The 72,089-nt window shown below is 44.8% G+C and overlaps 1 protein-coding gene across 2 annotated transcripts; it reads left to right on the top strand.

The window, feature by feature from the left end:
- Positions 1-33,881: 33,881 nt before the first annotated feature.
- Positions 33,882-66,974, top strand: LOC112257359 (zinc finger and BTB domain-containing protein 7C). Of its 2 annotated transcripts, none has more exons than XM_024430868.2 (3): positions 33,882-34,053; positions 64,053-65,393; positions 65,998-66,974. In XM_024430868.2, exons 2-3 carry the CDS (start codon positions 64,081-64,083, stop codon positions 66,746-66,748), a joined length of 2,064 nt encoding a protein of 687 aa, XP_024286636.1. In that variant the 5' UTR covers positions 33,882-34,053; positions 64,053-64,080; the 3' UTR covers positions 66,749-66,974. The 2 variants fall into 2 exon arrangements, with proteins under 2 accessions (XP_024286636.1, XP_024286637.1); XM_024430869.2 differs by lacking the exon at positions 33,882-34,053 and adding an exon at positions 55,220-55,593.
- Positions 66,975-72,089: the final 5,115 nt, after the last annotated feature.

The raw sequence follows: 72,089 nt of genomic DNA, 5'->3' as shown, positions 1-72,089 counted from the left end.
ATGAATGACAGTTGGGTCAACATGATCTAAGCCGATGAATGACAGTTGGGTCAACATGATCTAAGCCGATGAATGACAGTTGGGTCAGCATTATCTAAGCCGATGACATCTGTTGTTTTGACCTGGGTTTCGGTGCTATGCTTTTGTTCATTATCTCTCACATCTCGTGATTAAATCACCGTGTCAGTAAAAATAGGTAGACGTTTCTAAGAATTTCAGGGGAAGAGGACTGTGAGAGGAAGTGTACTGATAAAGAAGGTGTATGTTAAGACAAGTTATTCTAGTAGGTTGACAGGATGCGTGTCCAACCTATCTGGGTCTATCTGCATGATCACTGTCGCCTATAGAGCAAAACTATTGTGCAATAATATATGCAACTTTCTACACTGGGACAACTAACGTCATGAGTTGTTGAAAGTTCCCAAAGAACAGAGAGATTGAAGATTGCTGCAAAGAGGAACTCGTGGAAGGACTGTAGATCAGGGAGCATGTATGAAGAGACCAGTGAGGACCGTAGAGATATATCCAATCAAATCAAATGCTATTTGTCACATGCTTCGTAAACCACAGGTGTGGACTAACAGTGAAATGCTTACTTACGGGCCCTTCCCAACAATGCAGAGACATAAAATGAAAATAAAAATAACACAAAGAATAAATTGTAACACAAAGAATAAATACTGTATACAATGAGTAAGGATAACTTGGCTATATACAGGGAGTAACAGTACCGAGTCTATGTCCAGGGGTACGAGGTCATTGAGGTTGAAGCGTATATATAGGTAAGTATAAAGTGACTAGGCAACAGGATAGATAATAAACAGTGGCAGCATATGTGATGTCAATAGAGTTAGTGTAAAAAGGGTCAACTCAGATAGTCTGGGTAGCTGTTGGTTAACTACTTAACTATTTATCAGTCTTATGGCTTGGGGGTAGAAGCTGTTTAGGGTCTTGTTGGTTCCAGACTTGGTGCATCGGTACCACTTGCCGTGCGGTAGCAGAGAGAACGGTCTATGACCCTGGCTAGAGTATTTGACCATTTTTAGGGCCTTCCGCTGACACCGCCTGGTATAGAGGTCCTGGATGGCAGGGAGCTTGGCCCCAGTGATGTACTGGGCTGTACACACTCTGCTCTGTAGCACCTTGCGGTCGAATGCCAAGCAGTTGCCATACCAAGCGGTGGTGCAGCCAGTCAAGATGCTCTCAAAGGTGCAGCTGTACAAACTTTTGAGGATCTGAGGGCCCACGCCGAATCTTTTCAGCCTCCAGAGGGGAAAGATGCGCTTTCGTGCCTTCTTCACAACTGTGTTGGTGTGTGTGGACCATGATAATTCCTTAGTAATGTTGAGACAGAGGAACATGAAGCTCTCGACCCGCTCCACTACAGCCCTGTCAATGTGGCTGGGGGATGAACCGGAGCAGTGTATGTGATGTCAAAAGAGTTATTGTAAAAAGGGTCAACTCAGATGGTGCAGAGATGGCCGTCTTATCGCCTCTTAACCAACCATGCTATTTTGTTTGTTTTTTCGCATTGTTCGTAACTTGTTTTGTACATAATGTTGCTTCTATCGTCTCTTATGACTGAAAACAACTTCTGAACATTAGAACTGGGATTACTCACCTCAAATTTGACGAGGAGTTATTTTTCAATGAGTCGGACTCGAGGGATATACTACAGACACCCGACCAGGCCCAGATCCCCGTGATTCACTGGAAAAGGAAACGTAGGATTCGCAGAAAGAGATCAGGATGCCTTGTGAGGATCAGGCCACGAGTGTCTAATCTGCCCTTGCTTTCCATTCTGCTAGCTAACGTTCAATCGCTGGAAAATAAATGGGACAAACTGAAAGCATGTATATCCTACCAAAGGGACATTAAAAACTGTAATATCTTATGTCGCACTGAGTTGTGGCTGAACGACAACATTAAGAACATACAGCTGGCGGGTTATACACTCTATCGGAAGGACAGAACAGCAGCTTCTGGTAAGACACAGGGCGGGTTTATTTGTAAACAATAGCTGGTGCACGATATCCAATGAAGTCTCAGGGTTTTGCTCACCCGAGGTAGAGTATCTCATGATAAGCTGTAGACCACACACTCTACCTAGAGAGTTTCATCTGTATTTTCCGTAGCTGTCTACATACCACCACAGACGAAGGCTGGCACTAAAACCACACTCAATGAGCTGTATTCCGCCGTGAGCAAACAGGAAAATTCTCATCTAGAGGCGGCGCTCCTAGTGGCCGGGGACTTTAATGTAGGGAAACTTAAATTAGTTTTACCTAATATCTATCAGAATGTTAAATGTGCAACCAGAGGGAGAAAAATTCTAAACCACCTTTACTCCACACACAGAGATGCGTATAAAACTGTCCCTCACCCTCCATTTGGCAAATCTGACCATAACTCTATCCTCCTGATTCCTGCTTACAAGTGAAAATTAAAACAGGAAGCACCAGTGACTCAGTCTATAAAAAAGTGGTCAGATGAAGCAGATGCTAAACTACAGGACTGTTTTGCTATCACAGACTGGAACATGTTCCGGGATTCTTCCGATGACATTGAGGAGTACACCACATCTGTCACTGGCTTTATCAATAAGCGCATTGAGGACGTCGTCCCCACAGTGACTGTACGTACATACCACAACCAGAAACCATGGATTACAGGCAATATTCGCACTGCGCTAACGGATAGAGCTGCCGCTTTCAAGGAGCGGGACTCTAACCCGGAAGCTTATAAGACATCCCCCTATACCCTCCGACGAACCATCAAGCAGGCAAAGCGCCAATACAGGACACTAAGATCGAATCGTACTACACCGGCTCCAACAAACTATTACAGACTACAAAGGGAAGCACAGCCGAGAGCTGCCCAGTGCATGAGCCTACCAGACGAGCTAAATCACTTCTATGGTCGTTTCGAGGAAAGTAACACTGAAACATGCATGAGTGGACCAGCTGTTCCGGACAACTGTGTGATCACACTCTCCGCAGCCGATGTGAGTAAGACCTTTAAACAGGTCAACATTCACAAGGCTGCTGGGCCAGACGGATTACCAGGACGTGTACTCTGTGCATACGCTGACCAGCTGGCAAGTGTCTTCACTGTTTCAACGTCTCCTTGTTTGAGTCTGTAATTCCAACACGTTTCAAGCAGACCACCATACTCCCTGTGCCCAATAACACTAAGATAACCTGCCTAAATTACTACCGACCCGTAGCAGTCATGTCCGTAGCCATGAAATGCTTTGAAAGGCTGGTAATGGCTCACATGAACACAATTAACCCAGACACCCTAGGCCCAGTCCAATTTGCATACCGCCCCAACAGATCCACAGATGACGCAATCTCCACTGCACTCCACACTGCCCTTTCCCACCCGGACAACCGGGACATCTATGTGAGAATGCTATTCATTGACTACAGCTCAGCGTTCAACATCTTGTGCCCACAAAGCTCATCATTAAGCTCAGGACCTTGGGACTGAGCACGCAGACCCTCCACACAGGGACCCCTCGGAGGTGCGTGCTTAGTCCCATCGTGCACTCCCTGTTCACCCATGACTGCGTGGCCATGCATGACTCTAACACCATCATTAAGTTTGCTAATGACACAGCGGTGGATGGCCTGATCACAGATGAAGATGCGACAGCCAACAGGGAGGACGTCAAAGACCTGTCAATATGGTGTCAAGACAACAACCTCTCCCTCAATGTCAGCAACAAAAAGAGCTGGGCCTCCTGAGTGGTGCATCAGTCTAAGGCACTGCATCACAGTAGTAGAGGCATCACTAAAGACCTGGGTTTGGGAAAAAAATATATACATACAGGTAGGTATTACAGACTGGGTCAGTGAAGACACTTGCCAGCAGGTCAGCGCATGGTCTGAGTATGTGTCCTGGTCATCCATCTGGCCCTGCGGCCGTGTGAATGTTCACCTGTTTAAAGGTCTTACATTGGAGAACGTGATCACACAGTCGTCCGGAACAGCTGGTGCTTTCATGCGTGGTTCAGTTGCTTGAAGGAATCTAGTTTGTCTGGTAGGCTTGCATCACTGGGTAGCTTGTGGCTGGGATTTCCTTTGTAATCTGTGATAGTTTGCAAGCCCTGACACATTCAACGAGCATCAGAGCTGGCGTAGTAGAATTCGATAAGGTCCTGTGTTGAAGTTTTCAATGTTTGATGGCTTGTCGGAGGTCGTAGTGGGATTTCTTGTAAGCGTCCGGATTAGTGTCCCGCTCTTTGGAAGTGGCAGATCTAGCCTTAAGCCCAGAGAAGATTTTGCCTGTAATCAATGGCTTCTGGTTGGGATATGTGCGTACTGTCACTGTGGGTACGACATCGTTGAGGCACTTATTAATGTAGCTGGTGACTGATGTGGTAAACGCCTCAATGTTATCAGATTAATTCCGGAACAAATTCCAGTCTGTGCTAGCGAAACAATCCCATTTTCTTAATCGGACCACTTCAGTATTGAGCGCATCACTGGTACTTTCTTGAGTTTTTGCTTCTTAGCAAGAATTAGGAGGAAATGTGTTATGGTCAGATTTGCAAAATTGAGGGTGAGGAAGAGCTTTGTATGCATTCCTTTGTGTGGAGTAAAGGTGATCTAGCATTTTTTCAATTGTAGTTTCACAGGTGACATGCTGGTAAAAATGAGGTAAAACAGATTTCAGTTTCCCTGCATTAAAATTACTGGCCACTAGGAGCCTGGCCTCTGGATGTGCATTGTCTTGTTTGCTTTTGGCCCTATGCAGCTCGTTGAATCTTAGTGTCAGCATCTGTTTGTGGTGGTAAACATACAGCTATGAAAAATACACATGAAAATGATCTTGGTAAATAGCATGGTCTGCAGTTTAACATGAGGTATTCTAACTCAGGAGAGCAAAACCTCGACGTTAGAGATTGTGCAACGGATGTTGTAAACAGAGACACACACCTCCCCCCTTAAACTTACCCGAAGCTGCTAGTCGGTCTTGAAGAGGCATGAAAAACCAGCTAGATGTATAATATCCATGTCCTTGTTCAGCCGCGACTCCGAGAAACATAGGAGATTAAAGTTCTTCAGGTTTCCTGTGATCGGATAGTCTCGAATGGATCTTTTTCAGTTTGTTCTTTAGTGGTTGTGCATTACCCAATAGAATGGAGGTTAGAGGCGGTTTATTTACTCGTCAACGAGCCCGCTCATTTGCCCCTCTTGCGCCGTGTCTTCCTCTCGACTCCAGAGGATTAGGGCCGGGATGAGCAGGACATCAGCAGTTGTTGCAGACTTGTTGCAGTAGAAATCTTCATCCAAATGGAGGTCAGTGATTTCTGTTCTGATGTCCAGAAGCTGTTTTTGGTCATAGGAAATGAATGCGGAAATATAATGTTAAAATAAAGTTGGGAAAAAAAACACACAAAATAGCAGAATTGATCACGAACCCTTAAGACAGCAGCTATCATTCTCTGCAGCACCATATGTTTTCTGTGTTTTTTATATACAGTATATGTATGGAGTGGGAGAGAAGGATGGATGGAGGGAAGGAGAGAGCGAGAGATGGAGGGATGAAGAGAGATGGAGAGAGATGTAGAGAGAGAAAGATGGAGAGAGATGGTGGTTGGGGATAGAGAAAACTGGATGGAGAGAGAGAGATGGAGGGATGGAGAGAGCGAGAGATGAGAGTGAAGTGTGAGGTTGCTTCAGAGAGAGCAGCTGTATAGAGGACATGGTGGGTGGAAGTGGTGCATCCTGCTCTCCTCTCCTCTTCTCTCTGCTCTCCTCTCTGCCCTCCTCTCTGCTCTTCTCTCTGCTCTCCTCTTCTCTCTGCTCTCCTCTGCTCTGCTCACCTCTCTGCTCTCCTCTCTGCCCTCCTCTCTGCTCTCCTCTCTGCCCTCCTCTCTGCTCACCTCTCTGCTCTCTCTGCTCTCCTCTCTGCCCTCCTCTCTGCTATGCTCTCCTCTCTGCCCTCCTCTCTGCTCTCCTCTGCTCTGCTCTCCTCTCTGCCCTCCTCTCTGCTATGCTCTCCTCTCTGCCCTCCTCTCTGCTATGCTCTCCTCTCTGCCCTCCTCTCTGCTCTCCTCTCCTCTGCTCTGCTCTCCTCTCTGCCCTCCTCTCTGCTCTCTCTGCTCACCTCTCTGCTCTCCTCTCTGCCCTCCTCTCTGCTATGCTCTCCTCTCTGCCCTCCTCTCTGCTCTCCTCTGCTCTGCTCTGCTCTCTGCCCTCCTCTCTGCTATGCTCTCCTCTCTGCCCTCCTCTCTGCTATGCTCTCCTCTCTGCCCTCCTCTCTGCTCTCCTCTCCTCTGCTCTGCTCTCCTCTCTGCCCTCCTCTCTGCTATGCTCTCCTCTCTGCCCTCCTCTCTGCTCTCCTCTGCTCTGCTCTCCTCTCTGCCCTCCTCTCTGCTATGCTCTCCTCTTCTCTTTGCTATGCTCTCCTGTCCTCTCTCCTCTCCTCTCCTCTCCCTTGCTCCTCTCCCCTCATCTCCTCTTGGTTTTACTATCAATCGTCCATGTATCTATGAACTTACAATCTGTCTCATACTTTACACACACTTCACTCTACTGTACAGGTCTAGCCTGGTCTCAGATCAGTTTGTGCTGTCTTGCCAACTAATCAGTCACTGTCACATCTGACGATCATTGTTCTACTTGCCAGTCATTACACTGGAAATGTATTCCTCATCCGACATGCAGACCACTGACGCTATAGGGTTACCTCTATGGTTGTGTTTGTATTGACAAGTAGTTATGCAAAGCAATACTTGTTAGTTGTGTGGTGTGTAAACGTAAGGCTATGGGTGTTAAAACTCACATCTTGGTTTAGTGTTATCTGCCAGTGCGTTCGGTGAGGTTTGGGCGGGACACAGATCTGGCAGTGGGGTTGAGTGGGAGGGTCGGCCTCGGTTGGGTCGGCGAGGGAAGGAGTGAGGCTGGCCTGCCTGCCCATCTGCACCCATTCAATTGTAGGTTGTAGGTTGGTGCATCGTGCGGAGAGACTCAAACTATGATAAATAATGAGAACGGCGGTTCCTGAAATAGCCGCCCCCTCTTCTCTGTGGTCCGCTCTTGTGAAGCTCTCGTCCAGCCGTTACTTTCCAGCTGAACCCTCCCTTCTGCCTCCTCCGTTCTGGTTAGCATCCTGGCTAAATCTGTTGCCGTGTGCCTGTAATTAGGCCCTCTGTTGGAGAGCGCTCCATACACCAGCTAGGCTAAACACGGCTAGGCTATACACGCTGGCAGCTGGTTGGCTGAGGGGAAAGAGAGAACAACACACTGCCACTGGGGAGAGCCAGGAGAGGAAGCTGATTGGTTAACAAGGTGATGTGTCAAAGTTCAGAGGTGTCCATGTGTTTCCCGACCCTGGTCCTCCAGTACCACCAACCCTATTCCTCCAGTACCACCAACCCTGGTCCTCCAGTACCACCAACCCTGGTCCTCCAGTACCACCAACCCTGGTCCTCCAGTACCTCCAATGTGTACTGTTGGTGGTACTGGAGGAACAGGGTTGGTGGTACTGGAGGAACAGGGTTGGTGGTACTGGAGGAACAGGGTTGGTGGTACTGGAGGACCAGGGTTGGTGGTACTGGAGGACCAGGGTTGGTGGTACTGGAGGACCAGGGTTGGTGGTACTGGAGGACCAGGGTTGGTGGTACTGGAGGAATATGGTTGGTGGTACTGGAGGACCAGGTTTGGTGGTACTGGAGGACCAGGGTTGGTGGTACTGGAGGAATAGGGTTGGTAGGGTCCTCCTCGCTTCCTCTCTCTCTCTCTCTCTCTCTCTCTCTCTCTCCTCGTTTCCTCTCTCTCCCTCCCTCTCTCTCTCTCTGTCTCTTTCTCTCTCCCTCTCCTCCTCGCTTCCTCTCTCTCTCTTTCCATCACTCTCTTTCTCTCTCTCCATCACTCTCTCTCCCTCCCCTACTTCCCCAGTTTGCCACCCTTGAATACAGAGTAGGCAGTAGGCTGTGTGTGTTAAAGATTTTAGGAGATGTAAGAGCTTTGTACTTGCTATATAAAAACATCTGAGTGATATTACCTCAGTTCTCCATCCTCCATCCGCCCAAAGGAAGAGAAGGGGCTAACTAGCTAGCACTGTGTGAAACACAGGCGGGGACTAATCTTTTTTCCATTCCCCTCACTAGTGATTCATAAATTGCATAAGAGAACAGAGTGCGAGCCATGCTATGTCCGTCTGAACACTACTGAGACCCCGATGCTGCTGTCCTGTTATCAACCCTGCATTAAATTAATAGTAACCTCTTCTTCATTGACTTGCCTGTATAAATAAAGGTTAAAAACCTGTTTTTCTTTTTTTAAACACACAAGACTATAGTGACCAGTAAACAGAGCATCTCATCATGGAAGCACATGAAAGGAATGTACTCATATGATGTCATTTCTGTATGGTAATGGTATTCCAAGAACAAATACAAGAGAACACCTCATGTATGTGCGACGTGTACATGACTCACTTTAAACTGAGATGTTACGGGGTGTCCAAGGTTGCAGACAGATCTTGCAAAGTGCCAAACACAGGGTTGTTCTGAGATGTTATGGGGTGTCCAAGGTTGCAGACAGATCTTGCAAAGTGCCAAACGGAGGGTTGTTCTGAGATGTTATGGGGTGTCCAAGGTTGCAGACAGATCTTGCAAAGTGCCAAACACAGGGTTGTTCTGAGATGTTATGGGGTGTCCAAGGTTGCAGACAGATCTTGCAAAGTGCCAAACGGAGGGTTGTTCTGAGATGTTATGGGGTGTCCAAGGTTGCAGACAGATCTTGCAAAGTGCCAAACGGAGGGTTGTTCTGAGATGTTATGGGGTGTCCAAGGTTGCAGACAGATCTTGCAAAGTGCCAAACAGAGGGTTGTTCTGAGATGTAGTAACGTAGCTTTAATACAAGGTTTCTGTCAGTCCTCACACACACACACACACAGACTGAGATGTTGTCCTCCCTGTGTACCGACCACAATATAGATATTAAGTAGAACAGAATACAGTGCATCTCAATGGGCCACATGACCTGGCCAGCACCAGTCAGTAATCACCTGCCAAGCCTCGTCCTCATGTGGCATGTAGTTATGCTTTCTGACAGGTTGTTTGATTCTGAAGGCAGATAAAAAGCACTGGGGCAAGTCATTTCTGCCAGCGCTGGCCTCGGTCCGGGTGGTTTGATAGACCCTGCCAGATCCATGCAGACGCACTTGTTGCCTTTCCATGACTGCTCTCTCTCTCTCTCTTTCTTTCTTTCTCTCTCTCTTCTAACCTCTCTTTCTCCCTCTCTCTCTCTCTCTCTCTCTCTCTCTCTTTCTTTCTTTCTCTCGCTCTTCTAACCTCTCTTTCTCCCCCTCTCTCTCTCTCTCTCTCTCTCTCTCTCTCTTCTAACCTCTATTCCTCCCCCTCTCTCTCTCTTTCTCCCTCTCTCTCTCTCTCTCTTTCTAACCTCTCTTTCTCCCCCCTCTCTTTCTCTCTCTCTTCTGTCTCTTCCCCTCTTTTCTCTTTGTTTCTTTCTCTCTTTCTCTCTCTCTCTCTGTCTCTCTCTCTCCGTAGCTAGCTACTCCTCGCTCTCTTTGCCTGGCTATTTTAACAGCTTTCCACAGCTAACCCACAATCATTCACTGACCAGCCCAGCCCTCTACTCTCCTCCTCCCCATAATCATTATGTAGGATATTGATAGTCTACACTGATGATTATGTACTGAATATATATTATATTGTCCCCACGTGGTCACTTCAATCTGGAAAACAGTAAACAAGTAATCATGGGTAACTGTTTGATAACGACTAAGGTAAGTTGAAGTCCTTGCTGAATGACCTACAGTGCTAGGTTATTTAATATATTTAAAAAAATTCTACACACAATACCCCATAATGAGAAAGCAAGAACTGGTTATTAGACATTTTTGCAAATATCACATTTACATAAGTATTCAGACCCTTTGCTCAGTACTTTGTACCTTTTGGCAGTGATTACAGCCTCAAGTCTTCTTGGGTATGACGCTACAAGCTTGACACACCTGTATTTGGGGAGTCTCTCCCATTCTTCTCTGCAGATCCTCTCAAGCTCTGTCAGGTTGGATGGGGAGCGTCTCTGCACAGCTATTTTCAGGTCTCTCCAAAGATGTTCGATCAGGTTCAAGTTCGGCTCTGGCTGGGCCACTCAAGGACATTTAGAGACTTGTCCCGAAGCCACTCCTGCATTGTCTTGGCTGTGTGCTTAGGGTCGTTGTCCTGTTGGAAGGTGAACCTTCGCCCCAGTCTGAGGTCCTGAGCGCTTTGGAGCAGGTTTTCATCAAGGATCTCTCTGTACTTTGCTCCGTTCATCTTTCCCTCGATCCTGACTAGTCTCCCAGTCCCTGCCGCTGAAAAACACTTCCACAGCATGATGCTGCCACCACCATTCTTCACCGTAGGGATGGTGCCAGGTTTCCTCCAGACGTGACACTTGGCATTCAGGCCAAAGAGTTCAATCTTTGTTTCATCAGACCAGATAATCTTGGTTCTCATGGTCTGAGAGTCCTTTAGGTGGCTTTTGGCAAACTCCAAGCGGGCTGTCATGTGCTTTTTACTGAGGAGTGGCCTCAGTCTGGCCACTCTACCATAAAGGCCTGATTGGTGGAGTGATGCAGATATGGTTGTCCTTCTGGAAGGTTCTCCCATCCCCACAGAGGAACTCTGGAGCTCTGTCAGAGTGACCATCGGGTTCTTGATCACCTCCCTGACCAATTACACATTACAGAACAGAAAATGTTACAACAACCCCTTCTCAAAGGGTGATACTTCCTCTCATGTGGGGACAAATGAGTTGTGGCTATCACTTTCTTCTTTTCTGAAAAGTATGTTTAGTAGATTAGTGCAGCAGCTCTGAGAAAAATCTGTTGAGATAAAGGTGCTGTGATAGACCTCACCAATCCTCTTGGGCCTGTTTCTAAACCACAACAATGAGGTGATGATACACTGAGGCCTGATAACAAATACTATAACCTTTTAGAGTCTGTTTCTCTATTAACCCAGACTCACATCCTGTCTCCCCCACATCAGCATATTCTCGAACACAACTGAGAAAAAAAAACAGAGTGAATGAGTACATATAGAAAAAAAAAACGAAACTTTGATCATCAAAGTATTGAAGTCACTTATTTTTTTTAAGAAGAAGTTGACCTTTTTCATAGGATAGATACAGTATAATCCCTGTCTGGAAAGGGGAGTGATCTTCGTCTGTCAATTACAAGATTATGGGAGGGACTTCCATATGACTGATGATTGGCTGAGAGAAATTGATGATACAATTATTGTGAGGGTTGTCTTGTTAGACTTCAGTGCAGCTTTTGACATTATTGATCATAGTCTGCTGCTGGAAAAACGTATGTGTTATGGCTTTACACCCCCTGCTATAATGTGGATAAAGAGTTACTTGTCTAACAGAACACAGAGGGTGTTCTTTAATGGAAACCTCTCAAATATAATCCAGTTAGAATCAGGAATTCCCCAGAGTAGCTGTTTAGGCCCCTTTGTTTTTTAAAATTTTTACTAACGACATGCCTCTGACTTTGAGTAAAGCCAGAGTGTCTATGTATGCGGATGACTCAACACTGTACACGTCAGCTACTACAGCGACTGAAATGACTGCAACACTTAACAAAGAGTGTGGCAAGGAATAAAACTAAAAGCATTGTATTTGGTGAAAAAACGTTCACTAAACCCTAAACCTCAACTACATCTTGTAATAAATCATGTGAATTTTGAGCAAGTTGAGATGACTAAACTGCTTGGAGTAACCCTGGGTAGTAAACTGTCATGGTCAAAACATATTGATGGAACAGTAGCTAAAATGGGGAGAAGTCTGTCTATAATAAAGCACTGCTCTGCCTTCTTAACAGCACTATCAACAAGGCAGGTCCCACAGGCCCTAGTTTTGTCGCACCTGGATTACTGTTCAGTCGTGTGGTCAGGTGCCACAGAATAGGACTTAGGAAAATAGCAATTGGCTCAGAACAGGGCAGCACAGTTGGCCCTTGGATGTACACAGAGAGCTAATATTAATAATATGCATGTCAATGTCTCCTGGCTCAAAGGAGAGCTTGACTACATCTACTTGTATTTATGAGAGGATTTGACACACACAGCACACAGCTCGGACACCCATGCACACCCCACAAGACATACCACAAGAGGTCTCTTCACAGTCTCCAAGTCCAGAACAAACTATGGGAGGCGAACAGTACTAAATAGAGCCACGACTACATGGAATTCCACATCAAGTAACTCATGCAACAGTGAAATTAGATATAAAAAACACCTTATGGATGCAGGGACTGTGAAGCAACACAAACATTGGCACAGACACATGCATACACACACACACGATAACATACACACTATACATACATACACATGGATTTAGTACTGTAGATATGTGGTAGTGGTGGAGGAGGGGCCTGAGGGCACACAGTGTACTGTAGATATGTGGTAGTGGTGGAGTAGGGGCTTGAGGGCACACAGTGTACTGTAGATATGTGGTAGTGGTGGAGTAGGGGCTTGAGGGCACACAGTGTACTGTAGATATGTGGTAGTGCTGGAGTAGGGGCTTGAGGGCACACAGTGTACTGTAGATATGTGGTAGTGGTGGAGTAGGGGCCTGAGGGCACACAGTGTGTTGTAGATATGTGGTAGTGGTGGAGTAGGGGCCTGAGGGCACACAGTGTACTGTAGATATGTGGTAGTGGTGGAGTAGGGGCTTGAGGGCACACAGTGTACTGTAGATATGTGGTAGTGGTGGAGTAGGGGGGCCTGAGGGCACACAGTGTACTGTAGATATGTGGTAGTGGTGGAGTAGGGGCCTGAGGGCACACAGTGTGTTGTAGATATGTGGTAGTGGTGGAGTAGGGGCCTGAGGGCACACAGTGTACTGTAGATATGTGGTAGTGGTGGAGTAGGGGCCTGAGGGCACACAGTGTGTTGTAGATATGTGGTAGTGGTGGAGTGAGGGCACACAGTGTGTTGTAGATATGGGTAGTGGTGGAGTAGGGGCCTGAGGGCACACAGTGTGTTGTAGATATGTGGTAGTGGTGGAGTAGGGGCCTGAGGGCACACAGTGTACTGTAGATATGTGGTAGTGGTGGAGTAGGGGCCTGAGGGCACACAGTGTGTTGTAGATATGTGGTAGTGGTGGAGTAGGGGCCTGAGGGCACACAGTGTACTGTAGATATGTGGTAGTGGTGGAGTAGGGGCCTGAGGGCACACAGTGTGTTGTAGATATGTGGTAGTGGTGGAGTAGGGGCCTGAGGGCACACAGTGTACTGTAGATATGTGGTAGTGGTGGAGTAGGGGCCTGAGGGCACACAGTGTGTTGTAGATATGTGGTAGTGGTGGAGTAGGGGCCTGAGGGAACACAGTGTACTGTAGATATGTGGTAGTGGTGGAGTACGGGCCTGAGGACACACAGTGTACTGTAGATATGTGGTAGTGGTGGAGTACTGTAGATATGTGGTAGTGGTGGAGGGGGCCTGAGGGAACACAGTGTACTGTAGATATGTGGTAGTGGTGGAGGAGGGGCCTGAGGGCACACAGTGTGTTGTAGATATGTGGTAGTGGTGGAGTAGGGGCCTGAGGGAACACAGTGTGTTGTAGATATGTGGTAGTGGTGGAGTAGGGGCCTGAGGGAACACAGTGTGTTGTAGATATGTGGTAGTGGTGGAGTAGGGGCCTGAGGGAACACAGTGTGTTGTAGATATGTGGTAGTGGTGGAGGAGGGGCCTGAGGGCACACAGTGTGTTGTAGATATGTGGTAGTGGTGGAGTAGGGGCCTGAGGGAACACAGTGTGTTGTAGATATGTGGTAGTGGTGGAGTAGGGGCCTGAGGGCACACAGTGTACTGTAGATATGTGGTAGTGGTGGAGTAGGGGCCTGAGGGAACACAGTGTACTGTAGATATGTGGTAGTGGTGGAGTAGGGGCCTGAGGGCACACAGTGTACTGTATATATGTGGTAGTGGTGGAGTAGGGGCCTGAGGGCACACAGTGTGTTGTAGATATGTGTTAGTGGTGGAGTAGGGGCCTGAGGGCACACAGTGTACTGTAGATATGTGGTAGTGGTGGAGGAGGGGCCTGAGGGCACACAGTGTACTGTAGATATGTGGTAGTGGTGGAGTAGGGGCCTGAGGACACACAGTGTGTTGGGAAATCTGTGAATGTATTGTAATGTTTTAAAATTGTATCAACTGCCTTAACTTTGCTGGACCCCAGGAAGAGTAGTTGTTGCCTTGGCAGGAACTAATGGGGATCCATAATAAACCCCAGGAAGAGTAGCTGCTGCCTTGGCAGGAACTAATGGGGATCCATAATAAACCCCAGGAAGAGTAGCTGTTGCCTTGGCAGGAACTAATGGGGATCCATAATAAACCCCAGGAAGAGTAGCTGCTGCCTTGGCAGGAACTAATGGGGATCCATAATAAACCCCAGGAAGAGTAGCTGCTGCCTTGGCAGGAACTAATGGGGATCCATAATAAACCCCAGGAAGAGTAGCTGCTGCCTTGGCAGGAACTAATGGGGATCCATAATAAACCCCAGGAAGAGTAGCTGTTACCTTGGCAGGAACTAATGGGGATCCATAATAAATACAAATATTTCCTCTTTCTTCCTGGTTATGTAACATGTTTGTCACATTGTATATCTAAATACTGTACATTAACTCCTCTTCATACATTCAAATAACTCCAGCCTGGTTTATATATTCTCTCTACCCCATGCAGTGACAGGGTTAAGTTGACAGAAGTGCTCCCTCCCTCCCTCCCTCCCTCCCTCCCTCCCTCCCTCCCTCCCTCCCTCCCTCCCTCCCTCCCTCCCTCCCTCCCTCCCTCCCTCCCTCCCTCCCTCCCTCCTGCAGCTGCCCACCCACCCACCCACCCACTCCCTCCTCCTGCTACAGGGTGGGTAGGATGTACAGTATGTTGAGAGAGGAGTTCTGTGAAACTGTGTAGGAGAGGCTAAGAAAAACATTCCGGCCTGGCAGCAATATCGTTGAAGAGGAGGAGTGGAGGAGGGGGAGAACAAGGGAGAGAGAGAGGGTCGAGTTGGTGGATGGAGGGGTGGGGGGTGGGGGGTGAGGCGAATGAGGGTGTGGGTGCGGGGGTGAGGTAATATATCTCTGGGAGAGAGCGTGTGGTTAGATCACATTCCTCTCCCTGTCTTCTCATGCCGTGGGTTGAGGGCCTGACTGGGAGGGAGGGAGCTGCTCGTGTCAACCAGTCCGACCGCTCCAGGGGCGTAGCCTTGGCATGGCCTCACTTAGAACCACGGACACGCAGCTCTATTTCGGCTCTATCTTACCTCTTGCTCTCTCCTTCTACCTCTCTCTCTTTCTCTCTCTCTCTTTCTCTCTCTCTCTCTCTCTCTCTCTCTCTCTCTCTCTCTCTCTCTCTACTTCTTTTGTGAGTGAGGTATTGGTTTCCTAGCCAGACTTTGCCTGTGGTGGGTGCCAGATTTTGCCAGTTCTATGGAGTTTATGGTACATGGCACAATGTCTATGGTACATACCGATACATAGCGTTTCTTGGCAGAGATGTGAACTTGACTGGTTTCACCCCTACTCCAATAGCAACACACCCTGTACAACGTTAGAGTTAACACCAAGTGACAGAACTCTCAGGGACAGGGAGTTCTTAGGGTGCGTTCCACTTGATTTGTGTATCGGTTAAGGAGGATTATGTGCTTTGTTATAACCAATACCAACTCATGAAAGACATAGCCTACCAACTTCGGAAAGACAGCCAACTTCTGAAAAACAACCCTGTTAACCTCTGAAAGACATTCTTAACAGACTGAAAAGTCTAAATCGTGTTTTTCATGAAATTGGATAATATTTGGATGAAAAAAAGACCGAAGTGTGATGACTGTTGCTTCTACATTGATAAAGTTTGATCGTAAAGTGACTGGTCCCCTCCTCTGTGACAAGCACTTAAGGAGACGGCATTATTAACCCCCTGAGAACCGATTGGCGCTCACACACACAAAAAAAATCCATCAGTTTAAGCTAGAGATATCTGTCTCAATCCACAACATCCGTCAGTTTCATACTTCCGCATCTGTGGTGAAAGATGGCTAGAGTGGTGTTTGTCAGACCATGAGACATCTGGGGTAAAAGATGGCTAGAGTGGTGTTTGTCAGACCATGAGACATCCTGAAAATCGGTCTTCTCACGAAAAACGTCTGTAGCGTCCAAACAGTTGAACCTACAATCTATTATTAACTATTACCACCCTATATACTACTATATTACCACTCTATATACCACTATATTACCACTCTATATACCACTATATTACCACTCTATATACCACTATATTACCACTCTATATACCACTATATTACCACTCTATATACCACTATATTACCACTCTATATACCACTATATTACCACTCTATATACCACTCTATGGAAAGGAGAGACTCTCGTGAACACGACGGTGTTCTCCGTTTTACTCTATGACCCCCACAGGGGTCACGGGACTTGTCTAACGGTAACCGGTACCGTTTTCTGTAACGAATGGAAGGATGAAGGTAGTTTTGTGCCAAATAAAAGGGGTTAATATGTGTAAAATATATATATATAAATCTCTATATATATACAGCACCGGTCAAAAGTTTCTACATTGTAGAATAATAGTGAAGACAACTGTTACGGTTTTCTAGTGGTGATGAAGGAGAGTCGGACCAAACTGCAGCGTGTCGATTGCGATCCATATTTATTAAACAAAACGTAAACACGACTAAACACTAAACAAATCAAATCAAATCAAATCAAATCAAATCAAATTTTAACTTTAACACTACAAAACAATAACCGTAATGAAAACCGAAAACAGCCTATCTAGTGCAAACTAACAGAGAGTACAAGTAAGACACTAAGGACAATCACCCACGACAAACTCAAAGAATATGGCTGCCTAGTTCCCAATCAGAGACAACGATAAGCATCTGCCTCTGATTGAGAACCACTCCAGACAGCCATAGACTTTGCTAGACAACCCACTAAGCTACAATCCCAATACCACCACCAAAACCCCAAGACAAACACACCACAATTACAAAAACCCCATGCCACACCCTGGCCTGACCAAATACATAAAGATAAACACAAAATACTTTGACCAGGGCGTGACAACAACATAACTATGAAATAACACATATGGAATCATGTAAACTCAGCAAAGGGTGTCCCACCTTCGCCTGGCCTCACCTGAGACTGACTGCAGATTGTCCCACCTTCGCCTGGCCTCACCTGAGACTGACTGCAGATTGTCCCACCTTCGCCTGGCCTCACCTGAGACTGACTGCAGATTGTCCCACCTTCGCCTGGCCTCACCTGAGACTGACTGCAGATTGTCCCACCTTCGCCTGGCCTCACCTGAGACTGACTGCAGATTGTCCCACCTTCGCCTGGCCTCACCTGAGACTGACTGCAGATTGTCCCACCTTCGCCTGGCCTCACCTGAGACTGACTGCAGATTGTCCCACCTTCGCCTGGCCTCACCTGAGACTGACTGCAGATTGTCCCACCTTCGCCTGGCCTCACCTGAGACTGACTGCAGATTGTCCCACCTTGCCTCACCTAGCCGTACGTCCCTTTTTCAGGACCCTGTCTTTCAAAGATAATTTGTAAAAATCCAAATAACTTCACAGATCTTCATTGTAAAGGGTTTAAACACTGTTTCCCCATGCTTGTTCAATGAACCATGAACAATTAATGAATATGCACCTGTGGAACGGTCGTTAAGATAGTAACAGCTTACAGACGGTAGGCAATTAAGGTCACAGTTATGAAAACTTAGGACACAAAAGAGGCCTTTCTACTGACACTGAAAAACACCAAAAGAAAGATGCCCAGGGTCCCTGCTCATCTGCCTGAACGTGCCTTAGGCATGCTGCAAGGAGGCATGAGTACTGCAGATGTGGTCAGGGCAATAAATTGCAATCTCTGTACTGTGAGATGCCTAAGACAGCGCTACAGAGAGTCAGGACGTACAGCTGATCGTCCTCACCGCATGTAACAACACCTGCACAGGATATGTACATCCGAACATCACACCTGTGGCACAGGTACAGGATGGCAACAAAAACAGCCCAAGTTACACCAGGAATGCACAATCCCTCCATTAGTGCTCAGGCTGTCCGCAATAGGCTGAGAGAGGCTGGACTGAGGGCTTGTAGACCTGTTGTAAGGCAGGTCCTCACCAGACATCACCGGCAACAACGTCGCCTATGGGCACAAACCCACCGTCGCTGGACCAGACAGGACTGGCAAAAAGTGCTCTTCTCTGACGAGTCACAGTTTTGTCTCACCAGGAGTGATGGTCGGATTCGCGGTTATCGTCAAAGGAATGAGCGTTACACCGAGGCCTGTACTCTGGAGAGGGATCGATTTGGAGGTGGAGGGTCCGTCATAGTCTGGGGCGGTGTGTCACAGCATCATCGGACTGAGCTTGTTGTCATTGCAGGCAATCTCAATGCTGTGCGTTACAGGGAAGACATCCTCCTCCCTCATGTGGTACCCTTCCTGCAGGCTCATCCTGACGTTACCCTCCAGCATGACAAAGCCACCAGCCATACTGCTTGTTCTGTGTGTAATTTCCTGCAAGATAGGAATGTCACTGTTCTGCCATGGCCAGCGAAGAGCCCGGATATCAATTCTATTGAGCACGTCTGTGACCTGTTGGATCTGAGGGTGAGGGCTAGGGCCATTTCCACTATAAATGTCCGGGAACTTGCAGGTCCCTTGGTGGAAGAATGGGGTAACATCTCAAGAACTGGCAAATCTGGTACAGTCCACTGGGAGGAGATGCACTGCAGTACATAATGCAGCTGGTGGCCACACCAGATACTGACTGATTTGGACCTCCCCTTTGTTCAGGGACACATTATTCCACTTCTGTTAGTCACATGTCTGTGGAACTTGTTCAGTTTATTTCTCAGTTGTTGAATCTTGTTGACAGTGAGAGGACGTTTCTTTTTTTGCTAGTTTTTTGCTAGTTTAGTAACCAAAAAAATGTTCAACAAATTATAATATATTTTATATTTGAGATTCTTCAAAGTAGCCACCCTTTGCCTTGATGACAGATTTGCACACTCTTGGCATTCTCTCAACCAACTTCATGAGGTGGAATGAGCCACCTGGAATGCATTTCAATTAACAGGTGTGGAATTTGTGGAATTTCTTTCCTTCTTAATGAGTTTGAGCCAATCGTTTGTGTTGTGACAAGGTAGGGTAGGTATACAGAAGATAGCTCAATTTGGTAAAAGACCAAGTCCATATTAGGGCAAGAACAGTTCAAATAAGCAAAGAGAAACGACAGTCCATCATTACTTTAAGACATGGAACATTTTCAAGAATTTTGAAAAGCGCTATGATAAAACTGGCTCTCATGAAGACTGCCACAGGAAAGGAAGACCCAGAGTTACCTCTGCTTCAGAGGATAAGTTCATTAGAGAAATTGCAGCCCAAATAAATGCTTCAAGGAACAAACACATCTCAGCATCAACTGTTCAGAGACTGTGTAAATCAGGCCTTCATGGTCGAATTGCTGCAAAGAAACCACTACTAAAGAACACCAATAAGAAGAAGAGACTTTCTTGGGCCAAGAAACACAAGCAATGGACATCAGACCGGTGGAAATCTATCCTTTGGTCTGATGAGTCCAAATTTGAGATTTTTGTTTCCAACTGTCGTGTCTTCGTGAGAGTCAGAGTGGGTGAACGGATGATCTCCGCATGTGTGGTTCCCACCATGAAGCATGGAGGAGGAGGTGTGATGTTGTGGAGGTGCTTTGCTGGTGACACTGTCAGGGATTTATTTAGAAATCAAGGCACACTTAACCAGCATGGCTACCACAGACTTTTGCAGCAATACGCCATCCCATCTGGTTTGGGCTTAGTGGGACTATCATTTGTTTTTCAACAGGACAATGACTCAACACACCTCCAGGCTGTGTAAGGGCTATTTGACCAAGAAGGATAGTGATGGAGTGCTGCATCAGATGACCTGGCCTCCACAATCACCTGACCTCAACCCAATTGAAACGGTTTGTGATGAGTTGGACCGCAGAGTGAAGGAAAAGCAGCCAACAAGTGCTTTATCATATGTGGGAACTCCTTTAAGACTTTTGGAAAAGCATTCCAGATGAAGCTGGTTGAGAGAATGCCAAGAGTGTGCAAAGCTGTCATCAAGGCAAAGGGTGGTTACTTTGAAGGATCTAAAATATAAAATATATTCTGATTTCTTTAAAACTTCTTTGGTTACTACATGATTCCATATGTGTTATTTCATAGTTTTGATGTCTTCACTATTATTCTACAATGTAGAAAATAGTACAAATAAAGAAAAACCCTTGAATGAGTCCGTGTGTCCAAACTTTTAACTGGTACTGTAGGTGTTTCAAAGAGCTGCCAGTCAAGGCGAGCTCATGAATATAAGCTCCCCATCCACTCAGCCTGTCTATTCAAACTTCCTGGTCATTAAAACAATATATATGTTTTTCTCAAATGTGGAGCATTTCAACCCCCCTCCAATTTCTTTTTAAATGTATTCATATTGATATTTAATTACTCAAAAGGCTATTTTACATGGGAATCAGAATTACTTTTCGGGACCTTTAAACATTTCCCAAATTTTTTGTTCAGTCTGTCATTTTACAAGTGTCTGTTGTGTGATCTCCAGAATTACTAAGCCTATAGAGAGGGAATAGTCAACCGTACCTGACCTGTATGTACACAACCATACTCTATTCCTCTCGGCTAACTATAAATTCCTTTCATCTATACAGAGTTAGGTAAATCAGCTTTTAGTTTAAAAAAAAAATCTTATTTGTGAAACAATCTTCAAAATCTTCTTAATTTTGATGTTTTGGTGTTTCTAGGACAATTCAGAAAGATGATTGAGGACCTTATTACTGATGAATGTGTTTGGTTTTATTGACTCTGTTTTTCTTTCTGTTTGCATTTTGTATTTCTATTTTGATGTATTTTCTGTCATTTCTGTCATTTAGGGGTAATCTGTAAAAGACATCTCAGTATGACTCCCTGATAAAATAAAGCTTAAATAAAATACTCCAGGCAACTATACCTACTCTTCTCTACCTACTCTTCTCTACCTAACCTGTGCCCCCGCACATTGACTCTGTACCGGTACCCCCCTGTATATAGCCTCGCTATTGTTATTTTACTGCTGCTCTTTAATTATTTTTTACTTTTATTTCTTATTTTTCTTCAGGTATTTTTCTTAAAACTGCATTGTTGTTTAAGGGCTTGTAAGTAAACATTTCACTGTAAGGTGAATACCTGTTGTATTCGGCGCATGTGACAAATACAATTTGATTTGATAACATGACACGACACCTTCAATCTTAACATAGTCAGACAGCCTGACACCACTTTAATTCACATAAACCTGGTTAATAGTTACAGTGAGACTAGATAAGAATGTAGGAATTAAAGTGGTGGCAGGCTGTCTGACTAGATAAGAATGTAGGCACAGCGCTTCACAGGTAATGCCATCCCAAAGGCCAGGTTGTCTGAATACAACCTGCAGTCAATATCAGGTAAAGCTAGGTGAGGCAAGGTGGGACAATCTGCAGTCAGTCTCAGATGAGGCCAGATGAGGCCGGGCGAAGGTGGGACAATCTTCAGGATCTCAGGTGAGGCTAGATGAGGCCAGGCGAAGGTGGAACAATCTGCAGAATCTCAGGTGAGGCCAGGGGAAGGTGGGACAGGACAGCTGGCAGGTACAGTATGGAAATGAGGAAGGCAAGGAGCAGGATGTTTGCCTTGGGTGTGTCTGTCAGCTCGACAACCTCCTGAGGCTCAAGGGCCTAACCTCACCCACCCTTAACATATACCCTACAATGATCTACCCCTACGCTCTCCCTACCACTTACCCACCCTACCCTCTCCCTACCACTTACCCACCCTTACCTTATACCCTACCCTGACCCTACCCCTACGCTCTCCATACCACTTACCCACCCATACCATATACCCTACCCTGACCCTCACCCTACCCCTACACTACCACTCAACCACTCTTACCATATACCCTACCCTACCCCTACGCTCCTCCTACCCCTCACCCACCCTTACCTTATACCCTACCCTGACCCTACCCCTACCCTCTCCATACCACTTACCCACCCATACCATATACCCTACCCTGACCCTCACCCTACCCCTACACTACCACTCAACCACTCTTACCTTATACCCTCACCCTGACCCTACCCCTACGCTCCTCCTACCCCTCACCCACCCTTACCGTATACCCTACCCCTACGCTCCTCCTACCCCTCACCCACCCTTACCTTATACCCTCACCCTGACCCTACCCCTACGCTCCTCCTACCCCTCACCCACCCTTACCTTATACCCTACCCTGACCCTACCCCTACGCTCCTCATACCCCTCACCCACCCTTACCTTATACCCTCACCCTGACCCTACCCCTACGCTCCTCCTACCCCTCACCCACCCTTACCTTATACCCTCACCCTGACCCTACCCCTACGCTCCTCCTACCCCTCACCCACCCTTACCGTATACCCTACCCCTCCTCCTCCTACCCCTCACCCACCCTTACCTTATACCCTCACCCTGACCCTACCCCTACGCTCCTCCTACCCCTCACCCACCCTTACCGTATACCCTACCCCTACGCTCCTCCTACCCCTCACCCACCCTTACCTTATACCCTCACCCTAGCGGGTTGAGGGTATAAGGTATACGATTACCTCTCAAATGAAATCAAAAGTTCAGTACTACCTTACAACATTACAAAAAACAGGCTTCATTTTTATCAATATCATGCAAATCATTACATGTGGTAAAAGCTAATTGCTACTGAAAATGTGGGTATTAGTGAATTCAAATCAAATGTTATTTGCACAGAATACAACAGGTGTAAATCTTACTGTGAAATGCTTACTTACAAGCACTTAACCAACAATGCTGTTCAAGAAATAGAATTAAGAAAATATTTACTAAATAAACTAAGGTAAAAAAATATATATATTTTTAAAAGTAACACAATAAAATTACACAACAATAACGAGGTTATATACAGGGGGTACCGGTACCGAGTCAATGTGCGGGGGTATAGGTTAGTCGAGGTCATTTGTAAATGTTGGTAGGGATGAAGTGCCAATACATAGATAAGAATCAGCGAGTAGCAGCAGTGTAAAAACGTGGGGGGTGGGGGTCAATGCAAAACGTATGTGTGGCCATTTGATTCATTATGGCTTGGGCGTAGAAGCTTTTAAGGAGCCTTTTGGACCTAGTGTCACGTTCTTTCAAAATCGAATCTAGAAGCAGACCAGGACAAGGAGAGTAGGAAGAAGGTGAGTATTTATTTACAAGTGAATGTGAATGGGTAGATATATCCAGGTGGCGTAGCTGGCAGCGGTGGTGAGTTGATGGGAGTAAATAGGTGGATCCAATGGGGTAGCGGAATCCTCCGACGACCAGGCGGGAATGGGGTAAATGATCCGGGTGAGTAACTGAAGACAGAACAAACGGAGGTAAGTTTAAGGCAAGCAATACATAAAAAACAACAAAACAAATTCTATCCAACTTGAGGCTGATACTCTGGCACAACATACTGTTCATGGCTAACGATCCGGCAGGGAATGGATGTCAGGTCCGGGCTTATGAAGAGGAGAGATGATGATCAGGACCAGGTGTGCAGATAGCTGATGGGATACAGGTGCAGGTAATCACAACTCCCAACTGGCTACATTGCCCGGCAACCAGACAGGGTGCGTTCCATGACGCCGGAAAAAACACTCCAGGACAGAACACAGGCAAAAAACAGACTCAGGAAACGGGATTCGTGACACCTAGACTTGGCGCTCCGGTACCGCTTGCCATGCGGTAGCAGAGCGAACAGTCTATGACTTGGGTGACTGAAGTATTTGACCATTTTTGGGGCCCTCCTCTGACACCGCCTGGTATATAGGTCCTGGATGGCAGAAAGCTTGGCCCCAGTGATGTACTGGACTGTACGCACTTCCCTCTGTAGCGCCGTATGGTCAGATGCCGAGCAGTTGCCATACCAGGCGATGATGCAATCGGTCAGGATGCTCTCGATGGTGCAGCTGTAGACCTTTTTGAGGATCTGAGGACCGAAACCAAATCTTTTCAGTCTCCTGAGGGGGAAAGGTGTTGATGTGCCCTCTTCACTACTGTCTTGGTGTGTCTGGACCATGATAGTTTGTTGGTGATGTGGACCCAAGGAACATGAAACTCTCGACCCGCTCCACTACAGCCCTGTCGATGTTAATGGGGGCTTGTTCGGCTCTCCTTTTCCTGTAGTCTGCAATCAGCTCCTTTGTCTTGCTCACATTGAGGGAGAGGTTGTTGTCCTGGCACCACACTGACATGTCTCTGACCTCCTCCCTATAGGCTGTCTCACCGTTGTCTGGGATCAGGCCTACCACTGATGGTGTTGGAGCCGTGTTTGGCCACACAGTCATGAGTGAACAGGAAGTACAGGAGGGGACTAAGCACGCACCCCTGCGTGGCCCCGGTGTTGAGGATCAGCGTGGCAGATGTGTTGTTGCCTACCCTTACCACCTGGGGGTGGCACATCAGGAAGTTCAGGATCCAGTTGTAGAGGGAGGTGTTAAGTCCCAGAGTCCTTAGCTTAGTGATGAGGTTTGTGGGCACTATGGTGTTGAATGCTGTGCTGTAGTCAATGAACAGCATTCTCACATAGGTGTTCCTTTTTTCCAGGTGGGAAAGGGCAGTATGGATTGAGATTGAGTCATCTGTGGATCTGTTGGGACGGTATGCGAATTGGAGTGGGTCTAGGGTTTCTGGGATGATGGTGTTGATGTGAGCCATGACCAGCCTTTCAAAGCACTTCATGGATACCGACGTGAGTGCTACGGGCGGTAGTCATTTAGGAAGGTTACCTTTGCATTCTCTGGCACAGGGACTATGGTGGTCTGCTTGAAACATGTAGATATTACAGACTCGGTCAGGGAGAGGTTGAAAATATCAGTGAAGACACTTGCCAGTTGGTCCACACATGCTCTGAGCACCCATCCTGGTAATCCGTCTGGATGTGTACTCAGTGCTCACGGCTGGGTTTCCCTTTGTAGTCCGTAATAGTTTGCAAGCCCTGCCACATCCGATGAGCGTCAGAGTTGGTGTTTTAAGATTCAACATTTGTCCTGTATTGACACCTTACCTGTTTGATGGTTCGTCTGAAATCTTCAGCAGGATTTCTTATAAGCGTCCGGATTAGTGTCCTGCTCCTTGAAAGTGGCAGCTCTAGCCTTTAGCTCAGTGCGCATGTTGCCTGCAATCCATGGCTTCTGGTTGGGATATGTATGTACTGTCACTGTGGGGACGGTGTCCTCGATGCACTTATTGATGAAGTCGGTGACTGAGGTGGTATACTTCTCAATGTCATTGGATGAATCCCGAACATATTCCAGTCTGTGCTAGAAAAACAGTCCTGTAGCGTAGCATCCGATTCATCTGACCACTTCCGTATTGAGCGAGTCACTGGTACTTCCTGCTTTAGTTTTCGCTTGAAAGCAGGAATCAGGATAATAGAATTCAGGTTCAGATTTGCCAAATGGATGGCAGGGGAGAGCTTTGTATGCGCCTCTGTGTGTGGTGTAAATGTGGTTTAGAGTTTTTTTTTCATCTGGTTGCACATATGACATGCTGGTAGACATTAGCTAAAACGGATTTAATTACAACTTCTTAGGGTTAGGCCCCTTTTTCCCTCAATTTCCGCCTGAATGACGTGCCCAAAGTAAACCGCCTGTTTCTCAGGCCCTGAAGGATATGCATATAATTGGTATCATTGGAAATAAAATATTAGAAAGTTTGTAGAAATGTGAAAATAATGTAGGAGAATATCACACAATAGATATGGTTGTAGAAAATCCAAAGAAAAAACAATCGGAAATATTATTTTTTGGGGAGACCATCGTCTTACAATAGCAATAGTAAGGTCATACTGAAAAGTAGCTCCCTGGATGCAATTCCTATGGCTTCCACGGGGTGTCAACAGTCTATGTTCAAGGTTTCAGGCTTGTAACTTCAAAAATGAATAGGAAATAACAGTTTTAGTAGAAGGACACTGTCTTGGAAATTCGTATTTGCATGCCATGAAGACAGGACGCACCTGCTAAAATCGATTTCCTATTGAACATACTTCTTTCCATAAAAAATATTATAGTTGAATTACATTTTAGGGTATCTGAGGAGTATATAGAAATTTAATTTGACTTGTTGAAACAAAGTTTAGGGGAAGATTTTCGGATTCCTTTCTCTGCATGATGAGCGAGTGGATTGCTCAAATCGATGGTGCCAACTAAACAGACTTTTTGGGATATAAAGGATTTTATCTAACAAAACAACACTACATGTTATAGCTGGAACCCTTTGGATGACAAATCAGAGGAAGATTTTCAGAAAGTAAGTGAATATTTAATCGCGATTGGTGAATTTATGAAACCTGTGCCATTGGGAAAATGTTTTGATGTGGGGTGCTGTCCTCAAACAATCGCATGGCATGTTTTCGCTGTAATAGCTACTGTAAATCGGACAGTGCAGTTAGATTAACAAGAATTTAAGCTTTCAAATGATATAAGACACTTATATGTACCTAAATGTTTAATATCCACAATTTTTATAAATATTTATTTGAATTGTGCGCCGCCCCCCATTTCATTGAAAGTTGTCCCGCTAGCGCACCCGTTAATTGAAATTCATTCCAGGTGACTCCCTCGTGATGAGGGTTGAGAGAATGCCAAGGGTGGCTACTTTGAAAACAATGAAAAAATCCCTGTTTTAGGTCAGTTAGGATCACCACTTTATTTTAAGAACGTGAAATGTCAGAATAATAGTAGAGAGAATGATTTATTTCAGCTTTTATTTCTTTCATCACATTCCCAGTGGGTCAGAAGTTTACATACACTCAATTAGTATTTGGTAGCATTGCCTTTAAATTGTTTAACTTGGGTCAAATGTTTTGGGTAGCCTTCCACAAGCTTCCCACACATCCAAGAAAATGCAAGAGTGGCATTTGGACAAGTCTCTAAATGTCCTTGAGTGTCCCAGTCAGAGCCCGAACTTGAACTCGATCGAACATCTCTGGAGAGACCTGAAATTAGCTGTGCAGCGATGCTCCCCATTCAACCTGACAGATCTTGAGAGGATCTGCAGAGAAGAATGGGAGACACTCCCCAAATACAGGTGTGTCAAGCTTGTAGGGGCATACCCAAAAGACTCTAGGCTGTAATCACTACCAAAAGGTGCTTCAACAAAGTACTGAGTAAAAGGTCTGAATACTTATGTAAATGTGATACTTCGGAGCTCTATGGACAATTCCTTCGACCTCACGGCTTGGTTTTTGCTCTGACATGCACTGTCAACTGTGTACCTTTCCAAATCATGTCCAATCAATTTAATTTACCACAGGTGGATTCCAATCAAATTGTAGAAACATCTCAACGATGTTCAACACAAAAAAGGATGAACCTGAGCTCAATTTCGAGACTCATAGCAAACGGTCTAAATACTTGTGTAAATAAGGTATTTCTGTTTTTATTTGTAATAAATGTTTTCACTTTGTCATTATGGGGTATTGTGTGTAGATGATGATGACTTGTTTTCTTTATTTAATCCATTTACAAAATAAGGCTGTAACGTAACAAAATGTGGAAAAGGGGAAGGGGTCTGAATACTTTCCGAATGCACTGTACATGTATACCTTCATATAATTATATGCTGCTAGTGCACTGTACACTATTCCTCTCCAGTCACATGGGAAAACAATGTCCATACAAAATTGTGGCTATTTTTTTAAATGGTATTTTCAGTTCTATTTTATATTTATATCTGCATGACTCTTGCTACACTCGCATTAACATCTGCTAACCATGTGTATGTGACAAATAAAATTTGATTTGATTTGATTTGGTTGATTTAGTTCATGTTGTCCTTTTTATTAGGCCCTACGCTGTTATATATTTACAATTTCACTTATTTGCTTGCTTCCCTGTGTTACTTATGTGATTACTTTGTCACTTTTGTCATCAATGCACTACTGTGTGAGAAGCCTGCAAGTACATGACAATAGCATTTGATTTAGGTGGATTTGATTCGTCGTCACCAGTGGATCCACGTGACCCGGATTGGCCCTTGTTATCTGATATATTACACACATTAACAGTATTTTTCCACAAACCATTTTTAAATGGACATGTCATACAATGTATCTTAAATAATAAATATATAAGAAATAAGTGGTGTCAGGGTGTACGCATACCGCTGGCTTAACGCTCCAACTGGCAGCTGTAGTGTACCCGGGAGAAGGGCGGGTGTGAGCAGAGGGTGGCTGCGGCTTGACAAATTGGCATATTCGCGGGCGCCCGGTGAACGTGAGGCGATGGGCAAAAAAACCTGTCGCACGGCGTCCCGAGTGCTCATTGCAAATTGGGTCTGTGTCTGCTGTGTAAAGGGTTTTAATGCTTTCATCCTCCCAAGGGCCAGGAGTTTTTCCAGTAGTTAAAAAAAAAACGTATGACCTGATTAGAAAAATGATCTGGTCCCATCATACATAGCCTAAATAAAACCTTTCTGTTTATTCCACTGATTTATGACTATGTCATAAGCTACAACTAGGGTCCAGAGTTGGTTTGGTTACCTTACTACCCCCCCCACACACACCGCTCTGGGACCTGTGGTGCCACCTCTGAAATCAGAACACAATGTTTCAAATGAAAAAAATATATCCTATTTGTGATCTACATCAACAACAAAAAAATGGTGGTGGGGATGGGCTTCCATAGTTCTACATGGCTCAGTGCAGCCAGCAGCTACTGCGACAATTTCCAAATGTAACAAGCTGTTACTGCAATTTCAGGTAAAAACTAAATAAAACGAGTCTCAAATATCAAGAAAAGGTCTTTGCAATCAGCTGTTTAAAAAACATGGCTCTACTATTTACCATTTACCAGTGCTTTACTTAGACATATAAAGGTGCCCGGTAGCCTATTCATTTTAGGTGCCGGTAGGCTACTGTTTATATGCACAGGAGATCCACAATACTTTTGAGGCTACAGTAATGGTCTATGAGGAACAGGAGCTCAGTAGAAAATTAGAGGTGCCGGTAGGCTACTGTTTATATGCACAGGAGATCCACAATACTTTTGAGGCTACAGTAATGGTCTATGAGGAACAGGAGCTCAGTAGAAAATTAGAGGTGCCGGTAGGCTACTGTTTATATGCACAGGAGATCCACAATACTTTTGAGGCTACAGTAATGGTCTATGAGGAACAGGAGCTCAGTAGAAAATTAGAGGTGCCGGTAGCCTACTCAGCTCTGGTAAACTCCGGCCTAAATCAAGCACTGCCATTTACGTATAGCCTACTGAGTGTTGGCTCAACATGACACAACTGTCGGGTGACAAGATAAACTGTTGCAAGTCCGCAAATTTACATTTGAGTAATATGTGTAGCCGACGGTAGGCTATTTTTACGAAAGGTGTAGCAAGTGTGAAACGGCTCTGTCTTTCAGCCTCTCAGCGCTGCGCATATATGAGCCAACCAGACAGAAAATTGATGATGTAGGCTAAATCAAGTGTTAATCGAACGTTATGCTGATGTGGCAGTACCGTTGATTTTTAAACTAGGTAGCTTGCTAGCTACACACACTCGACCGGTGACCGCATTTCTCAGACAAAGCAGGTTTGGATATCGGGCGCGCGCAATCTCCATACAAAGCAGACTGGGGAAAGGCGCAACCGGTCTCCCTGTCTCCGCAACCAACGGACGGGTGAAATTTATACAAAAACGATTATTTTTGGGAAAAATTATACCACCAACCAAAAGGGCACTTTGGAGACTGAAATGGCAATGGGGAATGTGCTCTGTACAGGTAAAGTCCAATCTGTGCACCTGCCTGCCCTACACCTACCCTCTCCCTACCCCTCACCCACCCACCCTTACCTTATACCCTACCCTGTCCCATCCCCGTACCTACCCTTACCATATATCCTCCCCTAACCATATGCCTACCCTCTTTCCCCTCACCCACCTTACCACTACCCTCACTCACCTTACCACTACCCTAACCCACCTTACCACTACGCCTCACCCACCTTACCACTACCCCTCACCCACCTTACCACTACCCTCATCCACCTTACCACTACCCCTCACCCACCTTACCACTACCCCTCACCCACCTTACCACTACCCCTCATCCACCTTACCACTACCACTACCCTCACCCACCTTACCACTACCCTCACCCAACTTACCACTACCACTACCCCTCACCCACCTTACCACTACCACTACCCCTCACCCACCTTACCACTACCCTCACCCACCTTACCACTACCACAACCCCTCAACCACCTTACCACTACAACTACCCTAACCCACCTTACCACTACCCCTCACCCACCTTACCACTACCCCTCACCCACCTTACCACTACCCTCATCCACCTTACCACTACCCCTCACCCACCTTACCACTACCCCCTCACCCACCTTACCACTACCCCTCATCCACCTTACCACTACCACTACCACTACCCTCACCCACCTTACCACTACCCTCACCCACCTTACCACTACCCTCACCCACCTTACCACTACCCCTCACCCACCTTACCACTACCCTCACCCACCTTACCACTACCCCTCATCCACCTTACCACTACCACTACCCTCACCCACCTTACCACTACCCTCACCCACCTTACCACTACCACTACCCCTCAACCACCTTACCACTACCACTACCCTAACCCACCTTACCACTACCCCTCACCCACCTTACCACTACCCCTCACCCACCTTACCACTACCCTCATCCACCTTACCACTACCCCTCACCCACCTTACCACTACCCCTCACCCACCTTACCACTACCCCTCATCCACCTTACCACTACCACTACCCTCACCCACCTAACCACTACCCTCACCCAACTTACCACTACCCTCACCCACCTCACCACTACCCTCACCCACCTTACCACTATCCTCACCCACCTTACCACTACCCTCACCCACCTTACCACTACCCTCACCCACCTTACCACTACCCTCACCCACCCACCTTACCACTACCCCTCACCCACCTTACCACTACCCTCACCCACCTTACCACTACCCTCACCCACCTTACCACTACCCCTCACCCGCCTTACCACTACCCTCACCCACCTTACCACTACCACTACTCTCACCCACCTTACCACTACCCTCACCCACCTCACCACTACCCTCACCCACCTTACCACTACCCCATCTTACCACCCACCCACCTCACCCACTACCCCTCACCCACCTTACCACTACCACCCCCTCACCCACCTTACCACTACCCTCACCCACCTTACCACTACCACTACCCCTCAACCACCTTACCACTACCACTACCCCTCACCCACCTTACCACTACCCTCACCCACCTTACCACTACCCCCTCACCACCTTACCACTACCCCTCACCCACCTTACCACTACCACCCACCTACCCTCACCCACCTTACCACTACCACTACCCTCACCCACCTTACCACTACCACTACCCTCACCCACCTTACCACTTACCACTACCCTCACCCACCTTACCACTACCACTACCCTCACCCACCTTACCACTACCACTACCCTCACCCACCTTACCACTACCCCTCACCCACCTTACCACTACCCTCACCCACCTTACCACTACCCCTCACCCACCTTACCACTACCCCTCACCCACCTTACCACTACCACTACCCCTCACCCACCTTACCACTACCTCTCACCCACCTTACCACTACCCTCACCCACCTTACCACTACCCCTCACCCACCTTACCACTACCCCCTCACCCACCTTACCACTACCACTACCCCTCACCCACCTTACCACTACCTCTCACCCACCTGTTTTTATCTAAATGTTTTTATTGAACCTTTATTTAACACCTTCACCATATCTTGAGCTGTTCTTATAAATTAATATTCTGTATTATGTCATGTTTTTATGTTCTGTGTGGACCCCAGGAAGAGGAGGTTCTTTAGGTAATGCGTGGACCCCAGGAAGAGGAGCTGCTTTATGTTCCGTGTGGACCCCAGGAAGAGTAGGTTCTTTATGTTCTGTGTGGACCCCAGGAAGAGTAGGTTCTTTATGTTCTGTGTGGACCCCAGGAAGAGTAGGTTCTTTATGTTCTGTGTGGACCCCAGGAAGAGTAGGTTCTTTATGTTCTGTGTGGACCCCAGGAAGAGTAGGTTCTTTATGTTCTGTGTGGACCCCAGGAAGAGGAGCTGCTTTAGCAACAGTTAGTTGGGCTCCTAATAAAACACAGAAAAGAGTGAATGTCTTCCCTTTTAATGATCTATTCTCTGTCCAGTCATTGTCCTTGGTTTGTGATCAGAATGAAAAGCCAACAGCAATTAGCCAGGCGTTTGAGACCTTGCTGAGGGGTTTTATGGTAATCAGTGTAGTAGTAGTGGCCACTGCTAATTGCATTGTTTTAAATCACTGTGTTGAGAGGGACTCATTACGCTTTCAATGATATTTCAAATTAAAATGACTCAATGTATGAATGTGTTTGTAGAAGTTAAAACAAGCAACAATTGTGTAACAGCATATTTAATTTGAAGCAGACATTCTTGTTTGTGTGCTATTGTATTACTGTAAGTATTTTAATAGTGCACAACACACCTGTTTTCTAAGGCTGGTTCTTCACAAGCAATTAAAACCAAACATCCGTTTTTGGGGCCATTTAATTGCAGTGCCCAACCTGATACTTGAGCCCCTCCCTTATACGCCTCTGTGCTTTGGGAGGGTAATACTGGGAGACATAGATGTTGACAAATTTTCCAAAATAGTGGACACATTTACAAATTTGAGACAAAAATAAACAGGCAAGGAAACAATAAAGATTTGTAGCTACTCTTTTAATACTGTACAGCTAAAAAGAAGAAAAAAAACTCATCAGGCCATATGAGGTCTGAGGCCCGACCTTGATTGACCCAAAGAATATAGGTATACAGTAGGTCTATACTTGGTAAGCATTGACATCACTGATTACACCTTTTCATTATGTTCTCAATACGAGTCTAAAGAGCCTTCACAATGATGTGTGTTTCTACCTGCCACCAGGTACCAACCGACACACACCAGCACACACCCAACGCGATCACACAATCAGATAGCCCACCACACCACAGCACACACCCTGACCCAACATAAAAAGAAAGACAGCCCACATATCTCATTGCCTTTCTTCATTGTTATTTGCTTTTGTAATATTATATTGCTTAATTCCTGGCAGCAAGGGCTTTGTATTGAGCCCCTACCACAACCCTAGACAACCCCAGTCCTAGCCCCAGTTCCAGAGCACCAATTTCAGCCTTAGCTCCAATCCCAAACCCAGTCCCAGTTCTAGAGACCCAGTCCCAGTTCTAGAGACCCAGTCTCAGCTTCTATTTCAGTTCCAGCCCCAGTCCAAACATACCCCAGTTCTATTCCCAGCCAAAGTCCCAGACCAGACCCACCTGGGTTTCAGAACCAGCCCTAGCCCCAGCTATTGTTTCAAACCCAAGCCACAGACCTGGCCATAGCACCAAGCCTTATCATAAACCCAAACAAATCCAGTTCTTGTCCCAGGCCCAGCCCCAATGCCATTACTGTGTGAGCAGGTTGATTTGTAGGCTTGGCCTGTGTGTGCGTCACTCTCCTACCCTCCACACAGCACAGGTGGACGTGTGGGGAACACTGCCAAATAGTTGGGCCTGGAGAGAGGGAGGGGTTTTGGTAGGTAGGTGGGTGGGTGTTAACATTTTAACTGTTGGTAATGTTCAATTTCCCCACACTTCCTAAATCAGTGACACACCTTCAGAGCAAAGTCGAGCTCTTCTGTCTCTGTCTACCTCTCTTTGTTTCTCTCTCACTTTCGCATGCCTGCCACAGAGGACAGGACTCTGCTTCCTGACAGATAGGGACTGAGAGTAGCGTGAGAGGAAGAAACTGAAATCTAAAAACGCCTATCTGCTAAAAGGTCAGTAACAGCTTTCGTTCACACCAACTCATTAGTAAAGATGTCTGTTGAAGTGAGTAGAGTTCAGTGTTCACATTATGATACATCCTCAGGGTTTATTTTACATTATAGTGTCTGCATGTACCCCACACTTACTGCCTAAACTGTGGCTGGTCTCATTTCAACAAGTCTCTCCTTTACTAGAAAGTCAAACTGTACTGAGGAAGCAGTACAATTGATGATGACTTGTTGACTAGATGGCAGTGCAGTCACTCTGTTGTGTGTTGGTTATTGTCAGAAGCATGTCATGTCTTAGTAATTACATCACAAAATCATGCACATGAATGCACTTGTGGTAATATAATGCCTTGGCATGACAGTGACATCTCCTTGTTGTCTTGAGACTTCCTCAAGAGCATCTTCAATGGAATACTGGAATGGGTTTGAAAAAGGGTAACATAATAATAAAGTGACCGAATAGCACTTTCAAACAGTTATATCAGAAAATTATACAACAACATTTTAGTAAATCTTACAGATTTTACATAACAGAAATGTATATATTTTAATTAAACACCTGCAACAACATTACACCCTCATAATCGTGTATAAATGTCATTATGCCCAGAAATAGAGAGAATCCAGCGGGCCGGCTCTCAATGGTCAAGGCTATATCAGTCTATATCAGGCTATTTGAGGTTATATCATTCTATATCAGGTTATATCAGGTTATATCAGTCTATATCAGGCTATTTGAGGTTATATCATTCTATATCAGGTTATATCAGGTTATATCAGTCTATATCAGGCTATATTAGGTTATATCATTCTATATCAGGTTATATCAGTCTATATCAGGCTATATTAGGTTATATCATTCTATATCAGGTTATATCAGGCTATATTAGGTTATATCATTCTATATCAGGCTATATCAGGCTATATTTGGTTGTATCGGGCTATATCAGGCTATATCAGGCTATATCAGGTTATATCAGGCTATATCAGGTTATATCAGGTTAATTCAGGCTATATCAGGTTATATCAGGTTAATTCAGGCTATATCAGGTTAATTCAGGCTATATCAGGCTGTATCAGGTTAATTCAGGCTATATCAGGTTAATTCCGGCTATATCAGGCTATATCAGACTATATCAGGCTATATCAGGCTATATTAGGTGTGTAGGTCGGCAGATGACTGACAGATTCAATTATTCATCTAGCATTATTGTGCCCCCGTCACATTGCATAGACATCTGTTGTAGATGCACGCTAGTCTGAGATTTCCTTTCAAACCATAAGTGAGAATGGGTTTGGATCAGGGCTCCTTCATTCTCTCTACATGTCAGTCATTAGTCAATGATTGATATCTGATGATGATTACACCAGCAGACCCACCCTGCAGAGAAAGGTGTGTGTGTGTGTGTGTGTGTGTGTCAACACTCGAAAAGGGTTACTTAAGCAATAAGGCCCGAGGGGGTGTGGTATATGGTCAATATACCACGGCTAAGGGCTGTTCTTATGAATGACACAATGCGGAGTACCTGGATACAGCCATTAGTCGTGGTATATTGACCATATACCACAAACCCCCGAGGTGCCTTATTCCTATTATAAACTGGTTACCAATGTAATTAGCGCAGTAAAAATACACATTTTGTCATACCAATGGTATACGGTCTGATATACTACGGCTTTCAGCCAATCAGCATTCTGGGCTCGAACCACCCAGTTTATAATTGTGGATAGACAACATGTGCCGCCGTAGCACACCACACCTCTGTCTATTGAATAAAACTACCAGGGCTCTTTCATTTCAGTCACTCACTGGGACAACAAGGTTTATCACAGTTGAACCTGATCCCAGAGGTTGTTTTGTTACAGCATTCCGGATACTTTTACATCAGTGTGTTAACAATACAACCAGGCACAGCCAGCCTCTTTCGCGTGTGTGTGCGCAGCTCTAGTGTGTGGGAATGCAACAGGCAGTACAATGCTCAGACAGGCATGTTTACAGTGGAGTACCAACATCCCACATGGCAACAACCCTGCCATGTCTCTTTCTACCCTCCCCTGCCTTTGACGCAAAACCACAATCTAGACCAAGGTGGGCAAAGTATGGCCGCCGGGCACTTCAATCCATCCCGCAAGACATATATATATTTTTTAAAACTTATTTAATATATTTATATATATATATATATGTATTTTTTTTTTTTTTTTACACCTTTTTATCCCCAATTTTGTGGTATCCAATTGGTAGTTACAGTCTTGTCCCATCGCTGCAACTCCCGTACGGACTCGGGAGAGGCGAAGGTCGAGAGCCGTGTGTCCTCCGAAACACAACCCAGCCAAGCCACACTGCTTCTTGACAATGCCCATCCAACCCAGCCGCACCAATGTGTCAGAGGAAACACCGTACACCTGGCGACCGCGTCAGCGTGCATGTGCCTGGCCCGGCACAGGAGTAGCTAGAGCGCGATGGGACAAGGAAATCTCAGCCTGCCAAACCCTCTCCTAACCCGGACGACGCTGGGCCAATTGTGCGCCGCCTCATGGGTCTCCCGGTCACAGTCAGCTGTGACACAGCCTGGGATCGAACCCGGGTCTGTAGTGACGCCTCTAGCGACGACCGCTGCGCTACGCGGGAGGCCCCTGCAAATTGATTTTAACGAACAATTGGTCCCCCAAAAAATGCGTCCCTCCGTTGAATTTCAAAATCCCAAAGTGGCCCTCGAGCCAAAATGTTTGTCCACCCTGATCTAGACGGTCATTTAACAATAACAGTACAAGCTACACGATAATCCATTCATACAATACTGAGGTGTAATAATGGCAGCTAAATTATCATCCATAGTCCCATAGTGGACAGATAAATTATCATCCATAGTCCCATAGTGGACAGATAAATTATCATCCATAGTCCCATAGTGGATGGATAAATTATCATCCATAGTCCCATAGTGGACAGATAAATTATCATCCATAGTCCCATAGTGGACAGCCCTGTCCCATAGTGTTATAATGCCTGCTGAGGCCCTGTCCTATAGTGTTATAATGCCTGCTGAGGCCCTGTTGCCTTGTCCTATAGTGTTATAATGCCTGCTGAGGCCCTGTCCTATAGTGTTATAATGCCTGCTGAGGCCCTGTCCTATAGTGTTATAATGCCTGCTGAGGCCCTGTGGCCCTGTCCTATAGTGTTATAATGCCTGCTGAGGCCCTGTCCTATAGTGTTATAATGCCTGCTGAGGCCCTGTGGCCATGTCCTATAGTGTTATAATGCCTGCTGAGGCCCTGTCCTATAGTGTTTTAATGCCTGCTGAGGCCCTGTCCTATAGTGTTATAATGCCTGCTGAGGCCCTGTCCTATAGTGTTATAATGCCTGCTGAGGCCCTGTGGCCATGTCCTATAGTGTTATAATGCCTGCTGAGGCCCTGTCCTATAGTGTTATAATGCCTGCTGAGGCCCTGTGGCCATGTCCTATAGTGTTATAATGCCTGCTGAGGCCCTGTGGCCCTGTCCTATAGTGTTATAATGCCTGCTGAGGCCCTGTCCCATCGTGTTATAATGCCTGCTGAGGCCCTGTCCTATAGTGTTATAATGCCTGCTGAGGCCCTGAGGCCCTGTCCTATAGTGTTATAATGCCTGCTGAGGCCCTGTCCTATAGTGTTATAATGCCTGCTGAGGCCCTGTCCTATAGTGTTATAATGCCTGCTGAGGCCCTGTGGCCCTGTCCTATAGTGTTATAATGCCTGCTTAAGCCCTGTCCTATAGTGTTATAATGCCTGCTTAAGCCCTGTCCTATAGTGTTATAATGCCTGCTGAGGCCCTGTGGCCCTGTCCTATAGTGTAATAATGCTCATGGTCTGATTTAAGGCCCTGTCTCTGCAGTGTGTGTGAGTGTTATAATGGTCATGTGAGGCCCTGTTCCACCTCCTCATCAGGTTGTGTTGTGTTATACCATCCTCTTCCACCTGATCAGGTTGTGTTGTGTGTGAGTACCCCTGTCCACCTCCTCATCAGTGTTATAATGCTCTTCCACCTCCTCATCAGGTTGTGTTGTGTGTGAGTACCCTGTCCACCTCCTCATCAGTTGTTATAATGCCTGCTGAGGCCCATGGTCCTGTTGTGTTATAATGCCTCTTCCACCTCCTCATCAGGTTGTGTTGTGTGTGAGTACCATGTCCACCTCCTCATCAGTGTTATAATGCCTTCCACCTGAGGCCCTGTGGCCATCCTCTTCCACCTCCTCATCAGTGTTATAATCCTCTTCCACCTCCTCATCAGGTTGTGTTGTGTGTGAGTACCCTGTCCTCATCAGGTTGTGTATAATGCCCATCCCTTCCACCTCCTCATCAGGTATGTGTTATAATCCTGCTGACCCTGTCCAGGTTGTGTTGTGTGCCTGAGGCCCTGTCCACCTCCTCATCAGTGTTATAATGCTCTTCCACCTGCTGATCAGGTTGGTTGTGTGTGAGTACCCCTCTTCCACCTCCTCATCAGGTTGTGTTGTGTGTGAGTACCATCCTCTTCCACCTCCTCATCAGGTTGTGTTGTGTGTGAGTTATAATGCCTGCTGATCAGGTTGTGTTGTGTGTGAGCCCTCTTGTCCTCATCAGGTTGTGTTGTGTGTGAGTTATAATGCCTCATCAGGTTGTGTTGTGTGTGAGTACCATCCTGTCCTATCAGGTTGTGTTGTTATAATCCTCTTCCACCTCCTCATCAGGTTGTGTTGTGTGTGAGTACCATCCTCTTCCACCTCCTCATCAGGTTGTGTTGTGCTTAAGCCATCCTGTTCCTATAGGTTGTTTTAATGCCTCCTGACCTCCCATCAGGTTGGCCATCTCTTCCACCTCCTCACAGTTGTGTTGTGTGTGAGTACATGACCTCCTCATCAGGTTGTGTTGTGTGTGAAATCTCTTCTACCTCCTCATGGTCTGTTGGGATTCCTACCTCCTCATCAGGTTGTGTTGTGTGTGAGTACCATCCTCTTCCACCTCCTCATCAGGTTGTGTTGTGTGTGAGTACCATCCTCTTCCACCTCCTCATCAGGTTGTGTTGTGTGTGAGTAAGCAGCCATCACAGAGCAAAGCAGCTGAACAGAGGAAGTGGGAGGATACTTGAAAAGGGTGGGAGGAGACTTGAAGAGGGTGGGAGGATACTTGAAAAGGGTGGGAGGAGACTTGAAAAGGGTGGGAGGAGACTTGAAGAGGGTGGGAGGAGGCTTGAAGAGGGTGTCGTGGGTGGGAGGTCTGATCACTGCCAAAAAAGCAAGTTTGGGGGATTTGTGTACTCTGTGTTACTTACGAACAAACAGCGTTTTCAAATTGTCAGGCATACACTCACACACCCAGAGGTCTCACCCTCCCTCTCTTTCTGTCCCTCTATCTATTTCTGTTCCTCTCCTCACACACACACACACACACACACACACACACACACACACACACACACACACACACACACACACACACACACACACACACACACACACACACACACCTATCTCTCTTCCCTTCTCTCTATTCAATTTAAATTTAGCTATCTTTCTCTCTCTCACTCTCTCACTCTCATGCTCTCCTTCTTGCCTCCTCTCTCTCTCTCTCTCTCTCTCTCTCTCCCTCTCGCCTTCTCTCTCTCTCTCCCCTCTTGCCTTCTCTCTCTCTCTCTCTCTCTCTCTCTCTCTCCTCTTGCCTTCTCTCTCTCTCTCTCTCTCTCTCTCTCTCTCTCCCTCTTGCCTTCTCTCTCTCTCTCTCTCTCTCTTCTCGCCTTCTCTCTCTCTCTTGCTCTCTCTCTCTCTCTCTCTCTCTCTCTCTCTCTCTCTTGCCTTCTCTCTCTCTCTCTCTCTCCCTCTTGCCTACTCTCTCTCTCTCTCTCTCTCTCTCTCTCTCTCTCTCTCTCTCTCTCTCTCCCTCTTGCCTACTCTCTCTCCTTCTCAATTCAATTCAAATTGCCAAAGCAAGTGAAATAGATAATAAACAAGTGAAATAAACAATACAAAAATTAACAGTAAACATTACACAAGTTTCAAAAGAATAGACACATTTCAAATGTCATCTCTCTCTCTCTCTTGCCTCTTCTCTCTCCCTCTCCATCTCACACTCTCTCTCTCTCTTGCCTCTTCTCTCTCCCTCTCTATCTCACACTCTCTCTCTCTCTACTTGCTCTAAAGATTGAATAGACTGACATGCAATAGTGTATGGCTTAGTCAATCACTTGAGACCGTTTCCCTCCGATCCTTGTCCTCGACTCACACCGTCTTTCCCCCAATGCTAAAGGAATCTAAAATGACATACTGGTAATAGGCTAGTGTGAACCAAGTCTTTATACGGCCAAAAAACAACAACAAAAATATCATGGATCAGTTTAGGGATTTACAGTAAACTACTTATGATCATTTTATCTGAACTAGAATATCAAACCTCAAATATGAATGTTGTACAGTAATTGTCTTGAACACAAAGCATACTGTATGTGACATGATGGTGATAAAGTCCTTGAGAAGAGAATCTTTCTACTGTTAGTTATGTAGGAGTTTCCTGTGTGGACAAGCGAGCTCATCATAAATAGTCCTGGTAACCACTGGCAACCCCCTGAGCAGAGCTCACTTTCCACCTAGCCTCTCCTAGCCTGCACAGTCACGACTCTCAGACGATCAAGTGAAATGAACTCAAAGTAAATCAACAAGACAACAACAGACTGGAAGAACAGAAAATTAGACCACATCATTTGGTACGTCTTTTGAAGATCTGTGTTGAAGAAGTGGGCCTACCGACCTGTGTGATGCGGGACATGGGGAGGGAAGGGATGTCCGTTTAAAGAAGACATGAGTGTGTGGGCTGTAGTGTGTGCTGTACTTCGGAAGGCTGCAGTGATCTTCCCACCCACCCCAGACACACAGCAACTTGTATGGGTCTGGTTCATGAAAGCAGATTACTATACAGTACATTCCCATGCTCAGAGAGACATGCTGACAATACATTCCCATGATCAGAGAGACACAGTGACAGTCTGAATATTGACACGGGACAAGGCTAGCCACTAGACTAGGATGGCCCAACCTGTACAGTATCTGATAGACACAGAGCACCTGCTACGGGCCAGACTGTGTGAGTGCATGTTTTAAAGTGTGGGTGGGGGCGCTATGTGCATACTTGTATACACGGATGTCTGTGTGTGACCATGTGCGTGCCTGTACTGTATGTGCATACTTGTGTCTATCTCTGTCTGTGTGCATGTGTGTTTCTCGCTGTCTGTTGTGTACCGGTCTATGTGTGCCTGCACTGTAAGTGTGTGTGTGCCTTGGCGTGACAAGCATCTGTCTGCCCTGCCCTACAGCCTGGCTGCTTTTAATTAGGAGGTGCCAGAGCGCCCCAGGGCAGACAGAGGCTCTCCGCCTCTCCCTCCTCTACTCTCGTCTCTCCTCCCTCCTCTCCTCTACTCTCCTCCCTTCTCCCTCCTCTCCTCCCTCCTCTTCTCCTCTCTCTTCTACTCTCCTCCCTCCTTTCCTCTCTCCTTCCTCCTCTCTCCTCCCTCCTCTCCTCTCTCCTCCTCCCTCTCTTCTCTCCTCTCCTCCTCTCCTCTCTCCTCTCATCTCCCCTTGTCTCCCTCCCTAGTCTCCCTTTTCTGTCCTCTCCACTTCCTCCTCTATCCTCCTCTCACTTCCTCCTCTCCTCTCTCCTCTCCTCTCTCCTCTCATCTCCCACCTTTCCTCTCTCCTTTCCTCTCCCCTCCACCCCCTTATATCTCCTTCTCTTCTCTCACTCCTCTCCTCTATCCTCCTCTCCATCCCTCCTCTCCCTACTCTCTCCTCTCTCCTCCTCTCCCTCCTCTATCATCCTCTCATCCCTCCTCTCCCTACTCTCTCCTCTCTCCTCCTCTCCTCTCCCGGCTCTATCCTTCGCTCATCCCTCCCCTCCCTTCTCTACTTCTCTCTTTTCTCCTCTCCCTGCTCCTCTCCTCTCTTCTCCTCTCTCCTCCTCCTCCCCCTCTCCCTCATCCCACTCTCTCTCTCTCTCCTGCCCCTCCCTCCTCTATTCCTCTCCCTCTTATCCTCCCCTCTCCCTCATCCCACTCTCCCTCTTATCCTCCCCCTCCTCCTCCCCCTCTCCCTCATCCCTTCTCTCTCTCTCCTCCCCCTCCCCTCTCTCCTCCCTCCATTCCTCAGCCTGGCCTCCCCCTCGTTATCATCAGCAGAGCCAGGAGATGTCCTCACTCACCCCACAGACCCACACACACACACACACACACACACACACACACACACACACACACACACACACACACACACACACACACACACATACAACTACGACCACCTGTGAAATAAGCCAGCCAAAGTATAGCTATCTCTCTGTCTGGCTGGTTATACTCATATATGGTTGTGAATAGATTGTGTATTACAGTACATCTCTCCAGAACATGTATATTTCTGGTAATTAAAAAAAACTCCCAACCAGATTAGGATGTTTAGAAACAGACAAAACAAGAGGAATAGTTTTAGTATGTCAGCAGAAAAACAGCTCTGAACCTCAACTCATCCTGAATAGTGGGCTACTTAGAGGTGAGCTGGTCTAATGACCTTGCTGTGTGTGTGTCTACTGTACTGTACTGCCTGTAAGCTGTCCTTGGAGATGGTTTTTAAGTCTGGTCTGGCAGGTGGGAGATGCGGGGTCTATCTACAGTGGGCATAATAGCTGGCAGAGCTGAACTGTGTGGGGGGCTCCCCCCCTGCCTCGGCCCACGTCTGCTTCTTTCCCACAGCAACCTTGTCCTCCAGACAACAAGAGCCACATGGTGTGGAGTGGGTTGGGGGGTTGTGGCAGGTGGGGTGGTGGGGGGCAAGATGGCTGGCCTCTGGGTTGGCCTACTCTTACCCATAAAACTGCACTAGCAGCAGAACAGCCCAAACCCACAAGCCTCATTGGTTTACTTTAAGTGGCTGTAGAACAGATTTCTTTCCCCTTTGACCCCTACAGTACAAACAGTAACAACGCAAACAGAAACACACATTTAGGCCTAAAGGCCTTGTCTCCCTTCAAATCAGTTCAGCTGTCGATGATCGAGAGAGCCTTGTTTGCTTAACTAATTTTATGTAAGATCTATGCCAGTCTCTGTGCCAGTCTGCCCCTCCTCATGGGTAAGAGATTGAGAGCCGATCTGCTGCTGAGAGCTGAGTATGGCATGCTGGGAACACAGCGGGTGGAAGCAAACAGGTACTGCAGTGCCCAACACTTACTCAGACCCAGCCTCCTGTGCAGTGCGAACAGACTGCACGAACCCTTAAAGACAAGTCCAACTGAGATGGACCAGTATTTAACCCCTTGTTAGGGAAGCTCTTCAGAGATGGACCAGTATTTAACCCCCTGTTAGGGAAGCTTTCAAGATGGACCCCCTTGTTAGGGAAGCTCTTCGGAGATGGACCAGTATTTAACCCCTTGTTAGGGAAGCTCTTCAGAGATGGACCAGTATTTAACCCCTGTTAGGGAAGCTCTTCAGAGATGGACCAGTATTTAACCCCTTGTTAGGGAAGCTCTTCAGAGATGGACCAGTATTTAACCCCTTGTTAGGGAAGCTCTTCAGAGATGGACCAGTATTTAACCCCTTGTTAGGGAAGCTCTTCAGAGATGGACCAGTATTTAACCCCTTGTTAGGGAAGCTCTTCAGAGATGGACCAGTATTTAACCCCTTGTTAGGGAAGCTCTTCAGAGATGGACCAGTATTTAACCCCTTGTTAGGGAAGCTCTTCAGAGATGGACCAGTATTTAACCCCTTGTTAGGGAAGCTCTTCAGAGATGGACCAGTATTTAACCCCTTGTTAGGGAAGCTCTTCAGAGATGGACCAGTATTTAACCCCTTGTTAGGGAAGCTCTTCAGAGATGGACCAGTATTTAACCCCTTGTTAGGGAAGCTCTTCAGAGATGGACCAGTATTTAACCCCTTGTTAGGGAAGCTCTTCAGAGATGGACCAGTATTTAACCCCTTGTTAGGGAAGCTCTTCAGAGATGGACCAGTATTTAACCCCTTGTTAGGGAAGCTCTTCAGAGATGGACCAGTATTTAACCCCTTGTTAGGGAAGCTCTTCAGAGATGGACCAGTATTTAACCCCTTGTTATGGAAGCTCTTCAGAGATGGACCAGTATTTAACCCCTTGTTAGGGAAGCTCTTCAGAGATGGACCAGTATTTAACCCCTTGTTAGGGAAGCTCTTCAGAGATGGACCAGTATTTAACCCCTTGTTAGGGAAGCTCTTCAGAGACTTGCGGAGAACAAACATTAGAAGATTATAGGAAATACTTGTTTTTAAGCATTAAGTTTTTAAGCATTAAAACAAACCTCAGAAATGATTCAGAAATGATTCACCCCTAACCATATTCCACATTTTGTTGTGTTACAGCCTGAATTCAGAATGGATTAAATATACTTTTTATACTTTTATTATTTTATTTATTTATTTTATTTAACCTTTATTTAACCAGGAAGGGCTCATTGAGATTTAAAATCTCTTTTTCAAGAGCGTCCTGGCCAAGATAGGGAGCACCAAGTCATTACAAAAATTACAGACAAACAACATGAAAAACTACAAGTAATCTAGTAAAAACCATAGAATTCTCACCCATCTACACACAATACCACATAATGATAAAGTGAAAACATGATTTAGATTTTTTTGCAAATTTATTGAAAATGAAATACAGAAATATCTAATTTACTTAAGTATTCACACCCCTGAGCGTTAGCATCACCTTTGGTAGCGATTACAGCTGTGAGTCTTTCTGGGTAAGTCTCTTAAGAGCTTTGCACATCTGGATTGTACAATATTTGCACATTATTATTTGTTTTAATTCTTCAACCTGTCAAGTTGATTGTTGATCATTGCTCGACAGCTATTTTCAAGTCTTGCCATACATTTTCAAGCCGATTTAAGTTAAAACCGTAATTAGGCAACTCAGGAACCTTCAACGTCATCTTGGTAAGCAACTCCAGTGTATATTTGTGTTTAAGGTAATTATCCTGCTGAAAGGTGAATTTGTCTCCCAGTGTCTGTTGGAAAGCAGACTGAACCAGGTTTCCTCTGGTATTCTGCTTGTGCTTAGCTTTATTCCGTTTCATTTTTATTTTTTTTACTCCTGAGTCCTTGCCAATGACAAGCATACCCACAACATGATGCAGCCACCACCATACTTGAAAATGAGTGATTTGTTGTGTTGGATTTGCCCCAACATAACGTTTTGTATTCAGGACATAAAGTTAATATATTTGCCACATTCTTTGCAGTTTTTCTTTAGTGCCTTATTGCAAACAGGATATATGTTTTTGAGTATTTGTATTCTGTACAGGCTTCCTTCTTTTCACTCTGTCATTTACAGTAGGTTGGTATGATGGAGTAACTACAATGTTGTTGATCCATCCTCAGTTTTCTCCTCTACTCTGTAGCTGTTTTAAAGTCACCATTAGTCTCATGGTGAAATCTCTGAGCGGTTTCCTTCCTCTCCGGCAACCACCAATATTTGCCATTCTTTTCGAGGCATTGGAAAACTTCCCTGGCCTTTGTGGTTGAATCTGTATTTGTAATTCACTGCTCTACTGAGGGACCTTACAGATGTGTGGGGTACAGAGATGAGGTAGTCATTCATTATTGCACAGAGAGAGTTCATGAAAGGTATTATTATGTTGCACATTTTAAACTGCTGAACTTATTTAGGATTGTCATAACAATACTTATTGAATACTTATTGATTTAAAACGTTTCAGCTTTTCATTTTTAATTAAAAAATAATAATAATTCTAAAAACATAATTCCACTTTGACATTATGGGGTATTGTGTGTTGGCCAGTGACACAAGATCTCAATGTAATCCATTTTACATTCCGGCTGTAACAACAAATGTGGAAAAAGTCAAGGGGTGTGAATACTTTCTGAATGCACTGTATGGCGTGATTATTCTATGTATATATTGTACAGTATATAACAGAGAAATCTGCAGAGAGTTTATATGACAACAGCAGACAGAGAATTTGGATAAGCAGTCCTCCTGTGTAGGTTGTGATTGTTGCTTGACTCGCCGGCTGGTTGGTCTGCTAATATTTAGTGGCTTTCCTGTTTATATATACCAAGACTCCCTGTCTGTTTATATATACCAAGACTCCCTGTCTGTTTATATATACCAAGACTCCCTCTCTGTTTATATATACCAAGACTCCCTCTCTGTTTATATATACCAAGACTTCCTCTCTGTTTATATATACCAAGACTCCCTCTCTGTTTATATATACCAAGACTCCCTCTCTGTTTATATATACCAAGACTCCCTCTCTGTTTATATATACCAAGACTCCCTCTCTGTTTATATATACCAAGACTCCCTCTCTGTTTATATATACCAAGACTTCCTCTCTGTTTATATCAAGACTCCTCTCTGTTTATATATAACAAGACTCCCTCTCTGTTGATATATACCAAGACTCCTTCTCTGTTTAGACTTCCGGCGCCGACAGAGATGACCGCCTCGCTTCGCGTTCCTAGGAAACTATGCAGTTTTTTGTTTTTTTACGTGTTATTTCTTACACTAGTACCCCAGGTCATCTTAGGTTTCATTACATACAGCCGAGAAGAACTACTGAATATAAGATCAGCGTCAACTCACCATCAGTACGACCAAGAATATGTTTTTCGCGATGCGGATCCTGTGTTCTGCCTTACAACCAGTGTAACGGAGTGGTTCACATGCAGCGACCAAAAAAAAAAAACGACTCAGAAAAAGAGGGAAACGAAGCGGTCTTCTGGTCAGACTCGGAGACGGGCACACCGTGCACCACTCCCTAGCATTCTTCTTGCCAATGTCCAGTCTCTTGACAACAAGGTTGATGAAATCCGAGCAAGGGTAGCATTCCAGAGGGACATCAGAGACTGTAACGTTCTCTGCTTCACGGAAACATGGCTAACTGGAGAGACGCAATCCGAGCGGTGCAGCCAGCGGGTTTCTCCACGCATCGCGCCGACAGAAACAAACATCTTTCTGGTAAGAAGAGGGGCGGGGGCGTATGCCTTATGGCCAACGTGACATGGTGTGATGAAAGAAACATACAGGAACTCAAATCCTTCTGTTCACCTGATTTAGAATTCCTCACAATCAAATGTAGACCGCATTATCTACCAAGAGAATTCTCTTCGATTATAATCACAGCCGTATATATCCCCCCAAGCAGACACATCGATGGCTCTGAACGAACTTTATTTAACTCTCTGCAAACTGGAAACGATTTATCCGGAGGCTGCATTCATTGTAGCTGGGGATTTTAACAAGGCTAATCTGAAAACAAGACTCCCTAAATTTTATCAGCATATCGATTGCGCAACCAGGGGTGGAAAGACCCTGGATCATTGTTACTCTAACTTCCGCGACGCATATAAGGCCCTGCCCCGCCCCCTTTCGGAAAAGCTGACCACGACTCCATTTTGTTAATCCCTGCCTACAGACAGAAACTAAAACAAGAAGCTCCCACGCTGAGGTCTGTCCAACGCTGGTCCGACCAAGCTGACTCCACACTCCAAGACTGCTTCCATCACGTGGACTGGGAGATGTTTCGTATTGCGTCAGACAACAACATTGACGAATACGCTGATACGGTGTGCGAGTTCATTAGAACGTGCGTTGAAGATGTCGTTCCCATAGCAACGATTAAAACATTCCCTAACCAGAAACCGTGGATTGATGGCAGCATTCGTGTGAAACTGAAGGCACGAACCACTGCTTTTAATCAGGGCAAGGTGTCTGGTAACATGACTGAATACAAACAGTGCAGCTATTCCCTCCGCAAGGCTATCAAACAAGCTAAGCGCCAGTACAGAGACAAAGTAGAATCTCAATTCAACGGCTCAGACACAAGAGGCATGTGGCAGGGTCTACAGTCAATCACGGACTACAGGAAGAAACCCAGCCCAGTCACGGACCAGGATGTCTTGCTCCCAGGCAGACTAAATAACTTTTTGCCCGCTTTGAGGACAATACAGTGCCACTGACACGGCCTGCAACGGAAACATGCGGTCTCTCCTTCACTGCAGCCGAAGTGAGTAAGACATTTAAACGTGTTAACCCTCGCAAGGCTGCAGGCCCAGACGGCATCCCCAGCCGCGCCCTCAGAGCATGCGCAGACCAGCTGGCCGGTGTGTTTACGGACATATTCAATCAATCCCTATACCAGTCTGCTGTTCCCACATGCTTCAAGAGGGCCACCATTGTTCCTGTTCCCAAGAAAGCTAAGGTAACTGAGCTAAACGACTACCGCCCCGTAGCACTCACATCCGTCATCATGAAGTGCTTTGAGAGACTAGTCAAGGACCATATCACCTCCACCCTACCTGACACCCTTGACCCACTCCAATTTGCTTACCGCCCAAATAGGTCCACAGACGATGCAATCTCAACCACACTGCACACTGCCCTAACCCATCTGGACAAGAGGAATACCTATGTGAGAATGCTGTTCATCGACTACAGCTCGGCATTCAACACCATAGTACCCTCCAAGCTCGTCATCAAGCTCGAGACCCTGGGTCTCGACCCCGCCCTGTGCAACTGGGTACTGGACTTCCTGACGGGCCGCCCCCAGGTGGTGAGGGTAGGCAACAACATCTCCTCCCCGCTGATCCTCAACACTGGGGCCCCACAAGGGTGCGTTCTGAGCCCTCTCCTGTACTCCCTGTTCACCCACGACTGCGTGGCCATGCACGCCCCAACTCAATCATCAAGTTTGCGGACGACACAACAGTGGTAGGCTTGATTACCAACAACGACGAGACGGCCTACAGGGAGGAGGTGAGGGCCCTCGGAGTGTGGTGTCAGGAAAATAACCTCACACTCAACGTCAACAAAACTAAGGAGATGATTGTGGACTTCAGGAAACAGCAGAGGGAACACCCCCATCCACATCGATGGAACAGTAGTGGAGAGGGTAGCAAGTTTTAAGTTCCTCGGCATACACATCACAGACAAACTGAATTGGTCCACTCACACAGACAGCATCGTGAGGAAGGCGCAGCAGCGCCTCTTCAACCTCAGGAGGCTGAAGAAATTCGGCTTGTCACCAAAAGCACTCACAAACTTCTACAGATGCACAATCGAGAGCATCCTGGCGGGCTGTATCACCGCCTGGTATGGCAACTGCACCGCCCTCAACCGTAAGGCTCTCCAGAGGGTAGTGAGGTCTGCACAACGCATCACCGGGGGCAAACTACCTGCCCTCCAGGACACCTACACCACCCGATGCTACAGGAAGGCCATAAAGATCATCAAGGACATCAACCACCCGAGCCACTGCCTGTTCACCCCGCTGTCATCCAGAAGGCGAGGTCAGTACAGGTGCATCAAAGCTGGGACCGAGAGACTGAAAAACAGCTTCTATCTCAAGGCCATCAGACTGTTAAACAGCCACCACTAACATTGAGTGGCTACTGCCAACACACTGTCAATGACACTGACTCTACTCCAGCCACTTTAATCATGGGAATTGATGGGAAATGATGTAAATATATCACTAGCCACTTTAAACAATGCTACCTTATATAATGTTACTTACCCTACATTGTTCATCTCATATGCATACGTTGATACTGTACTCTATATCATCGACTGCATCCTTATGTAATACATGTATCACTAGCCACTTTAACTATGCCACTTGGTTTACATACTTATCTCATATGTATATACTGTACTCGATATCATCTACTGTATCTTGCCTATGCTGCTCTGTACCATCACTCATTCATATATCCTTATGTACATATTCTTTATCCCCTTACACTGTGTATAAGACAGTAGTTTTTTTGGAATTGTTAGTTAGATTACTTGTTCGTTATTACTGCATTGTCGGAACTAGAAGCACAAGCATTTCGCTACACTCGCATTAACATCTGCTAACCATGTGTATGTGACAAATAAAATTTGATTTGATTTGATTTATACCAAGACTTCCTCTCTGTTTATATATACCAAGACTTCCTCTCTGTTTATATATACCAAGACTCCCTCTCTGTTTATATATACCAAGACTCCCTCTCTGTTTATATATACCAAGACTCCCTCTCTGTTGATATATACCAAGACTCCCTCTCTGTTTATATATACCAAGACTTCCTCTCTGTTTATATATACCAAGACTTCCTCTCTGTTTATATATACCAAGACTCCCTCTCTGTTGATATATACCAAGACTTCCTCTCTGTTTATATATACCAAGACTTCCTCTCTGTTTATATATACCAAGACTCCCTCTCTGTTTATATATACCAAGACTTCCTCTCTGTTTATATATACCAAGACTTCCTCTCTGTTTATATATACCAAGACTCCCTCTCTGTTTATATATACCAAGACTTCCTCTCTGTTTATATATACCAAGACTTCCTCTCTGTTTATATATACCAAGACTCCCTCTCTGTTTATATATACCAAGACTTCCTTTCTGTTTATATATACCAAGACTCCCTGTCTGTTTATATATACCAAGACTTCCTCTCTGTTTATATATACCAAGACTCCCTCTCTGTTTATATATACCAAGACTTCCTTTCTGTTTATATATACCAAGACTCCCTCTCAGTGTACTTAAACTCTCACAATGTAGGCTACAACACATTGCAACCACCAGGAATAAGGCTGTGGTCTCGCTAGACACTCCTAAGGGGACGTTGGCCTACGGTATGCATGAGGACAAGTCTATCTTGCCACAGAATGTGAGGAAGCATGTGAGCATTCAAGTACTAACATAACACATGTTCCTATAACGACACAATAATTCACTATAAACAGACCCATCTAGGTTTTGGCAAGAACATTTTTGGGATGTTGATTTGATTTAAACAATATAGGGTTGTTTAACAAGCTTTATTCTGCTATGCCAAATGCCAACTTGTACCATTTTAGTAGTAACCTTGACATGAGTAGAAGTCTATCATAGAGAATGGGGAGATCTGAGTTAAACATCCTTATGTAACTAACTCGTATTACTTGTTGTTATTGGCAGAGAGGTTTGGAACTCTCTTTCTTATTGGTCTACTAACTAATTTACCTCTTGGTGATGTCACCATGGAAGGCCGAAACTCCATCCCACCAAAACAGGCTGAAATTTCAGGCGGTCTTTTCAAACAGCTCTTACACTGAAAGGGCATTATCATCATTTTCACAATTTCACAGTATTATTCCAACCTCAGTGTACATAAATCACAGGAAAATACACATTTATTGATTGCACTGGGTCTATAATAACATCATATCAATGGAATTTAAACATATTTGTTTAACAAGATTCATTTGACTAAACCAAACTCTGGTACCACATAAAAACCACAACATTCAGAACCTGTTTAGATTCTAATTTTGATGAGCGAAATTGCAAGAATTGACCTAAATTCTATAATACTGGTCATTACATATTAGGGCAATAGGGTTGATCTAGGAAATGATGTCCTAATGGGCCAGTCTGTCAGTAACAGAAGCTATCCTGTGAAAGTCTCCTGTCATGGTAAAACAAGGGGCTTGTAAAATGCAGGAAACACTGGGAGAGAATGAGTTCTACATTGTTATGTTTGTCCTGGCTGTGATGCCATAGACACCGAGCAGTGAGTTCATTGTTATGAGACAAGAAAAAATGACTTCCTTTGCCATCTCACTTTTTCATTGCCTTAACGTTCAGTGAAGCCCACCCCTCTGAGAGTGTGTGAGGTTTTTCACTCTCTCTATTGCTCTCTTTCACTCTCTCTTGCCCACCTATCAAAGTCCACATGCCAGACAGATACTTTCCCTTTCTAAATTGAAGAAGAGGGTGACCACATCTTTTCTCTTTTTTTCTATTCTATGTCAACACCCTGGTCTTAGGAGTCTGTCCTCCACCTCTACAGACGGGCAGAGCAGTATAATATAGCTGAGCAGTATAATATAGCAGAGCAGTATAATATAGCAGAGCAGTATAATATAGCTGAGCAGTATAATATAGCAGAGCAGTATAATATAGCAGAGCAGTATAATATAGCAGAGCAGTATAATATAGCTGAGCAGTATAATATAGCTGAGCAGTATAATATAGCAGAGCAGTATAATATAGCAGAGCAGTATAATATAGCAGAGCAGTATAATATAGCAGAGCAGTATAATATAGCTGAGCAGTATAATATAGCTGAGCAGTATAATATAGCTGAGCAGTATAATATAGCTGAGCAGTATAATATAGCAGAGCAGTATAATATAGAGAGCAGTATAATATAGCAGAGCAGTATAATATGGCTGAGCAGTATAATATGGCTGAGCAGTATAATATAGCTGAGCAGTATAATATGGCTGAGCAGTATAATATAGCAGAGCAGTATAATATAGCAGAGCAGTATAATATAGCAGAGCAGTATAATATGACTGAGCAGTATAATATAGCTGAGCAGTATAATATGACTGAGCAGTATAATATAGCTGAGCAGTATAATATGGCTGAGCAGTATAATATGGCTGAGCAGTATGAGTTCATATAGCTGAGCAGTATAATATAGCTGAGCAGTATAATATAGCTGAGCAGTATAATATAGCTGAGCAGTATAATATGGCTGAGCAGTATAATATGGCTGAGCAGTATAATATGGCTGAGCAGTATAATATGGCTGAGCAGTATAATATGGCTGAGCAGTATAATATGGCTGAGCAGTATAATATGGCTGAGCAGTATAATATGGCTGAGCAGTATAATATGGCTGAGCAGTATAATATGGCTGAGCAGTATAATATGGCTGAGCAGTATAATATGGCTGAGCAGTATAATATGGCTGAGCAGTATAATATGGCTGAGCAGTATAATATGGCTGAGCAGTATAATATGGCTGAGCAGTATAATATAGCAGAGCAGTATAATATGACTGAGCAGTATAATATAGCTGAGCAGTATAATATGGCTGAGCAGTATAATATGGCTGAGCAGTATAATATGACTGAGCAGTATAATATGACTGAGCAGTATAATATGGCTGAGCAGTATAATATGGCTGAGCAGTATAATATGGCTGAGCAGTATAATATGGCTGAGCAGTATAATATGACTGAGCAGTATAATATAGCTGAGCAGTATAATATGACTGAGCAGTATAATATGACTGAGCAGTATAATATAGCTGAGCAGTATAATATAGCTGAGCAGTATAATATGGCTGAGCAGTATAATATGGCTGAGCAGTATAATATGACTGAGCAGTATAATATAGCTGAGCAGTATAATATGACTGAGCAGTATAATATGGCTGAGCAGTATAATATGGCTGAGCAGTATAATATGACTGAGCAGTATAATATAGCAGAGCAGTATAATATGACTGAGCAGTATAATATAGCTGAGCAGTATAATATGGCTGAGCAGTATAATATGGCTGAGCAGTATAATATGACTGAGCAGTATAATATGACTGAGCAGTATAATATAGCTGAGCAGTATAATATAGCTGAGCAGTATAATATGGCTGAGCAGTATAATATGGCTGAGCAGTATAATATGACTGAGCAGTATAATATAGCTGAGCAGTATAATATGACTGAGCAGTATAATATAGCAGAGCAGTATAATATAGCAGAGCAGTATAATATGGCTGAGCAGTATAATATGGCTGAGCAGTATAATATGACTGAGCAGTATAATATAGCTGAGCAGTATAATATGACTGAGCAGTATAATATAGCAGAGCAGTATAATATAGCTGAGCAGTATAATATGGCTGAGCAGTATAATATAGCTGAGCAGTATAATATGGCTGAGCAGTATAATATAGCTGAGCAGTATAATATGACAGAGCAGTATAATATAGCTGAGCAGTATAATATAGCAGAGCAGTATAATATGACAGAGCAGTATAATATAGCAGAGCAGTATAATATGACAGAGCAGTATAATATGACAGAGCAGTATAATATAGCTGAGCAGTATAATATAGCTGAGCAGTATAATATGGCTGAGCAGTATAATATGGCTGAGCAGTATAATATAGCAGAGCAGTATAATATGGCTGAGCAGTATAATATAGCTGAGCAGTATAATATAGCAGAGCAGTATAATATGGCTGAGCAGTATAATATGACTGAGCAGTATAATATGGCTGAGCAGTATAATATGACTGAGCAGTATAATATAGCAGAGCAGTATAATATGGCTGAGCAGTATAATATAGCTGAGCAGTATAATATGGCTGAGCACTATAATATTATCTCACTGCTGTGATCTCTGACTCAAACTGAAGAACCTGTCACCTCTCTGATCGTCCTAAGTAGACTTTGAATCATTTGCAGGAAGTCAAACAAGGGATCATATCATTAAAGGTCATTGAATAAAATACATATGCAGTTCAACTCTTTAGTTTCTGTTTTGGATTTAGTCTTGTACAAAATGTATTTATATTTTTTACATCCAAAATATTTATTAAAATATGTATTCATACAACATTCTAAAAATGATCCAATAAATCCGAGTGAGCGACGTGGTGGAGTTTGACGAGACATTAATCAACAGGAAACAGACATGTTGTTAAAGAACAGATTGGAGAGCTGCTCCAGATTATAAACTCAGATTAGCATAGCGTGTCTCCCAGCCCATAGTGAGCGTTTACGAACGGACTGAGTTTGTGGTGTGATGGAGCTACAAATAGAATATCCATTAAGGGTGCGATAAGGTTGAATGACAGAAAAGGGTTGGAATTGAGACCGTAGTCACTTGAGGGCTACAGGACTGTAAATGTATCACGTCTTATTTGACAAAGTAAAACATACCAATCATATTTTGGGGATTTAATCTTAAATCTTGAAGTTGTTGCTTCACCTGTGATCTCTACTATGTTGCTTCTTCTCTGATCTCTGTTGTAGTGACCAGTGGAGGTTCATAAATAGCATTTTTTAAATTTAATTTTTTACATTTCTTTCCTTAATTTTTTTGTTAAACCCTAAACCCTTACTGCTTCACCCTTCTCCTTCCATAATGCAATTCACTCTAACAAAACAACAAATTCATTTTGTCTGACCTAAATCAGAGGGTGTCTGAGCCATGAGTTTATAACACACTGTGCTTAACTTGTGTTGTGGAGGAGGGCTGGGGTATTATTATCTTTCAGCTACCCACCCTGCTATAAAAACTAGTGGTGCAACATCTCCACATAGCAGTAATGCTGCTCTGCTCTCCCTCCCTACTGTGAATCTGACAAGCCTGCCTTCCCTGCCTGCCGTCTCTCAACTCCTCTGTTGCTCTGCTCACCAGCCTGTTTACGTCTGCCAGGGACACACACACCTCTCTCCGCTCCAGTCCGGTCTGGCGGTCCACTGTTAACCTCCTTTAGCTGCTACTTGTCTTTGTATTGGTTTTTGGAAGTGTTGGATATTTCCTGGTTTTTGTGAATGGGCGGCCGATGCGAGGTGGCTGTGACTGTGAATGGACTGACTGACTGTCAGCTCTGGGTACACTATTCTGAAGAGGCAATGTGACAGGTCTCTGGACACCACTGGTAGACTCTGAATTATAAACAAACGGAAAGAAAGGAATTAAGAAGGTAGGTAAATTAGGATTCCGTTTAGAATTCTAAGGATTCTTGTTTTTCAATTCTGCTGACTTGTGGCATGCTGAAAATTCTGTATCTAGTTTGGATACGTTTGTGTTTGAGTGAGTGTGCCTGCTTATTGCTGCAGTGAATGAGTCTTTCTTTTCTACAGTACATGTGTACAGTGCACCTGTTCAGTGTGTGTATGTGTTTGTGTGTGTGGAGTTAGGTATGTTTTAGGTGTTTAGAGCGTTGTCTGTTGTGTTGTATTCCTCCCAGGTGCAACACTCTGAAAGTGCCTCGTCTCCAGGTGTGGATACATTAATTTATGACTCACATAATTGTTTTGGATAGCACTATGAGACACCGTCTTGAGAAAATGAGGTTGCCAAGACCTCTTTCGCAATAAAAATGTGGAGACAACATGAACAGGAATTTATTTTACTGGGTAGAAGAAATGTTAAATACAGTATTTTGGCTTTACCGTTTTAAAATCTTATTGTATTCTCCTGATGGGGTTTCATTGAATTCATTATTTAGTCAAAACACACACTTGCGCTGGTGGATTTGTGGCAAAAAAAAGCTGAATAAAATGTGTAAGAGAATTTAACTCTTACATAGCATTGGGGCTAAGATACAACTCCTAAAACAAAAGTTGAAGTTTTTTTTAAGTTGAAGTAGGAGAGTGTTGAGAGAATAAGAACTGAGGGGTATCGAAGATGACTGTTTGTGACACTCTTATCCCCTCAAAACATAGGGATTAGGCTAGCTTGTTTTACAACAACTGTTTGTTGGCTACTTTTTTAATTATTATTGGAGTACTGTATATATATAAAAGAGATGTTGAAACATTCAAGTCAAATTAGCTACAAGGATTTGTTCTACAGAGAAGCAAATATGAAAATATATTTTGTAAAGCCATTATCCGTTGACAGTAGCCTCATCTGCTATCTGGTTGACTCTTAATGAGACTGTCTGAATTAGAATTAATTTGTCATATATCACTTAAACTCACAACAGGAGGACAGGTTGTGAGATTGATCAAAGTGGTTGTCAAGGAGACACCAACAATTCTTTAAAAACGACCATCTCTGCCATGGGATCATCAATCATTTAATTAAAAGCATCAGTGGTCAAAATTGAACTCATTAATTCAAACTGAAATATTGCATTATCATAAGTAAATCATCAGTAAATGAATATCTATTAATGATTTATAATGGTTCTATAACTGAATAATAGTAGCCAATGAACTAATTATAAACCCTTTATTAATATAAACTTATTGTAAAGTGTGATATCTTGCTAAATCATATTTAATAAAGTGGATACTCTTTTACATAAAAAGTTACCAGAATGGATTCAATGAAACCAAAGGTTGTCCTCTGAGACCTAATAAAGTACCAAAACAATGTATTGACTGGTGCAGATAATGGTGTGAACCTCGGGGCTCTCCTGGAGGCTCAGTGGATGGCTCCATAATAAACTCCTATAGGATTGGTCTTTATTTAAACAAACAAACTGTACGATTGGCTTATAGGTTTAATGAGCTTTCAATTCACTAGTGCAAAACATTGACTGTTTCTAGTACATTCTCATTACACATTCCATAAGCAAAAATAAATTGTTGGAATGAACATAAATATTCAGATTGTCAATATGTTTTTCTGTAGCGCACCAGCTGATAATATGTATGCTATACTGTAGGTAAAAGTATGCATCAGAGATGTATCAATATACAGTATACAGTATCAACTATTTATATATTTAAATTAATTTGTCCTCCCCAATAATTCACTATTTCTATATGAACATTTTGTCGATAGAAAAAAGCCACTTCATCAACTGTATGTCACAGGTGTCGTCGATCCAGACGAGTAGTTTCATATCAATATCCTTTATATTCTGTGACTCTAGTAGTTTCATATCAATATCCTTTATATTCTGTGACTCTAATAGTTTCATATCAATATCCTTTATATTCTGTGACTATTCAGTTAAGAATAAATTTGATTTAAAACAATCAACAACAAAACACAAAATCATAAATGAAGCATCTATAAGTTATAAACTTTGGTCGAGTTTATCTGTGGACGGCTCTATGTTTACCTGTAGTAATATTATTGGGAGTCTGATAGTGTACGACAATCTATATATATATTTTTAAATCAGTGGTGGAAAAAGTACTCAATTGTCATACTTGAGTAAAAGTAAAGACACCTTAATAGAAAAAATGGCTCAGGTAAAAGTGAAAGTCACCCAGTAAAATACTACTTGAGGTAAAGTCTAAAAGTATCTGGTTTTAAATATACTTAAGTACATTGGTGGAAAAAGTACTAAATTGTCATACTGGAGTAAACATTACAAGTTAATAGTAAATGCTATGTAAATGCTATAGTAAATGCTATGTAAATGCTATACATCAAATTCCTTTTATCGAGCAAACCAGACGACACAATGTATGTTTTTTGTTTATTTTTACGGACACACGGGGGCACACCAACACTCGGACTTCATTTACACACAGTGTTTGTGTTTAGTGAGGGTGAGGGTGAGGGTTAGGGTTAGGGTGAGGGTTAGGGTGAGGGTTAGGGTGAGGGTGAGGGTTAGGTTTAGGGTTAGGGTGAGGGTTAGGGTTAGGGTTAGGGTGAGGGTTAGGGTTAGGGTTAGGGTGAGGGTGAGGGTTAGGGGGTTAGGGTTAGGGTGAGGGTTAGGGTGAGGGTTAGGGTGAGGGTTAGGGTTAGGGTTAGGGTTAGGGTTAGGGTTAGGGTGAGGGTTAGGGTGAGGGTGAGGGTTAGGTTTAGGGTGAGGGTTAGGGTTAGGGTTAGGGTTAGGGTTAGGGTTAGGGTTGGGGTGAGGGTTATGGGTTAGATAGGGATGACTGTGCACTTTATTGGTATAGGTGTGAATTGGACCATGTTGCTGTCATGCCTGAGCATTCGAAATGTAACAAATACTTTTGGGAGTCATATTTTCTTCAGGAATAAGTTAGGAATAAGTTGTCAAAATATCTAAATATAATATAATATAAATATTAAAGTAAAGTCCAGACACTCCCCCCCAAAAAGATGTTTTACTTTAAGTACTTTACACCACTGAAACAATTAATAACCAACTCATTCTAAACACAGGCTGTAAGTAAGTTTGGCTCTAAATGCCATTGTACAATGTTCTGAGTTAACTAAGTCTCCCAGCTAACACATTTAATTTGCTATTATACGACATAGCTCAGTCCAGACAAGTGTTTCCCCCAGACAGTGGAGCTTGGTGGCCCTTGGTAGCCTTTGGGGGAGCTTGGTGGCCTTTGGGAGAGCTTGGTGGCCTTTGGGAGAGCTTGGTGGCCTTTGGGAGAGCTTGGTAGCCCTGGGGTCACTAATCAGAGGTGGTGATGGGGAGTTTGGAACACAGAAAGAGAACTATGTTACTGTTAGCCCCTGTCTGTCCTTGGCAGCCTCTAATGATGACACTGCCTGCCACAGCACTAGAGGTGAGCGAGGACACAGTGTCAGTGATGATTTGGGATGGGGGGTACATAGTGACTGAGGGGTCGGAGGGAAGCAGAGGAGCTGTGGATCCTGGATAGACCAACCTGCTCTCTCATTGTGACATCCTCTTCTGCTTTTCAAAACCTCATGTTCTTCCTGCTCATTAGCAATGATATACAGCACTATTGGGATTATTAGAATTCAAATCAGGTAAAAAAAAAACATGTTTTAATCCAAAACAGTATGTGATAGTCTTTAAAAACATTTTTTTTACATATTTGATTGTAATAGTTGCCTTGTAAGCATTATCTGGGACTATTTGACATTATCTGGGACTATTTGACATTATCTGGGACTATTTGACAAAGCAGAGTGGAAAAGCTACTCTATGGGCTCTATTGAGAACAAACACTGGATCGACGCTGTCTTTCCATGGGCTGACAGACAGACAGGACAGGCAGAGACTGCCAGAGCAAATCACACAAAAATAAGGGGTTATCAGGCCCTTTGACAAAAGTTTACAAATGTCCCCACCCCGAGGGAGGGAGGGAGGGAGGGAGGGAGGGAGGGAGGGAGGGAGGGAGGGAGGGAGGGAGGGGAGGGAGGGAGGGAGGGAGGGAGGGAGGGAGGGAGGGAGGGAGGGAGAGGTTAAATTAAGGAAGGCGTTGTGTGATGAAACAGTGATCTATGCAGGACTGTGAGGTGGGAAAGCAGTCCTCTCCTCTCCTCTCCTCTCCTCTCCTCTCCTCTCCTCTCCTCTCCTCTCCTCTCCTCTCCTCTCCTCTCCTCTCCTCTCCTCTCCTCTCCTCTCCTCTCCTCTCCTCTCCTGTCCATGTGGCACATCCTCCTCAGATCCTCTCCAGGGCATAGTAATTAGCCCGGGTGTGTTAGCGTTAGCTAGCGTTAGTGCTGGAGCAGAGAGAGAGAAAGAGTGGGGTGGAGCGTTGGCTACTGCCTGGCTAGCAGCCCATGTTCCCAGGGTGGGGGAGACAGGCTAAGTCCTAAACGGCCCCCAATTCCCTATATAGGGCACCACTTTTGAGCGGGGCCCATAGGGCTTTGGTCTAAAGTAGTGCACTATAAAGGGAATAGGGTGCCATTTGAAAACAGATAGAGACCAACAGCGGCCTCCCTCCCAGGTCCTCTCAGGCCCCTCTCTTATCCACTCTGTTGTTCTAAGCGCCACACCAATTGTTTGACTTGGCTGGGTATTCCAGGGAGGGGCTCCTGGTCCTACACAGCGCTGGTTTTAATGCAGCCTGTCAGGGAGGGGCTCCTGGTCCTACACAGCGCTGGTTTTAATGCAGCCTGTCAGGGAGGGGCTCCTGGTCCTACACAGCGCTGGTTTTTATGCAGCCTGTTAGGGAACTTTGATGGACGTTCGATACCTTTTTCTCTCACTCTCTCTCTCTCTCTCTCTCTCTTTCTCTCTCTCTCTCTCTCTCTCTCTCTCTCTCTCTCTCTCTGTCCCCCTCCTCTCTTTCTCTCTCTCTCTCTCTCTGTCCCCCTCCTCTCTCTCTCTCTCTCTGCCCCCTTCTCTCTCTCTCTCTGTCCCCCTCCTCTCTCTCTCTCTCTCTCTCTCTCTCTCTGTCCCCCTCCTCTCTCTCTCTCTCTCTGTCCCCCTCCTCTCTCTCTCCCCTCTCTCTCTGCCCCCTTCTCTCTCTCTCTCTGTCCCCCTCCTCTCTCTTTCTCTCTCTCTCTCTCTCTCTCTCTCTCTCTCTGCCCCCTCCTCTCTTCCCTCTGTCTGTCCTCTGTGTTGAACGAATGCTGAGTGTTACACTTACGGAAATCTGGTGAAGTCAAGACCCTGAAGCCAACGAATCCGATCCCTCTTGTCTCCTTTCCTTGTATTGTTACAGAGCTGACCTTCGACCCTTTGACATGCCATCTCTTCCTTACCAAGACCTAGAAGATGATTAGGTCCCTTGTGTCAACATCAGCTGCTTCCAAGAATAATGTTAATATGGTACAGCAGATGAAAGATATGCTAGACCTTATTGATCTAATGTCCATGAAGGTTATTAGTACTGTATGGATACATATTTTATAATGAAGCAACTTGCTCTTTCTATGAACTGACAGAACAGAAACAATAATCTCACTGAATTCCACTTCGTCTTTTGTTTCAAGTTGCTCATCAAAGATTCTTCATCCTCCACTGTATATCTGTAACGTATATATTCGCCTATAGGTCTTCCACTGTCTACATCTGTACCATAATCATAGCAACTGTTCCTTAGCAACAAGATCGAGAACACATTTGATTGGTAACTGAGCACAATGCCACCTGGAAATGATTTAGGAAGATGTTTTAAATATTTATCCTATGTGACGTATAGAGAGACTGTTAATATGGGGTCGGAAACTCATAGCGTACATACACGGATTCTTCTGTAATGTTAACTGTGGACCATTGAGATCCAATCACACAATGCAGCTGTGGCAAGAAGCCATCTGAAAGCATCTATCCACATACCCGCTCTAACCACTGAGGAGCGGACAGCTAAGTTGAACCTCTATTCATAGACAAGACATGAATGGAAGAGAAACTGTCCCAAACCGTTTTTTCACTCACTGAAAACATTACCTAGAATGAACAAGACCATTTAGGATAGCATTCAACACCACTTTGACTATAATCAAAAGACAATGAATGGATCGTTAGCCGTGGTCCGTGCAGCTCTGTTGTGTCTCTATGTGCTCTGAATGAACTTGCCTGGTGAAAGAATGTTTTATACATTTTATAAATTAAATTAAATGTTTACCTCTTTGCCACAGGGTTTCTGCTCCCTCTTTTGGATCTAGGCAGGGTTACTGTAAAGCTCTTTGGGATCTAGGCAGGGTTACTGTAAAGCTCTTTGGGATCTAGGCAGGGTTACTGTAAAGCTCTTTGGGATCTAGGCAGGGTTACTGTAAAGCTCTTTGGGATCTAGGCAGGGTTACTGTAAAGCTCTTTTAGATCTAGGCAGGGTTACTGTAAAGCTCTTTGGGATCTAGGCAGGGTTACTGTAAAGCTCTTTGGGATCTAGGCAGGGTTACTGTAAAGCTCTTTGGGATCTAGGCAGGGTTACTGTAAAGCTCTTTTAGATCTAGGCAGGGTTACTGTAAAGCTCTTTGGGATCTAGGCAGGGTTACTGTAAAGCTCTTTGGGATCTAGGCAGGGTTACTGTAAAGCTCTTTGGGATCTAGGCAGGGTTACTGTAAAGCTCTTTGGGATCTAGGCAGGGTTACTGTAAAGCTCTTTTAGATCTAGGCAGGGTTTCTGCTCCCTCTTTTGGATCTAGGCAGGGTTACCATAAAGCTCATTTGGATCTAGGCAGGGTTACTGTAAAGCTCTTTGGGATCTAGGCAGGGTTACTGTAAACCTCTTTGGGATCTAGGCAGGGTTACTGTAAAGCTCTTTGGGATCTAGGCAGCGTTACTGTAAAGCTCTTTTAGATCTAGGCAGGGTTTCTGCTCCCTCTTTTGGATCTAGGCAGGGTTACCATAAAGCTCATTTGGATCTAGGCAGGGTTACTGTAAAGCTCTTTGGGATCTAGGCAGGGTTACTGTAAAGCTCTTTGGGATCTAGGCAGGGTTACTGTAAAGCTCTTTGGGATCTAGGCAGGGTTACTGTAAAGCTCTTTGGGATCTAGGCAGGGTTACTGTAAAGCTCTTTGGGATCTAGGCAGGGTTACTGTAAAGCTCTTTGGGATCTAGGCAGGGTTACTGTAAAGCTCTTTGGGATCTAGGCAGGGTTTCTGCTCCCTCTTTTGGATCTAGGCAGGGTTACTGTAAAGCTCTTTGGGATCTAGGCAGGGTTACCGTAAAGCTCTTTTGGATCTAGGCAGGGTTACTGTAAAGCTCTTTGGGATCTAGGCAGGGTTACTGTAAAGCTCTTTGGGATCTAGGCAGGGTTACTGTAAAGCTCTTTGGGATCTAGGCAGGGTTTCTGCTCCCTCTTTTGGATCTAGGCAGGGTTACTGTAAAGCTCTTTGGGATCTAGGCAGGGTTACTGTAAAGCTCTTTGGGATCTAGGCAGGGTTACTGTAAAGCTCTTTTAGATCTAGGCAGGGTTACTGTAAAGCTCTTTGGGATCTAGGCAGGGTTACTGTAAAGCTCTTTGGGATCTAGGCAGGGTTATTGTAAAGCTCTTTGGGATCTAGGCAGGGTTACTGTAAAGCTCTTTGGGATCTAGGCAGGGTTACTGTAAATCTCTTTGGGATCTAGGCAGGGTTACTGTAAAGCTCTTTGGGATCTAGGCAGGGTTACTGTAAAGCTCTTTGGGATCTAGGCAGGGTTACTGTAAAGCTCTTTGGGATCTAGGCAGGGTTACCGTAAAGCTCTTTTGGATCTAGGCAGGGTTACTGTAAAGCTCTTTTGGATCTAGGCAGGATTACTGTAAAGCTCTTTGGGATCTAGGCAGGGTTACTGTAAAGCTCTTTTGGATCTAGGCAGGGTTACTGTAAAGCTCTTTTGGATCTAGGCAGGGTTACTGTAAAGCACTTTGTTATCTAGTCAGGGTTACTGTAAAGCACTTTGTTATCTAGGCATGGTTACTGTAAAGCACTTTGTTATCTAGGCATGGTTACTGTAAAGCACTTTGTTATCTAGGCATGGTTACTGTAAAGCACTTTGTTATCTAGGCATGGTTATTGTAAAGCACTTTGGGATCTAGGCATGGTTACTGTAAAGCACTTTGTTTTCTAGGCATGGTTATTGTAAAGCACTTTGGGATCTAGGCATGGTTACTGTAAAGCAGATTGTTATCTAGGCATGGTTACTGTAAAGCACTATGGGATCTAAGCAGGGTTCCTGTAAAGCACTTTGTTATCTAGGCAGGGTTACTGTAAAGCTCTTTGGGACAACTGTTGCTGTAAAGAGGACTATAAATATGTAATAAATGTGATGTTTTGTCCCTGTGCTATAAATCAGTATATTGCCTGATTTAACAGAACTGTCTGACTTCATAAACTAATGGTTCATGTCTGTCTCCCTGTTCTGTAGATCAGTGAGAGGAGAAGGAGAGTCGAGGATGGGCCACAGTGAAGATGACCTGATTGGGATTCCGTTCCCCAACCACAGCAGCGATGTCCTGTGCTGCCTTAACGAACAGCGGCGCGCCGGGTTGCTCTGTGACGTGGTGCTCATCGTACGCGACCAGGAGTACCAGACCCACCGCTCGGTCCTCGCCGCCTGCAGCCTGTACTTTAAGAAGCTCTTCACCGTGGCCTCGGAGGGAAGGGACAAGCACAGTGTGTATGAGATAGACTTCGTGGCCCCGGAGTCACTGACAGCCATCTTGGAGTTCGCCTACACATCTACGCTAACGGTGACGGCGTCCAACGTGAAAGAAATTCTTGGAGCGGCTCAGATGTTGGAGATCCCCTGCATCGTCACCGTCTGTCTGGAGATTATGGACTCTGGCAAGGGAGGAGGAGGAGAGGGAGATGAGGAGGAAAACGAAGAGGAGGAGGAACAGGAGGAGGAGGAGGAGGAAGAGTCGAGGAAGGACGAGCAGGAGGTTCATGAGGAGGACAACGCCAGTGAGTGGTCAACGAGGTCGTCAGAGAGTCAGGACCAGGCCGAGTCGGAGAGAGGAGCACCACCCAGTACCTCTCAGTACCAGCACCAGTATGGGCTGCAGAGGAACAGGAAGTGCACAGACAAAGACTCTCAGTGTGAGAAACCCAGCCCGGAGCATGAGCGCATGGAGAGCCGAGCCCTCAAGGACTTTTCCATTGAGTCTCTGCTACAGGAAGGGCTGTACCCTAAACTGCCATCAGTCCTGGACAGGAGGGACAACTTTTCCCCTCTGCTCCCTGGCTTCTACCCTCCCATGTGGGCTGCAGAGTTCCCAGGATTCCCCCCGCAGGTCCTAGACCCCAGCCACCACGCCCAGACCCCGACCCTCCACCGTTCCTCCCACCCTTCTCAACTGGACAACCGACCCTTAGACCTGGCCGTGAAGAGAGAGGTCGTCAAGGACGAGCTGAAGGAGGAAGTCCCTCCCAGCATGCTCCACAGTGACTTCCTGAAAGACTTAATGACCTCCGGCCTGGGGGTGGGGGTGGTACGGTCCGAGGGGCCTCACCTCCACCCGGGTCAGATAAAGCAGGAGGAAGACATCCGCTCATACCTGAGCTTCCTGAGTGCATCAAGCCACCTGGGGGCACTGTTCCCTCCCTGGCAGATGGAGGAGGAGAGGAAGATGAAGCCCAAAGCATCCCAGCAGTGTCCCATCTGTAACAAGGTGATCCAGGGGGCGGGGAAACTACCCAGACACATGAGGACTCACACAGGAGAGAAACCATACATGTGCACCATCTGTGAGGTGCGCTTCACCAGGTATGACAAACACTCTTGATACTGTAGGTCTTTACCATCTTCTGCAAGGAGATTATAAAAGCCAATAAACACAGTACTGACACACACAGTATCCGTTAGTGATGCCACGTATGTGGATAAGTGGCTAAGTGATTAGGTAAAAGTGTTGCCTGATCATATTCTAAGATAATAATCAAAATGCCTACATGTAAAAATTTTTAAAATAAATTAAAAAGATATCAATCATTAACCCGTGAAATTGAGGGGGGGGGTTTTGGACAAAGATTATAGTATTACGGTAAGGGAGTGTTTTTGTGGTTAAGGCGTTTGATTTGTATCCTCTCATCTGAATATCATCCGAGACCTAAAAAGTGGAAACCCCCTGTCTTTCTTTCTAGTCACTTCCTGCCTCTGCTCTGGCATGATTGTTTCACCGGGCACATTTAATACGTACCCCAGAGTATACCCACCAACAATGCTTTCATCTCTGATACATCTTTCAGAACACATACAGTTGAAAGGACAACACATTGAAAAAATATATATTTTGACCTCAATGGGACAACCTGGTAACATAAAAGTGAACTAAATTAAATAATATATGCTTCTATTTTTTTATTTTCAGGCAAGACAAGCTGAAGATCCACATGCGGAAGCACACAGGAGAGCGGCCCTACGTTTGCCTCCACTGCAACTCTAAGTTTGTCCACAACTACGACCTGAAGAACCACTTGCGTATCCACACAGGGGTGCGTCCCTACCAGTGTGAGCACTGCTACAAGAGCTTCACACGCTCAGACCACCTGCACCGACACATCAAGAGGCAGAGCTGCCGCGTCTCACGCCCTCGACGAGGCCGCAAGCCCGCCGCCTGGCGCTCAGCCAACAACTTCCTGCAGGGCCCTCCTGACTCGGCCAATCACCACGAGGATGGCAAGGGCGGCTGCCGGCTCCTGCCCTCCTCCCATCGAGGCGTTAGAGGTCACGGTCTGGGCCTAGGGGAGAGAGAGAGACAGGCCCTGGGTGGTAAGGGCCTGGGCTATAAGGACTTGGACAGTGACAGCAGAGAGAGCCGGGAGGGCAGGGAGGCCAGAGAGGGCCGGGAGGGCCGGGAGGCTAGAGAGGGCCGGGAGGGCCGGGAAGCTAGAGAGGCCAGAGAGGGCCGGGAGGCTAGAGAGGCTCGGCATCACCAGTCAGACAGGAAGCATGTGGTTGACAAGGTGGAGCTGGAGAGACAGAGGGGCATGTTCACCTTTGCCCTGGCGGGGCCTGGGGGGGAAATCCTTACCCACCCTCCATTTTACACCCCGACCCCTGACCCCTGGACCATTAGACTGGAGAATCACGCCTCTCCCATCCCTGAGCTGACCAACTGACACAGATTAAAGATGATAGAACAGAGACAGTGCCAAATGACACCTGAACAGAGAGAGAGCCGGCCAACTGACACCTGAACAGAGAGCGAGCCGGCCAACTGACACTTGAACAGAGAGAGAGCCGGCCAACTGACACTTGAACAGAGAGAGAGCCGGCCAACTGACACCTGAACAGAGAGAGAGCCGGCCAACTGACACCTGAACAGAGAGAGAGCCGAACTGACACCTGAACAGAGAGAGAGCCGGCCAACTGACACCTGAACAGAGAGAGAGCCCTGAACAGCCAACTGACACCTGAACAGAGAGAGAGCCGGCCAACTGACACCTGAACAGAGAGAGAGCCGGCCAACTGACACCTGAACAGGGAGAGAGCCGGCCAACTGACACCTGAACAGAGAGAGAGCCGGCCAACTGACACTTCCAACAGATAACTGATGCTTCATCTCAGACTTCTAAGAACAATACAGAACAGAAAGTTCTCTGCCTGATAGATGTTCTACCTGCTGTTTAGAGATAGAAGGATATTAGGCTGAGGAGATGAGAGTTTGAGGGGAGTGATGTCTGGGAATATAAATGTATAGAAAACAGGGGAATTACTGGAAAACAGTTGATTTTAGACATCTCAGATCAAAATCACAAGGATTTTTATAAAAACATTTAATTTGTAGAAATAAAACTGGATGAATAGATTTTGTATGTTGCAAAAGTACACACACGCAAAAGAATACTCTCAGGACATTATATAATTGTTTATCTTTGGATTGTAATTGTTTATCTTTGGATTCACTACAATCAATGTAAATGTCTAATTCATAGCATAATTCATAGTATACTTAATATTAGCAATAGGTTGTTTCTCAAATTCACAGTCTACAAAAAAATAAACTAATATCAGCCGTTATTTATAAACGACAAACAGATTCCAAATCCATCCAAAGTTGTAGACCAATATCAGTTCTAATAGGCAGGGTAGTGTAAGCCAACGAAGAACATTCAAAACCAGGACAAATTATTCACTTGACTTAAAAAATATATATAACATAGATCCAAAACTTGTTTTCACCCTTGTATTGCCTTGTTCTCAGGTTTTGTAAATATCTACAAAATGTTTTAAAGATTTTGACCATAGTAATATTGATTATTGTTGTATTATACTTTTTTATCATCGATAACCCATCCAAAGGTGTGCCATTTGATATTTCACACATTTTTCACAAGCCTTGTGTTATATGGTATCTGTGTTTCTTCTAAAGACCAAGACGTGTACAATTGTGATATACACTGAATTATTGCTTTAGCTATGCCCTGCTCCTGACTGGAACGTTAAGACCTTGATAGAGGATTCTACCCTATGTTCATATAGTGCTCTTAACTGATCTATGTACAAATATTGCTATTCAGAATTGTTTGAATTGAAATGAAATGGGAAACTATTTTCTTGCTATTTATGCATATTTAAATGAGCCTTGCAAATATGTTGTTTTATAAAAACACTAAATGTTGTACTCCTGTGAGTCTAGGAGTCTCATTATCCTGCTTTTCTGTTTTGTGTGTGTGTGTGTGTGTGTGTGTGTGTGTGTGTGTGTGTGTGTGTGTGTGTGTGTGTGTGTGTGTGTGTGTGTGTGTGCCTTTGTTGCGAATCTTTCATAAATGTAAATATAGTTTAGATTCCATTTTAGAGAACGGATATTTGACACACAATTAAATTAGGACTCTATTCAATCAGATCTGCTTTAGCTGACATCTGTATAGTGACTGTTTTGGCGGTGTCTGAGGTGGAGCTGTCAAATCCACAAGCAGCACCTAGCGTCATACCTAAAGCGGACAAGGCCGTTGGCTGCATGGAGTCACATTAAGAGAAATCCCATGCAGTCTTGTTTACAAATTGGAACACTGGAATGTGACGTAATCTACACCTCCATTTGGATGATAGATGTAATCTACACCTCCATTGGAATGATAGATGTAATCTACACCTCCATTAGGATGATAGATGTAATCTACACCTCCATTAGGATGATAGATGTAATCTACACCTCCATTAGGATGATAGATGTAATCCCCCATTAGGATGATAGATGTAATCCCCCATTAGGATGATAGATGTAATCCCCCATTAGGATGATAGATGTAATCCCCCATTAGGATGATAGATGTAATCCCCCATTAGGATGATAGATGTAATCCTCCATTAGGATGATAGATGTAATCCCCCATTAGGATGATAGATGTAATCCCCCATTAGGATGATAGATGTAATCCGCCATTAGGATGATAGATGTAATCCCCATTAGGATGATAGATGTAATCCCCCATTAGGATGATAGATGTAATCCCCATTAGGATGATAGATGTAATCCCCATTAGGATGATAGATGTAATCCCCCATTAGGATGATAGATGTAATCCCCATTAGGATGATAGATGTAATCCCCCATTAGGATGATAGATGTAATCCCCCATTAGGATGATAGATGTAATCCCCCATTAGGATGATAGATGTAATCCCCCATTAGGATGATAGATGTAATCCCCCATTAGGATGATAGATGTAATCCCCCATTAGGATGATAGATGTAATCCTCCATTAGGATGATAGATGTAATCCCCCATTAGGATGATAGATGTAATCCCCCATTAGGATGAAATTTGAGCGTCATTATTTAGCCTTCACTTTCTCATTCTGAACTTCAAACAGGTGTGGCTGCTCATTCTACAGCTCCAATGCAGTTACGGTTTTGACACCTCCGAAACAGCCGCTATGCGGGTTCAAAACAACAGCAATTTGAGTGCAAAACATCCGCTATGCGGGTTCAAAACAACAGCAATGTGAGTGCAAAACATCCGCTATGCGGGTTCAAAACATCCGCTATGTGAGTGCAAAACAGGATCTTTGTGGGTTCAAAACATCCGCTATGCGGGTTCAAAACAACAGCAATGTGAGTGCAAAACAGGCTCTTTGTGGGTGCCAAACATCAGCTATGCGGGTGCAAAACAACAGCAATGTGAGTGCAAAACAGGCTCTTTGTGGGTGCCAAACATCAGCTATGCGGGTGCCAAACATCAGCTTTGCGGGTGCCAAACATCAGCTTTGCGGGTGCCAAACATCAGCTTTGCGGGTGTCGGGTATCGCCGAATAATGCTTTGTTAGATTGAATCTAGACCTAGATTAGGCCTATGGAATTTTGACAAGTAAATAATGTATGTGCTCTGATCGTTTCTAATACTGCAAACCTGTTTATTAAATCACCACATTTCATTAAATACTTTAGTTAATGTTCCGTACATCAGATCTTCATCTGATTTATCTTTATATCTTTTAACTTTCCTCCATTCCTCCCATTTCTCCTCGCCCCCATTTGTCTCAAAACTAATTGGAGAAGGTCAGACGGGAGGGATCTTGGACGTTCAATGAGGAATCACAAAAATACAGGTTGAGAAAGATCCAGTGAAGTGTTTTCATTTCTTTTTTTAACTAAGCTAGTCAGTTAAGAACACATTCTTAATTACAATGGCGGCCTACATCGGCCAAACCCGGATGATGCTGGGCCAATTGTGCGCCGCCCTATGGGATTCCCAATCACAGCCGGGTTGTGATACAGCCTGGAATCAAATCAGGGTTTCTGTAGCGACGCCTCTATCACTGAGATGCAGTGCCTTAGACCTCTGCACCACTCGGGAGCCCCACAACAAGTGACCAACAAATTTGGTTAATTAAATCACCTGCTTTTGGCAATCAGGTACAGTACACTTTCTGGTCTTGTCTTCCTAATGGACAAGCAAGTAGCGTTTTATTCGGTTAGATTACTCATTGGTTATTACTGCATGGTCGGAACTAGAAGCACAAGCATTTCGCTACACTCGCATTAACATCTGCTAACCAAGTGTTATGTGACAAATAACATTCGATTTGATTTGATTATTTACAGACACAGACAGTAATTTCTTCTCGCCAATTTCTAGACTTTCATCAATCTGTAGCTCTCCATTGCTCTCTACTGGATGATTGACTGTACTACAGTTTTAATACACGTTTATAAACTACATCTCGCCCTGTGATGCAGCTGTGCCCCATTAGAGGGTGATACTCTATCACTTTTGATTTGAGAATACAAAGCACAGCAAGCACTGCTAGGTCATAGGCTACACTCCGCTAAACCCCCAAAAATAAGTTTTGCAAAGAAAAATGATATTGATTTGAATAACAATCATTTATGAATAAACCGTTTTAGCACTGTTTCTCAATTTTTATAGACATTCATGTTTACTTTACTCTGGCTGCAACAATATTAGCACCGGCATGTCACTTTCCCGAGAAATATGACGGTCGGCCCCATCTTTAAAAAATGTTTTTTTTTTGTTGGAATCACATGTATGTAATTATGTTATATCTTATCATATCATGTGGTACCAGAGAAGACTTTTGTGTATGCACGGTGAAACTAAACAGATACTATAGGAATACCAGTAGGCTACATGTTGCTGTGAGGCTGACCCTATGGGAACAGAAACCACATCATACTTGTGCTGCAGTTGATGTTGTTTTTTGAGCAACGAGGGTCTGCATTGGGGCTGTCTAAGACATTTATCCTTGGTATTAATATTTTCAGTGAGAAAATAGTTTTGAAGCTATAATAGATTAATTACTGTTTTTTTTCTTGTTTTGTTATTGCGCAACAGCAAGCTCTAGTAACACTGGAATATACACTGAACAAATATATGTATAAACACAACAAGCAACAATTTCAAGGATTTTACTGAGTTACAGTTCATATGAGGAAATCAGTCAATTGAAATAAATTCATTAGGACCTAATCTATGGATTTCACATGACTGGGAATACAGATATGCATCTGCTGGTCACACATACAGTGGGGAGAACAAGTATTTGATACACTTCCGATTTTGCAGGTTTTCCTACTTACAAAGCATGTAGAGGTCTGTAATTTTTATCATAGGTAGACTTCAACTGTGAGAGATGGAATCTAAAACAAAAATCCAGAAAATCACATTGTATCATTTTTAAGTAATTGGTTAGCTTGTCATAACCCCATTGTTTCTTGGCCACAGAGGGCTCTCACGGGGTGGTCGCGAGAGTGCTAAGGTAGGTGTGTTTCTGTTGGTGCTACTATGGTGGAAAGTCCAGACCAGGTCTCCACCATGCGCATTCCCCCAGAATATGCCGATTTGGCTCTCGCCTTCTGTAAAAAGAAGGCGACTCAATTACCACCGTATCGACTGGGGGATTGTGCGATAAATCTCCTGGTAGACGCTGCACTTCCCAGGAGTCACGTGTATCCCCTGTCGTAAGCGGAGACTGTGGCTATGGAGACATCCCCAG

The sequence above is a fragment of the Oncorhynchus tshawytscha genome, linkage group LG09, assembly GCF_018296145.1.
Source record: "Oncorhynchus tshawytscha isolate Ot180627B linkage group LG09, Otsh_v2.0, whole genome shotgun sequence".
Lineage (NCBI taxonomy): Eukaryota > Metazoa > Chordata > Actinopteri > Salmoniformes > Salmonidae > Oncorhynchus > Oncorhynchus tshawytscha.
Note: the sequence above shows the minus strand (reverse complement) of the source record. Positions and strands in the feature narration are given on the sequence as shown.

What these genes read in the sequence shown, in the direction of transcription:
- LOC112257359 (XM_024430868.2), top strand. Translation starts at nt 64,081, where the DNA reads ATGGGCCACAGTGAAGATGACCTGATTGGGATTCCGTTCCCCAACCAC. An exon ending in TGTGAGGTGCGCTTCACCAG is followed by an intron (nt 65,394 to 65,997) that starts GTATGACAAACA and finishes TTTTATTTTCAG; the next exon opens with GCAAGACAAGCTGAAGATCC.